The 62,408-nt window shown below is 38.3% G+C and overlaps 1 protein-coding gene and 1 long non-coding RNA gene across 2 annotated transcripts; both read left to right on the top strand.

Moving 5' to 3' along the window:
* The first annotated feature begins 4,057 nt into the window (after positions 1–4,057).
* On the top strand, positions 4,058–26,669 carry LOC100541646 (ADP-ribosylation factor-like protein 8A). Its single transcript, XM_010706277.2, has 6 exons — positions 4,058–4,161; positions 17,873–17,946; positions 18,752–18,845; positions 21,285–21,352; positions 23,235–23,305; positions 26,234–26,669. The coding sequence occupies exons 1-6, from the start codon at positions 4,102–4,104 to the stop codon at positions 26,281–26,283; spliced, it is 417 nt and encodes a 138-aa protein (XP_010704579.1). The 5' UTR covers positions 4,058–4,101; the 3' UTR covers positions 26,284–26,669.
* Positions 26,670–39,725: 13,056 nt separating this feature from the next.
* LOC109365542 lies at positions 39,726–42,924 on the top strand. Its single transcript, XR_002111231.1, has 2 exons — positions 39,726–39,814; positions 40,967–42,924. It is a non-coding gene; the product is annotated as an uncharacterized LOC109365542 (long non-coding RNA).
* The last annotated feature ends 19,484 nt before the right edge of the window (positions 42,925–62,408 follow it).

Genomic DNA, 62,408 nt, shown 5'->3' with positions numbered 1-62,408 from the left:
ACGGCCGGACTCGGTCGGCCCCTTCGCTCCGTTTTCTCCAGCAACAAGTGCGGGCTGCGCCTCCGCGGCGGAGCCGTCTGCTGTCGTGAGATCCCCGCAGCCGTGCGCGGCACAGCGGGACGGGTGGGGCCGTCAGGGATCGCGCGCCTTCTGCAGCCTCGAGCGTCTCCGCCGGGCTCGGATGGGGGTGGCATTTTACACAGGAGAGGAAGAAGATGCCTCGTGTGTCGCGACCACACAACGTGACCGTCGCAAATCAGATTCCCAAATTCTCACCCGTCAGAGCTGACCGTTCACGTCAGTGTATTCCAAATTAATTAGTAATACATTGTGCATTCTCCAGGGCCTTAACTTTCCCTTTACTGGTTTCTCCTGCCAGCTGCATCACATCCCACAGTTCCTTGATGGCCAGCCCTTCCCTCGCATTCAAGTTCAGCACACCATTCCCTTCCCACTGTAACAATGGATGGCCTTGCTGCCTTGTTCAGTGTCTGCACTGACATCTACCATGACATTTTCCATTCTGTCTCCATGCTGAAATACTCTCTCATCCTTGGTTGATGTGCTGCCCACCCTTCTGGTGCACCTTTCTATCTGCCCCAAAGCTTTCCATCAGAAGGTTGCAAACAAATGCATGTTACGTAGGGTTCGTGCTGATCATGAAGCTTGTCAATGGTGCCGTTTTCTCCGAGGTCATCAGCTCTTCACTGTATTGCAGCTTCACCTGTCACAAGATGGGAGCATCCAGATGTTGGACAAAAGCAGGAGTAGGGCCTGTAGTCATGGATAGGGAGACAGTGATCAACACGAGCATAGGGCATTTGTTGTTTCCTTCATTTGCATGTAGGGAATAAAAGAAGATGGTGAATTAGTGCGAGTGAAGAAGTTGAGAGAAAGGATAAAAAGGAATGGAGTGGGGAAAGTGCAGCTAGCAATGATAGTGTGCTTTGAGGCACATCTGTCAGTAAACAGAAAATAGATTAAATTCACATTTTTGTTAGTTTCAGGTGGTCATAATAACATAGGCCTCTGTACTCTTGTAATTCATTGGAAGCGTGCATCCTGCAGCAGGCTTCGCTGAAAGAGGAGACATAATAGATTGTATTGTTTCTTGAATTGATTTAATAAAGGGGAGAACAGAGCATTTCAGAGACCTCAGTGCTCTAACATTAGTGTGCATTGTCAGACTTTATGCTTGTGAATGCCCACTCGTTCAGACTACACCTGTAGAATGACATATATATTTGTCTTTCTCATGCTAACCCAAATGTGATAACACTCCCTTTTTCTGCAGGTCTAATTTTGTCAGCATCTCTTTAAAGAGTATTCTACAAGGCATCCGTGTTTCCTGATCTGAGAAATGTCACAGATTACAGTTTTTGTAGCTTTTGAATTTTTTAATCTGGAGATCACGTGCCCTGATAAACACCAAAGAAGTGTGGCTGAAGAATTCTGGAGTAAATGATTTAGGATAAGGCAGTAGGTGTCAATTGATAAGAGGATGGCAAACAGACTGATGATGGGCGTTTGTTTGTTAAGTGTGGTTAGCATGCAACAGGGGGAAACTAACCATTACAAAATAGCGAATACTTGAACTCATTGCATACTTCAGTGGATCATAAAAACAAATGATAGGAAATAATTATTTTTCTCACTATGCAGTAGTATTCTGAGTTCCTATTACTTCCAATAAACATGCTTTAGAACAGTCTCTTCCCTGATAGAGCCTTATTGAGTTCTTGGTTACCAGTGGAAACCTTGGGTAAGTTCACCGCCTCTTACTGTGGATGCACACTGATGGATTGAAGTGAATCTGCCCCATTGTTTTTGATTGTGTAAGGTGTAATGACTGTATTCATTGTCAGTTCGATATTCATCAGCATTTAGAAAGGACATTACAATCTTCTTGGCATTCATTATTTTCATTTCTGTTAAGATACAATCTCTTTTACTGAAGTTTAACAATGAAATTGTACATCTTGAATGTTCAGGAAAATAGTTCATTTTTCATGTAAGACTTTGCTAGGAAGTAAAACTGAATTTTTTACTTTATGGTGCTAACAGTAATTGAAACAACACACTAATCAGAGTTTTTGTGCTAATATGGGTGAAAGATTAAAAATACACATTTCCTTTTTTCATTTTGTGGGAAAATAAAAAACTGTAAACATAATACATAGTTTTTAGCTGGATCCACTCAGTGAGAACTGAAAATTTTAGAAGATTAAAACTGTTGAAAGAGAAGACATTAATATGTTGCATTCTGTCCTCCAAACTGGATTGTTTTCTGTTTTTATCTTCCAGTTTAGTGCATTGAATGTGGTGTATGTTTTGTGATCAAAATGGAATCCGGACTTTGCCTAAACAGTAACTTTCTGAGTTGGGTATCTGTTTTGTCCAGGCTTTTCTATTCCTAAATAATGATGTTACATATTACATAAACAATGGTTTATGTGCTAGGAAGTGTGTATATGTCCACAGAAATTTTGTCCTCCACAAGTACGTATGCTATATATTGTAGCAAAATAGGCCAGAATCCATTGCAGCAGGTTGGTAGTGATTGGCTTTGTCTTACTGCATCCTATTAAAAACTTCTGTCACTGCTGGGTGCATGGATCTGTAGGAGACTGCTGGAGCATTTGTCTTCACTGCTGCTGCTGACAAGTCACTGAAGCAAGGAAGGAGAAGCAAAAGAGACTTCCAGCAACAGAAGATGGGGATGATGTGTAGTACAGAATTTCTCTGTGCTAAGATCAAACAAGTAATTGATGGAATTTGGTTCTTGCCTAAGAGATCAAATTCCAAACCCCCGCATCATTGAGAAGAGCACATAGCTGACAAAGGCTGTGTAGGTTTTTAATCCCAAATTAAAAGTACTAGTTTAATGGACACAAACCAGAGGTGTGGTGTGTTCTCAATCTGCCATGAGTGAGGAAAGCAGTTGCAGAAAGCATGTAATGATCAGCAGTAGCACTAAGGATAGCTGGTGGCACTATGGGGCTGTGAGCTGCTGCTGTGCTGCACCTTGCAGCTCTGATCTTCTGCTTCACGAATGGGAGGGCCCTGCTGGAGGGGTGTTTGCTTCCCTCATTTGTATACCCGTATGCTGAAAAAATAAAGGTTACAAAGGATGATGAGGTGAATGAAGGGAGTGTGGGAAGATAGAAACAAAAGGGCAGTGGCAATTCCAGGAAGCACCATGGTCCTCGTCTCTGGGTGACTGGAAAACCAGGACTACTGTGTGTGTTGCAGACAGCAGGGCCTGGACCTCTGTGTAGAAAGAGTTATTAAGTAACCTTAGTTATATGTTAATACACCACTGGTGTTGAGGTTCAGTCCCTTATAAGTCATGCATTTTGAATGAGTTTCACCTTTCTCATCAAAAGTTATCTTCTGCACTGAGTAAATTTTTGTAAGGCTTCATTGTTGTACTGATGAGTATCTATCTTGTAAAAGTACTAGTCTTTGCTGTGGGTTGGAGGTAGGCATTCAGCATTTTGTTGTGGTTTATGATATACTGAGTTAGTTCATTGAATTTTTCTGTCTCAGTGACATTCTTTCAGGTTCCACAGCAGGACTTCCCTGCTTCACCTATTCAGAAGCTCAGAGCGCTCTTTAAATGAGTACTTCTTCACCATTTGTTACATCTGATGTTAAACCTTTGGCAATAGTGGTGAAAATCACAGAATCACAGAATTGTAGGGGTTGGAAGGGATCTTCAGAGATCATCGAGTCCAACCCCCAAAATGATGGAGAAAAATTCTAGTATAATCAGTTTTGACAATCCTGCTTTCTGGTTTGCTCAAGAATCAGATGAGGAATTATCTGAAGTCTCGTGGTTTCTGGGGTGATCTTTGTCACTGAGGAGAATAAAAGATCATTTAAAGGGACTGAAATGAACAGTCTTCCTTGGCGTGACAATGCATTAATTGAAGTGCTGGCCAATGCTTTCTTTTGGAAAATTAATATGGTGTTTTATTTTTACTGTGTTTTAAAATAAAAAATTTATTTTGAAAATGAGAAATTCATCTGCTTTTATCAATTATTTTATAATATGTATAATTTTTTTTTGCATTCCAGTCAGGGCAGTTCACAGAAGATATGATTCCTACAGTAGGCTTCAATATGAGAAAAATAACAAAAGGAAACGTTACCATAAAGGTAGGTGTGCATGATTGCATTAATATAGAATGTATAATTAAAAGAGAGAGTGATAAAAATTTGTAATGAAACTGTATGCAAAGTTGTTTTTTTCAGATGATAAAGGACCACCTATCTGTTTTTGTAATTCAGAAATTCTTTTAAAAGCATATAGTTATACATTTCTGTGTTACATTAATATATATTATTTCATGATATCCATGCCAGGTGGAACCTGGCACTCCTTTGGATTAGAAAGGTCATAAAACTCAGAGATACTTGGGGAGCAGCGAACAACCTGGAGGTGCCTCTCTCTTGTACTCCCTCCTCCTTTCTCACAAATCTGGAGCAACTTTTGCAACTTGGTGGAGAGTGCATTTTAGCTCACATTGTGTTAGCTATCAAGAAATAGCACATCTAATCTAAGTCAGTTATCTCTGCACCATCTCTTAGTGCCCCTTTTCTCTCTAGATATGGAGAGATACAGATGCTGCCAGTTTGGTTGTAATTCGTAATGTAGGCATCAAAATACAGAAATCATTAGCATTTAGGCTCTCTCTGATAATAAAGGGAGTCAGATTGATTAGTCTAGCTCAAATTCATAATTTTTGTCTGAAATTAGGTGTAGATTTTTGCTTTTACCTTGACTTTCCCCTTCTTTTCCTTCATTTTCTCTCCTTTCTTGCTCAGTTCTGAAGGTGTTCTTATTCCTTTGGGTTGGCATGACTCTAGTACCTAGAAATGATTTTCTAAAAGCACCTGTAATGTGAAAATAAGCAGTTGTAAGTTATCTATCCGCTCATTTTAAACAGTGAGCAAGTACAGGCTGACAAAAGGGATAACTGACTTCTGTTGCTTGGGAGATGTTAAAGCTGAAGTATAATCATCATCCAAAACCTAAAATGACTGTAGGGATATAGATACTGTGACTGCCTGTCTGTTTCTGGTGTTACTCTCTTGGTATGCTTTTTCAAAATCTCTCATGACTGTAGGGAGTTTCAGCTGAACATTTAAATTGAGTATCTGCTTCTATGTTAAACGGATGTAAGATAATCACTAGATGCACTACAACCACCTGTATATTATAGTGCCTAATAAAGCCAGACTTTTGAAATATATTGAAAAAGATCTAATGTTAGATCCGGTTATTTTCTTGCAGCACTCCAACCCTCTTTCCAGTATGCCCTCTTTGAGATTCACATCAGGGTTGGATGAAGTAACAACTCAATACTATTCATGATTTAACTTGATTTTAATTTCACAGGAAATTTTGGCGGAATATAAAAAATAAATGATGGTGAATATCTAAAAACTGGGTCCACAGTAAAGGCTGTTATGGCTTAAAAATGATGTGGAGTTAAATGTAAAATAAAATAAAATGTGAAATGGAGGAGAATCATTATTGCTGTGATGACCTAAGTTCTATGTCTTCGTAAACAATCAGTATGGTACATGAATACAGCCTGCTTTGAGGGAGAATCTGACCATACTCTTATTACAGAGTAGGTAGAACAGGAAGACAAAGTAGAATTATAGAAGTATTTTTAAGTCTGACATTTCCTGAAGGGTAGATGATTGATAGAAGCCTGACTTTTTTTTTTTTTTTTCTAGTAAAGTTGGTTTTTGTGTATTTGTGGGCTTAAAAAAACAAATCTATTGTGTGATGAGCACTGCAAAAGTCAGTATTGGCTGGTCAAACCTTTTTGAAGAATGTCATCACAGGACACAAAAATATATGATGGCAGTGTCCAATTTAATAAAGTAAATACAAATTATCATACCTTTATCATGTTTTTATTAAAATATATTGTAGCACAAAAAGTAGGAATTACATGAGTAATTTTCTGAAATGTTGATAGAAAACCTTCAAAAGAATTTTTGACTCAAAGAATTTACATAAGTAAGAAATCAGATGTGAGTTGAGAGGTCTAGAAATTGAAGTGTGCAGTGGCTCTCAGTTTTATGGTTTATTCCTAAGGATAAAATTTCTCATTGTTTTTCATGTAGTTCAGTATTAGTCATGTGTGTAGCAAACTCTAATATTTATGTATCTGTGTGTATCCAGGGTTGCCTTTCCCACATGCAGAATCTGGCACTTGCTCTTGTTAAACTTAATGCTGTTGGTGATTATCCAGCTCTCTTAGTTTGTCAAGATCTCTCTTCAAGGCCTCTCTAGCCTCAAGGGAGCCAACAGCTCCTCCCAATTTACTGCTGTCTGCAAACTTACTTAGTATGTATACATTTGAGTCCTACATCCAGATAATTTATGAAAATATTAAAAGAGAACTGGCCCTGAAGTTGAGCCTGCTGAACTCTCTTAGTGATTGGCTTTAAGCTTGATGTAACACCATTTACTGATACCCTTTGGACGTGACCCATCAGCCATTGCGTTATGTTTTTGTCTTGCTGTGTGCTGAATTTTTCTTTTCTGGAAGGATGCTGTGAAAATGAATATCAAAAGTTTTGCTGAAACTCAGAAAGATTACATCAGCTGGTTTCACTTGGTCCACTAGGCTGGTAACCTCATAAAAGGAGATTAAGTTTATTGAACAGGACTTTCCCCTTGTGTTGGCTGTGACCAGTGACTGTGGTGTCTTTCAGGCATTTTTCAGTAACTCCCAGAACAATTTTCCTTCCAAATCTTATCACAATCATTATCTTAGTCAGACATGCTCCCTTTTTTCACTGCCTTGTTTCTTTATGACTTATCCCATTGTGCATACACATGGAAGGTCAGTCTATAAACTCATTCCTCAAAGCAACTGCTCCTGTGAATTCAAGAGAAAGTCGCAGATGTCCAGGAGTGGATGTCAGTGAATGATAGGGAGAAAAAAGAAATACTAGTCTTGAGTGCCTCTGTTAATTAAATGTCTCCCAATAGCCATCTGCTATTGCTGATCAGAGATTTGAACTCTGATGTAGAAAGAACATGCTTAAATGTAATAGCAGCTCGATGCATTCCTGTTTGTCTTCTCTCTAAGGAAAAAGAACACCTTTTAAATCAAAATCAGAGCTTCTAAATAGTTTTTGTTTAGGCTCCAAGTTCTTTCCAAACTGTATTTCTTGTAGAGGGAGGTGAAGTCAGTCCCTTTTCAAAAAATCAAAAATAACCTTTTATCACACCTACTCTTCTGCCTACTTCTGAACCTGAGAATGATGTTCCTTACAGTGAGGACAAACCAGACTTACTTCTGGGAAAACTAAGAGGGAGTCAGATGAGGGTGGTGGAGGTTAAAGGTCACCTTTTACAATCAGCTTAAGTAGATAATAGTGTGAGGCTTTACATTCTACTTTAAACCTATTCATACGCCCTAGTACTCCTTTCTATCTGCACTAGTGATCTCATGGCAAAGCGATACCAGTGTAACTGAGGTAGTTGGAAGCAACCTCTTCAAAGAAAAGCTGGGCAACCTTACTAGTTTGCCCCTGGTCAAGTTATTGAAGTAGTATAGACCCAGCTACTTGATTGCCACTGTGATGTGGGAAAGCAGGGTACAGATGTGCATTTTGGGGGCAATCTGGGTAGACTGTATTAGTTGCAGGGCTCCATATTTAGAGACAGAATGTGGAGAGGAATAAAGCAGTTTTTCAGTTGCTGGGAAAAGTTACATTTTCCTTCATCCTTCCACCCTGACAGCTATAAACTCTTAAGTACAGTTAGCACAGACTATGGCTAGAGAGCTGCCAGAATTATGTGTTCAGTTTGCACACGTAGACTGATTGTGAATTTGTATGATTGTCACAATATTTTTTAAAAATAAATGTTGAATGCTATATTGTTAGAATTTATGAACTTTGAATGATTTTAAACTTTTCTAATCCTTGGAATTAATTCGTAATTCATATTAGCTATAAAAGAGAATTTATGAAAAAGTCAATGGCCATCAATACCGAAAGTCTGATTGATGTGCTAATTGTATAGATTTTCTCCTTCATTATTTACTTCTTATACACAAATGAACTTGTGCTAACTATGACAGCAAATAAAGATAATGTATTTGCAACAGCAACATCAGAGGTACTTGCCTGACAAGTGCAGATGCATCCTAAGGCATTCTTAGTCTCTTAACCATCAATGGCCAATGTCTATGAGAACTAGACCAATGACAGAACTATGATTAATACTGTGATTTGAAGCCACAAATGCAGACTCACAAGAGAAAGCTATTCGTTCTAGTTTAGGAAGTCAAACTGTCTTTAAGTTTTCATTTATTCAGACAGGTAATTTTTTCTTACTGTTCTTTCAGGGATGCAGGAATTTTGTCTTCCTACACGAACTTTCCCTTTGTTTCAGAAGACTAAGTACATTTATAGTGAATCGTAGCATTATAGAATTGCTCAGGTTGGAAAAGACCTTAAAGATCATCAAGTCCAACCACAACCTAACCATACTACCCTAACTCTAACAACCCTCCACTAAATCGTGTTCCTGAACACCACATCCAAACAGTTTTTAAACACAGTCAGGGATGGTGACTCAATCACCTCCCTGGGGAGCCTATTGCAGTGCTTAACAGCCCTTTCTGTAGAGAAGATTTTCCTGATATCCAACCTAAACTTACCCTGACACAACTTAAGGCCATTTCACCTTGTTCTGTCACCAGTGAGAAGAGACCAATCCTGCTCTCGCTGTAAGCACCTTTCAGATATTGAAAGAGAGCAGTAAGGTCTCCCCTCAGCCTCCTTTTCCCCGGACTAAACAGCCCAGTTCTTTCAGTCTCTCCTTCTAGGGCATATTCTCCAAGCCTTGTTTCCCCTCTTTGGACCTGCTCCAGCACCTCCATGTCCTTTCTGTACTGAGGTGCCCAAAACTGAACGCAGCACTCGAGGTGAGGCCTCACCAATACTGAGTACAGGGACAGGATTACTTCCCTAGTCCTGCTCACCACACCATTCCTGATACAGCCAGGATGCCATTGGCCTTCTTGGCCACCTGATCACAGTGCTGGCTCTTATTCAGCTAACTGTCCATGAGTACACGAAGGTCCCTTTCTGTCAGGCAGCTTTCAGCCACTCCTCCCCAACCCTGTGAAAAAAAAAAGACTAACGATTTGTGCCAGAATTGATATTCCAAGATGAACATCATGCAAGCATGTGATGTTTGTGAGTTTCTGTGCAACTGTGTCCAATTCCAAAAGTCATACAATAGGTTTTACAGTACAGTTGGTAAGAATAAAAGGATAATGCTAATGTTATTAAAAATTAACTAGATTTGAAAACAGTATTTAGTTTGGAAACCAGTATGCACAGGAAAATAATTTATCCCAACAAGTTCTAATTGTCTCTCAGCAACAGTAGTATATAGTAAAAAGAGGAGGATAGGGCTGTTCCGTATAAAAGCTTACTTCCTTAAAAGTCTGTCAAGAAGTACTTACAAGTCACTATTCCTGTATTTAGATAAATTGTTAAATCTTACTAATTTCTAGATACAATTTCTAAAAAATTATTTTACTGTGAGAAGAATGACATAATTTGTTGATATGTTGATGACTGGAGAATACTGAGGGGGATGCGTCAGCAACAAAGGATGACTTTTTCTCAAGCACCAAAAGGCTATGATAATACAGCCATCAGCTACTATGAAAGTTCTTGGATAAAGCATCATTTTACTAAACTTGTGAAGTTCTTGAAATGTGGCAGGAGCAATGTTCACGGTATGAAGATAGGTTATTGCACTTCACCTTTTTTGAAGGTCTTGGTATGCTGCATAGAAGAAGAAATTAAAGCTAGTATAAGAGTGAGACTGAGAAGCTATCTGTGTCAAAAAGTCATCAAGGGGAAAAAAAAAGGCATTGCGGAAGACTAGGACTGATCGCTTTAGGAAGAGAAAGTTACGCCACCAAAAAGTGGGTGGTAATAATCCTTCATGTGTTTTTTTGCCATATTTTCATTTAGGCCACTAAGAGGGAAGTACTGTGCGAGTGCAGCATCGTTGTCTGTTTTTTTGACTGCAGTTCTGTCTCGAGATTCTGTACTATTCCAGAAGACAAAAAAAAAAAAAAAGCAGTCTGTTTTCTTACTGTTTTGACAGTCTTTTCCAGAAGCCAGTGGATTTACTCTCGTATTTAGTCTGTCATCCTAGAGTGTAAAAGTATGGTGACTGGCATACTTATATATAAGCATTTATCTGAACCACGTGGAAAGAAAAATACTGATTTATGTTGGCCTAAAGAATAGAGATTGCCAATTTTATGTGGTCTGTAATGTGGCTCGTGTGGTTGAGTGATAAAAATCATAAAGCTCTCAGCTCTAACCATGTACTGCCAAACTTTAGTGTGGCCAAATATTTCATAAAACCTCTCACCTTTTATTTCCAAAACAAAACGGGAGGAAAACAGGAAGTGTTTGAGCAGACACCATTTCGAGTGAAGCTTAGTGGATTTTGGTGAAGCTGTATGATTGAAATAATTTGAGGTTTTAATTCCAAAAAATGTTTATCGTTTGCTGAGTGATTTGATTTTGTGGTATTGCTATGTTTTTGGATCAGCACTTTATTGATACTTCTACTCTAGTGTGGTTTACTGTTCAGTAAGCTAGAGAATAGATAGGACGTTTAACATTTTGAGAGACTCAGAAGACACACATTGCTAACTGTTCTCTGAAATGTTTGTGAAACTCAAACTAACCAACCTTTGATTCTAATGAATCTCAGAATGAGTTCTAGAATAAGAAATAAAAAAAGAAATATTATAACAGAAGAAATGTATACAGAAAAAAGCAACTTCAGTTTTCTTGGTGTTTCAGCATGCTTTAAACTTACTGTCTTAAAGTCGTACCACCAGCTGGTTTCTGCATTCCACTGGGTAGTGCAGCCTGGTGAGAATTCGAGCTGAGGAGGTCGGACTGCAGTTACCCCAGCTGCCACCGCTAGAGGCCAGCCTCTTTCCATGGCAGCCTCTTTCCATGGCAGCTGCAGCCTGGGCAAGTGCCTGAGGGCCAAGCCAGGCATCTTGCTGCTTGCTCTTTGCTCTGATGTGATGGAGAAGGATCCCAGCTCAGCGTGTTCCTCTCTTGCTTCCTTCACTGCTGCATTCCTTCCTTCTCTAAATAGTTGTTTTCAAGTTCTGGCAGATATGCATAATCCTCCTGCTTTTTAATGTTTCATCCTACAATTAAAAAACAGCTGCTCCTAGATCATCTCATGTGTTGTGCTGTAATACAACCCTGTGACTGTACTGCTGATACAGCTCCAGCAGATTCTCTGCAAGTACTGGAGTATTCCAGTTTGGGTCCATTTGAAAAGGCCATGCTCTCTCTGGTCCAATGTCAAATCAATCAGGATCACATCACATTAGAAAGTCCAGTCACTAGTCAGTGACTAGAGGGGGTGTTTAACATCTTCATTGATGTCTCACAGGACAGATTGCAGCCTGTGCAAGTTTGCCAGTGCCGCCAAACTGAGCAGAGCAATAGATACACCATGTGGCTGTTCCATCGTGTAAAAGGATCTCAGCAGGGTGGAGAAATGGGTTGACAGGAGCCTGAAGCACTTCAACGAAGGGAAGTCCCGAGTCTGCATCTGGGGAGAAACAACCCCAGGCACCAGGACATGCTGGGGATCAGCCAACTGGAAAGCAGCTTTGTGGAAAAGGACATGGGGGTCCTGTAGTCATCATCTTGACCGTGAATCAGCAGTGTGTCTTCACCACAAAGAAGGCCAGTGGTTCATGAACTACATGAGGAGAAATATTGCCAAGAGGGCGAGGAAGGGGAAACCTTCATCTCCTCTGCATTGGTGAAGCCATGCCTGGACTACAGTGTGTAGTTCTCAGTCAACCAGTACTAGTGGGATGTGAAACTGCTGGAGTCCAGTGAAGAGCAGGGAAAATATTAAATCACCATCCTATCAGAGAATTCTTGGAGGCTGTGTGTGCTCGGTTGTGTACAGAAAGTAATGTGAGTTAGGGTCATGTATTTGGCAGAAAGGTCTTCAGTGGCTGGGTGAATGCATGGGACCAGAAGCCAGAGTCCTCAAATATCTCACTAGCCATTCAAAGTAACTGTTAGGACTCCTAAAAATGAGAACAGTTGATCTCAAGGAGCTGACTCAATTGTCTAAACCAGTCTGGTGCTCTGAGATGAACCAGGCATTTACCCAAATATCTCTAAATAATTGTTTCTTAAAATTTGGTGTTCCACGAAGAGTGTTCTTCAGTATACCTTGTTTTATGCTATGCACTTTCACTCTCAGAGTTAAAAAAAGCTTCTAGAATGATTTGTCATCATCATAGATTGAGCTGCTTTGTTCTTCTGTGTCTGACAGCCATAAAGAACAATACTCATTTTTCTGTTCTTGGGAAACGTTATAATAATCTACGGGATTATCTCCTATTTTGTGTTGGTGTATTTGGTTCCTTCTGCCTGAATATGGCTGTTGAACTTGTGCGTGTTAAATCTCAGCTGCTGTATTTCAGACCATCTCTCAAGCTGGTCCATGTAATTTAGGATTCTGATCTTCTTTTATCCATTCCCAGCTTGAAGTTTTCTGTAACTTATATAAACATATATTCTATTCCAACATACTGTTGGGATGCCTGTGGACCACAAATGCTGCCTCTGATTAGTTCTCTCCTCAGCAGCTTTGCCTCATTGATGCATGCTGAGATTCTGTCATAATTGCTCATTCCAGAGGTAAAAGAGCAAGGGGGAAAGACAGTGGGAGTTCAGTGGAGTTAAAGCTGGCATCGGAGAATGTCCTATTGTTGTCTGGTCTACCAGTGTTAGAGTAAGTTTTCCCAGCATATGCTCTGTTGCACATCCCACTAGTTTTTGCTACTGAGCACGTACTCATTTTGCTTTCATGGTTGTATGTTCCTCAAGAACAAGTAAAATTAATAATTACTGCAGTAGTTATCGATCGGCTGTTAGGGGCTAGCAATGACCTTGTCTCTGATCTCCTTGCTATCGGTCTTCCAAATGCAGGTTCTGCTCATACCTTATGATTTCTGTATGCTGACCTTCACCCGAATCTCTTGGATTTTGATGTCTGGAGTCTGGTTTGTGATCCTGTGAGGATTGTTCATGACCACACACCTTTAATAAAAGCTTTCTGCCTGGCAGAGGACACAATTTTTAGGCCAGGATGGTTTGGCTTCTTGTGTTTAGAAATGTGTTACATCTTCATTAAGGGGGCTGCTGTCTTATTTCTAAACCTAAGCTCCCCGGTGCATTCCTGCCTTAGAACACATGTAAGCAGCACTAAATTCAGTAAATAGTTGCTAAGTACAGACTTTGCTTTCGTGTCCTATTTAAAGTCCATCAGATGTCCTATTTAAAGTCCGTCAGACGTCGTGCCTTGTGTCTCTTCAGCCATTTTGTGCTGCAGGTCTGCTTCTAGTTCTCCGCTGACAATGCAGTGCCATGATTAAAATAATTATGAATGGTGTGAACTGTGCATACAGTACATTTTTTTTCTGCCTGGCATGACTAAAATAAATTACCTAATTGCAAAAATGTTAAAAAGTGGGCATTATCACCAGGGAGGGGTGACCTCAGGGTTCTTTGAAGGACCAAGGCTGTTTTCAGAGAACAGGGTGTTCTGGGAAGTATTGCCTGCAGAAACTGTAGCCGTGTGCCTTTTTTTTTCAGCTGTAAGGCAACTGTTAAGATGTTTGCAAAATACGAAGTAGTAGACAGATGCTAACTACAATTAATGGAACTGTGAGTGTGTTCTCACTTCCATAATGAGCTACATGGTTAGTATTCTACAAGGAAGGCTCTATTCTTTTGTAACCACAAGGCAATTTATTAAAAAGTGTACTTGATTTAGCTCTTTTTATTCTTCCCATTTATTAGACAAAAAAAGGAGAATGTTACTGAGTGAACATTCTGCTCTAGAATAGGTGACTGTTCAGGATTTGTCTCCCCTAACCTTGGCCAGGTGAAAAGGAAGAAGCCAACTGGAGCCATTTGCCTAAACTCAGTAGAAGGCAGTGGGTGCTTTGCAACAATGGTTCACCTGATAGGTGAGGTGGGTAAGACAGATGACATCTTTTTCTGCCTTAGGTGCCCTCAGGGAGCTTCAGATTGTTAGTAACTTGGATGAGATGCCTACATTTTAGGTGGCTGAAATTGCAGAAAATGAATTCCCTGCTTTCCAGTTACTCTTCGCCCTTTCACAGTGAGTTAGCTATGAATGCTGTCACTGTGCTTGCTTTATATGTGTGAGCTCTTTAAGTCACGTGTCAGTATACCTGGATTTGTCTATGTACAACATGTTGCTGAATGTTCATGCTACCTTATTCTGCCCAAATATTTTTCTGTATTTAGATCTTTCTCATCTATATGTTTAGATTAGGTTTTATGGCTGATAGTTTCTGACTACATCCAATCAGAAAAATATATTTCTATGTTCAGGTACTTATAGTGTCAGATTCAGCTTGCAAATTAGGATGGTTCAATGCCATCAACTTCATATCTGCATGAAGATTAAGCTCTTTTAATATTGAAAGAAACTCTAGTCACTACTGGCAAGCCTAGAGTGAAATACTGTCATCCCAAAGAAAACATTGTTTCTGGTCAGTTGAATAGCTGAACAGCTGTCAGCCTACAGTGAGGTCTTAAGTACTGTGCCCATGCATTAACATAAAGACAGAAATAGTGTCACTGTACTCATCTCTGTCTGCAAGAGAAATCCCACCCAGCATGTTGGGGAAAAAAAAAAAACTGTGAAAAACTGGCATTTAGAAAATACTACTTATCCTTTCCTGCAACTTTGTCAATAACTGTCAAATTTTCCCACAATATAAGCTAATTATAAGAAACACAGCTGGAGTGTTAATGAGTCTCCCCATAACAGAAAAACTTTTGAAAACCTTTGAATGTAATCCGTAACTGCATTTTTTCTCAACTGTCGTGATACACCTCTCTGCAAAAGGAAAATATTTGTTCTTAAACATAGCGGATATCTGCAGTCTTAGTGAGGAGCCTTAAAGCTGTATGAACAAGAGAGATACCCAGAGAGTCTCCTGTTCTAAAATAGGCTGACTGAACACGTAATTGTAAGGATTGTGGTAAAAGGCCATTCTGAAGTACAGTGATTAATCTTGTTTACAAATTAAAACGTTTCTTTATGAGAGTATAGACTTGCAAGCATGGTAGGAATTACTGTTCTACAGATGTAGATGGGAACAAAAGAAGTGGTGATTTACAAAATGTTACAGGAATAGGAATACAGAAATACATAGAAATGAGATTTAGCCTAAAGAACAATTTAAGACGTTAATCTGACAATGGCACTGGATATCAGAGAAACTTCTTATCTGTTTTAGACATTCTGTAGGCATTTTGTGCTTAACATCAGCTGATCTGTGCATAAAACTACCTATTATATGTTGTGAAAATTTTATTCCTGAGGGATCAACAAAAACTATGGGAGAATTTGAAGTCCAGTCTCACTGTGTCATCAAGACACAGTGAACTTTTCTTTTTACAGCTAACTTGATATTCTGTTGGTAGGGTGTAGTCTCCTTCCTCTCCCAGAATGTTTTACATGCAAAAATAAGTAACATACAAAGCATACAGAGCTCATGCATGAAAACATCTGTAATGCCAGCACATCTCTTTTTCCTTAATGTAAGAATGCCTCTTATAGTTCTGTCTGTTTGATTTACAGTGAAAATGGTTTAGGGCAGAGATTCAATATAGTAAAGAGTATGAGAAAGTTACTCCTAGCAACATTTTAATTTCATAAATAAGGAGATAATTACTTCATCAGTTTATTTCCATTTTCTGATTAAGGTGATTATAACGTAATGCAATGATAGAAGCTTGGTTTGCACATGCCGTTAAGAGCACCTCATGTCCTTCGTGTTGTACTTTTAATGAATAACTGTAAGGCTTGTGAGGGAAACTAACTGGAAATGACTTATCTTTCTGTTGTTTCAAGGTGACTCTTTCTCCTAATGAGAGTAACACTTGTTCAGCGGTGTGATTTAATACATTATACATACAGTATATCATCAAACAAGGACAGAACCAGTATTTCATTATCTTGTATTTGTTTTGTGATTAGTCCAGGCCGCATCTTCTTCTGGATTTTTCTGGCTACCAGGAATAATGGCAATCAGTCTCCAGAAATCTAATCTTATTACTGGCCTTCCCTATCCTTTTGCCCCCCCTTCTTTTCTCCTCTGATATACCAAGAAAGTAATTTGTTTTTTTTCTCCAGACACACAGATGTCACCAGATGGCTACAGTTAGTTTCAAGGTCCTGAAGAGTTATTGGAGTAATTAGTGTTAATGAGAGGTTTGTCATCTAACTATAATATTGAACAGGGTACTCATCTCTTTCAAGCTTTAAAAATAAAAGGTTTATTTTATTAAGACTTCTGAAACAGCATCTCAGATGTCAGTGCAGATCATAATTGATATCCAGTTCATATTCAGAAGTTCACCCAACTCTCTTTAATGTGTAAAATTCTTAATCTTATAAGAGGGATCAAAGACAATATACATTTATGTGATATACTAATGTTATGCCAAGAGGAGTGGTTAGATTGTCAGTCATGGAATGTGATCTATGGACTGTGGAAGGAAAAATACAGTCCACATTAATTGAAAAAGTCCTTAATCCAAGGGTATATTGTCTTTTTTATATTGTCACAGCAGCTTTAATGTGTTTTGATTTAGAAAGCATAAATGTGAAAGCGACTCCTAAGGAAATTTGGAAGGCATAAACTTTTGCTTCTATGCATATTACTTGCAAATTCAGTATAGGCTGTAATGGAACATATAACTTTGATAGCTAAATCATTTGAAATAAGGGGTAAGTCCTTCGTATAGGAACAAATCCACTCCTTTTATTTTTCAGTATTCATCAATATTTTAATAGGGATGTTGCATGGAATACAACTTAGATGTTGCAGCCGTTAGATGTAGCTGCAGCAGCTGCATCAACATGTAGTCCTTGCATCCACAATTGTTCCTTTCCCTGCAATTTTGATCTTGGATCTCTGAAGCTGTTTATTTGAATCCACCAAAAATACTGATTTTTTTGCAAGCAAAGGAGAAGTAATTCCTGTATAGAAGAATAATGTGCTAGCCCTTTGATGACAAAGAATTCACTGTGATTGTCCAATATTAACAGTAGGCATAAGCATTTGCAGGATTGGAGCTTTATAAAATCCCAAGCAGGATTTAGGTTTCCTTTTCTTAAGATTCATGTATTAATCACTTCAGGCCTACCTTACCGTGCTGTTTGTTTTCTGGTCCTAATCAGCTAATTCCTGTGCCTTTTATGAACACCTAATGAACAAATGGGAGAGCTGAGGTCCTGGAGTTCCCTGTGGTATGCAGTCCTTTACGTGGACTGGCTCTACTCTCTGACCAAGTCTTTATTAGTATCCTTCTTTATCCCACTGAAGGCTTGATGTATTCTTATCTCAGGTCTCCCAAGCCCCATAAAAAATGCACCTCCATAAATGTTTTCATTCAAGTAAACCATTTTTTGTGGATTGTGGACCATGTATTTAAACAATTCAGACATTTTTATTTTTTATTTTTTTTGCTATTAATGGAAAAGTGCAGAAGTGTCCTGGTATACATTGGGAACTGTTTTAGTCACAGGACCGATTTACTCGTTGACTGGAAGGAGCTGAGAATATTATTTTCTTGAGGCAGTGTAAACACAATATGCATGTTGCATGGAAGAGTTCTTTTGTTACACTCTTTTCTGTTAGTGCTGTATAGTTCAAAAAGAGTTTTGGGCTTGGTTTGTTTTTATCTTTTCCAGGTATGGGACATTGGAGGGCAGCCAAGATTTCGAAGCATGTGGGAGCGTTACTGCAGGGGAGTCAATGCAGTTGTGTAAGTTTTTTTTTTTAATATTAAAATACATAATATTTTTAACATTAAAATACAGATATGCTTGCACTCCTGTCCATCTCCATCATTTACCATTTCTTAATTGTGCTGCTGTTCTCTTATGGTCAGATGTTTAACTGAGCTTGGTGATAACACAAAAACAAGAAGGAAGCATAAGATATGCAGCAGCCTTCTTTTTGGAAACTGGCTACTACGTTAGCATAAAGCAGAATTTAAGAAAAAAATACTTGGATTTTACTAGTGAGTTACTTGACTTACTGCATTAGAGTGTCTTGTCTTGACTTCTCTGACATCTGGATGAAAGATACACGTTATGCAGCTGACAGAAAATTATTTCCTATGCTTGTAATATTCTTGTTGATTCCTAGCACTTGATATAGGTACTGATAGAAGTGTATTTAATAGAGTCAGTTCTCTCCATCCATTTATCCATTACTCTTCACTACTTTGCTGATGTTAGATTTTTGAATTGAAAAAAATATTGCTGCTAGAAACAGATGCTTCTAGAAAAGTCTGTAATAGGATGCTTAAGTCTGTCAGACCATTCAGTGAGAGGACCCAACACAATACAAGTAATGTGTTTTATACATCCTGTGTTCCAGATATATAAGAAATTGTATGTTTCAGTTTTGTGTCTTCCAGTATTAAAAAATGCAGGGTTTATACAAATGAGGAGTGGTTTAATGCTGTTGGCATTGTGAACACATTTGTCACATTATACAGAAGTTTTAATGCAGCTTTCTGCAAGTGAAGGACAATACCATAAGTATCTATTTTCCCATTGCAGTTACATGGTGGATGCAGCAGACTTGGAAAAAGTAGAAGCATCAAAGAATGAGCTGCACAGTTTGATAGATAAACCGCAATTGCATGGAATTCCAGTACGTATTTTGATTTTTATTGTCCCTATCGGACCGTAGATGATGTAGTCTTAAATCCTTGTGAATGTGTTCTCTTGAACTCTAGAAAATACTAGCTTAAATGTGATGCAGCCTTGATACAACTTTGTAATATTTTTTCACAGCACTTAGCATCTTATCAGAGCTGCAGTGTGTACATTTCTAGTCTAAAGGTCAGAAGAGATTTGGAACAAATTCATTTTCACATTATCAGAAAATAATTATTTCCAGACAGTCCCCTTGTCAATTGGGTTTAAACCTCTGACCTAAATATGTTTGTGGCAGTATCTTAAGACATGTGAGATTTGTCTTTTGTCAGATGCTAACATAGTCACCTCTGCTTCCAGAGATTGTGAAGAACTTGACTTTTTCTATCTTGACTTCTATTTCCTGACTGTATGGGGCTGCTGAATCACGGCCTGAACCTTTGATTGATCACCTGAGGCGAGCAATGAGTCAGCCATGGGAGCACATGTGAAGGCAATTCACCTGTGCTGCAGGAAGGGGTGGAGCCTGGCTCCACCTCTCCTAGACCCATTTAAGAGCTGACTGCCGGTGGGGAAGGATCTCTCTCTGGAGATCCGCTCCATCAGGAGTTCATCTTGCGAGCCCAGGACAGGGTGAGTGATTTTCTCTTATTTCTCCAATATAAATTCTATTAGCCAAGCTCCTGGATATATATCTATACCATCTGTATATCCATTGATTAAACACCTGACTGTTTGGATTTTCAAAATAAAAATGTTTGAAAAAATGCAAAATTATATTGGTTCTCAAGTATGAGGTGTCAAATCATAATCCTGATGAAATTCTGCTGAGGAATTATGGAGTTAGAGACTAATGTTGTTCAAAAATGAGGTTGAACCCCGTGACAAGGCTTGGAACTACGTAGTCTATAAAGTCCCTTCCAACCCAAGACATTCTGTGATTCTTTTTATTCAGTGATTCATTGAAATGTAATCTGTCATTTGAGACATGATATAAATCAATCTAGCATTGACCTTAGTGCTGACATCACCAAATGAGTTATTACGTTTGATCATAAGAAAGAAACTAATAATACTTAAACATTAGGGAGGACTTACTGACAGCTTAATGGCTTTTGCTTCAACCCTCTTTGCGTGCGTGTGGATGCTCAGCCCAGTAATAACGCTTGAAGTCATCTGAGGAGGAGTGGACAGAAAGTTCACATGAAGTCATTGAGAGAATAAAGTTAGGCAAATGCATTTATATGAGAGTTTTTCAAGTGATTCTTAATCTTTATTATAAAGTTTGCTATTATTCTGTTTTTATGTGTTAGTTAAATATTGAACAAATACTACAGAAATCTACAGTCATGGTGGGTGATATCGTTCTTCTGTACTGTCTGTATGGACTGTTCTAATTTTCACTATCCCTTCCTCGACAGAATAGGTCACTATCAAAACTACCTAATTAAATTCCTTTGCTTTTATATCTTATGATACCACATTTCATTTGCCCAGTTTGGCCAGCATGGTTCAGTAATGTACTTTTTACTTATTTTTATTTCATAGATAGTCACTAGTATTGAACGTTTTCCAGTTTATTTTAACTAGGCTTTGGCATTATAAATTTTAAGATAACTTTATTAATCTGAGAGTGTAAATAATAGGTTTCTTTGTGTTCCAGTTGCATGGGAATTAATGAGACAATCATTTATTTGTCTGGGAATTGAAACACATCTGTAAAACAGTGATGCAACTATAATTAAAAAAACCTTTGTTGCTTACTTTATCTTAGAATGTACTCAAACCATTCATCTGACTTTAACTTGTACTTGAGGCTTTAAGTCTGAGCATCTGTTTAGTAAATTTTCTGCATTTCTCAGACTTCATTTTTTTTAATTATTGCTGTTTGCATTTTTTTATAATGGGTGTTCAAAGGGGAGGGAAAGGAATCAGTCATTTAGCTGGGGTAAGGGTGAGCTGTGGTTTGGTTACCTGATTAGTATACCTACGTTATACCTACATTAAGAACTAGGGAAGCTGAACTGTAGAGAGAATTAAGTGGTTTTGAGGATTCAACATTTACTGCTGGGGTCATACATTTGATCTGGTCCTGTAGATTGTCTACTGGTGGCTTGAGTGCAGTGATACATGCTGTCTTCCAAGTTTGTTTCATGCTAAAGGAGTCCATGTAGGGAACTTCTGATACTGATGCATTCATAAATGATTGAACATATTCAGTTTTCAGAGGATACGTACCTGGCTGAGAAGGATGTTTCCAGGCTGCTCACACAGACATTGGTCAATCTGAATATGTCAGCTATTGCACTGTATGTATATATATATATATATATATTTTGGTTACAAGATCCTAAATATTGGCAATAGGTGACAAAATACAGAAATAAACTGTTATTGCCCATGGATTAATATAAATATGAATTATTTCTTTCAGGTATTAGTCCTTGGAAATAAAAGAGACCTCCCAGGTGCACTGGATGAAAAGCAGTTAATTGAGAAATTGTAAGTAGCTGGTCAGTGTAAAAAGCTAAAACACTATGAAATAAGATATATAAGAGAAAGTCCTTGGTAGTCTGTGGCAATAGTGAGCTGTAAGAGATTCCATTTTGCATTCTCAGATACTCCATTTCAGGTGCTCCTGGCAGTTGAAATAGCAATCTAGGCTGATAGCTGACTGCAGGAGATTTGAACCTCTCTTGGTTATTATTTCAGTTGTGCAGAGTTGTTTCAGATAATCTTGTTCTCCCATCGCTGAAGGTAGAACTGCTAGAGATAGTAATAGGATCACTTCCCAAAGTACTTTGTAGTGGCAGTTTAGTGCTCAAATGGCACTACAACAGAATCTTTTCAAACTATTGTCTATAATGTGAGCAATTTGGATATTTTTGACATGTATCCTAAGCATATATTCATGTATAACTGAAATTGACTTAAACTGTTGCATTGCAAAGGTAATTTTAAATGAACTACACAATTTTGTAAAAATGGATGGTATAGCAATAATTTTGTAGAATACATTTTTGTATCTCAGATCACCTAATTTTAATCAGTAGGAAGTGAAGCAAAGCTTTCTGTTTAGAAGGAGTCCAAAGGCTGAGCAATGGAGAATTAGGGAACAGGATCACAAAATATTTGAAAGAAATCACTGGAGATCATCTAGTTGAGGTCCTCTACTCAAATTGGGCCTCTAAGAGCTCATTATGAGGACCATTTCCACGTAATGCTTTGAATATCTCCAAGAAGGAGGAGTACACAACCTTTCTGAGCAACCTGTTCCAGTGCTCAGTTACCCTTAGAATAAAATGGTTTCCAGATGTTCAGATGGAATGTCTTGTGCTTCTATTTGTGCCTGTTGCCTCTTGTCCCGTCACTCAATCCCACTGAAAAGAACCTGGCTTCATATTGTTTACAACCTCCTTTCAGTTATTTGTACACATTGATAAGATTCCCTGCCCTCCCTAAGCCTTATGTTCCTCAGGCTGAACAGCCTTGACTTTCTCAGCTTTTCCTCATAGGAGAGATGCTCCAGTTAATAATTTTGTAGTCTGTTTTTTGGAGTCTCTCCAGTGGCTCTATGTCTTTCTCCTACTTGCAGCACCAGAGCCAAACACAGGGCTCCAGATTTGACCTCATCAGTGTATAATAGAGGGAAACGGTCACCTCCCTTGACCTATTCGCAACACTACACCTAACATAGTCCAGGGTATCGTTGGCTTTCTTTGTGTAAGGGTGCATTGCTGATTCCTGTTCAGCTTGAACTTCCCAGTGCTTTTCTGCAAAACTTTAGACTCTTCTCAGTGCTTCTACTTGCCATCTGTTCCATGAGCATCATCTGTTTCCTGCATGTTCCTCTCACTTGTGTGAGGATAAACAAATGAAAAAATAGAGAGGTGTTTGGAAATGCTGAGGAGGAATAGGGAGATTCCCATAATGAAACTGAAGTAAATTAAGAAACAGTATCTTCCTAACTGTAGAGGCGACCTTTTGGTAGGAATCAGATCTATTACCTTTGTGTATGATGTAATAAGCTTTCTGAAGAATAATGCTGAATACTGTTGCTTGATTGTGAGTGTTAATAGAGCTAAAAGTTTTGAACAAGGTGAACACTAAAACAAGTACTGTTATTCAGCGCAGACTGTTACTGTCAGCTCATTGAATTCTGCTTTTTTATTATTCATTATTACATTAACTTAATGAGAAACTTAAATGTTTGAAATCACTTTATAACCTTAATGTCTTTATAATTAAAAAAATAATAATTTAATGTGCTATGGCATATTTTAAAAATTTAATGTATGAGGGTAGAATTAAACCCAGTGAATAAAATGCAGGAAAATTCTGTTGCCCTTTTTTGTGATGTTAAAATGTTTTTTTTGTTCTGTAGAAACCTTTCAGCTATTCAAGACAGAGAAATCTGTTGCTATTCTATTTCCTGTAAAGAGAAGGATAACATCGGTAAGCTTCTTCTTCTTTTAGCCTCATCTTGTATACTTTGGATCAGATGTTGAGAAACATTAATGAGATTTGAATATTTAGCACCCACATGTGCTTGAAAATATCAAATTACTTTGAAAGACTTTGTTGGAAAACCACCTTCAGTGGTGTATCTTTTAATATATAATGATATGTAATTTAAAAATCACTTGTAGGGTGATTCACTTCCTAAGAAGTTGAGAAATAAATTTGGCAAGGGTCTTGGAAAAGTGGGTTTAAAAATGAAATGGACTCAACCCCTCAGAAAGACTGTGCTACTTTTGAAAGAAATAGTAACTGTGTATGAAGGCCTTCCAATTATTAGGTGGTACTTAATAAATTTTAATAAGTGTTTCTCTCCATATGTGATCTTTCTTTTAAAGCAGACCTTATATGCACATGACTATAGGCTGTTCCTCAAATAGAGTGACGACTGCTTTTGTCCTACTGAAGACATGCTAAAATTTACTCCTAAGTCTGTTGGGAACCTGTAAAAGCCACATGAAATTGTCTCATATTTAGCCTTTGCTTTTTGCCCTTCTCAGTCTTTCTTCTTTTCTTCACTTACCTCTTCCTGTCTTCTGTCATGTTCTCCCCTTTCCTCTCTGTCCTGTGGAGACAGTTGAGCTCACTTGGCCACTGCAGTGAGCAGGAGGGAAGGTACGGTAGGCCAGCCCTGGCTGCCATCTTCCTTGTGCAGTGCTGAGATATGTGGTGCTCACTGGGACACGTACAACCTGGTAGATACTTCTAGCTGCTTCTTGAGGAAAGCAGGCTCGTTGGAAGAGCTGGTCAGCTCTGTAGGACTCAGCTGAGTGAGACAGTGGGAGTGAAAATTGGAGAATTTTCAGGAGGGAAAATTTTCTCTTTGGGCAGGGAGAACCAGGTAGTGGAGGTAGTGAGGTGACTATGCTATCATACCTGATCTTCAGAGAGTAAGGGAGATTTCAGCCAACTGCAGGAATGTATTAGGCAATGTCAGGCAGACCACTCATCTGTTCCCTTGGATGTGGTGTGTTGGCTTTGGGTGCACTGGTTTGAAGGGGACCAGACCTGGTTTTGCTCCAGCTTGGGTTGTAACCATTATTTCTTAGTAAGGGGAATGCACAGAATGTATTGTTAAACTTGGGAAGAGTTGGCTTAGGGAATCTGCAGAAGTGAAGGACAGACTGAGTTGGAGGCAGGCCTAAATTAGCAACAAAGTGAAGAAAGTAAAATACAGCATAGGCAAGAAAAAACTGAGAGTGGAGGACACCAGAAACTGGATGGCTCCAGAAATTACATGGCTCCCAGTTAAGTAAGCACGGGTTTGTTCAAAACTCGCAATATATTCCCCGGTTCACCTCAATACCATCTTCGCCTTCAAGTTTTATAAATGTGGTGTCTAATCCTCATCAAATCATTAAGGCTTCAGTGGGGGATCTCAAAGTGATAATGTATCTGGAAACTGTATCAGGCAGCATTATTTCTGGAAGCATTCTGGAGAAAATAGGTTTTAATCTTAGTTCATTTATGTGAATGGCTGTGAGGAAATAAGCATGCGAAAAAAATTATGCTCAAATTTGCAAATGGGAAACTAATGAAAAGAATGATCGCTTACTTGTGAGAGTCCTGAAAGTAGAGATAAGGAAAAAAAAAAAAAAAAAAGCAAAAAAATCCAAGTCCTGGGTTGAGAATCAGTCAAGTATCTTCCAGTGTAACATTGTGCCTAGGAAAGCTGATTTGGTTTCTGAATATTTGCAGAGGAAAATTTAAAAAAAAAAAAAGTGGATGGTGTATATCATGTGCATTTGGAATTGCATGAGCATTACTGGAACACAGTGTTCATTCTGTGCCATTTTTTGAGGAAGACCTGGGAAACTGAAAAGAGGTTGAGCAATAACCTGGAGAGATCAAAGAACTAGCAGATATCATTTATGATGAAAAACTGTAATGAAAACGTATTTAGCTTATTAAAATGATGAAAATACAATTCTGTTAAGAAGAAGAGTGGGAGCTGTCCTTTTGCTCCACATTTATGATTGATGTCAATGCAGTTGAATGAGAGTCATTTTTCAGTGCAAACTGTAACCTAACTAACGAGCCTCATCAAGGGGTGTCTGTTTGAGGCTGTCAATTTCTGTGTCCTCAGAGATTGGTGAAGATTAGTACATAGTTATTAGCTTTGGATGCTCTGGGATGCTTTTGTCTGCCTCAGTGCCTAAGCTGATCTTCCTGGAGTGCCATTTAGAATTTAGCACAAATAGGGCGAAAAATTTAAAATTGAGGGCTATGGTTGTTCCCGCCTCCTGGCATCCTTCCTACCACCCTAATAGATGTTACTGCCTTGAGGCAAAAACAACTGATCTGCTCATGAATCAGTTTGTAAACTGCTGCGGTCTTCAGCCCAGTGCATAAGTTAGTATCAGGAGGGGGATCAATTTCAGCTGTCAAATTTTGCTCCAGTGTTCCATGTCTTTCAGAGACCTTGGGCTCCTAGAGTCTACTTAAATGGCTTCTTAATGCCTTGTCAGATGCCTGCCCTTCTCTTTTCTTTTGGTCATGTTTTTCTGCCTTTGTTCTCATACTGCATTTCATTCCAGTCTGGATTTTAGAGTACCTTCTATGGTCATTTTAGATCTTTGCTTTTCCAACAGTTCTTTATCTGTAATACAGAAAATTTGATGCCAATCATCGTATTTTTAGAAATATAAAAATGCACATAATTTAGAAACAAAAGCAACAGAAGAACTCTGCAGTCTTGAGTGCTCAGTGTTTAATTAGGTACGAATGAAGGCCTGTGATTACTGAGTTTTCTTTATTTGCTGTTTTTTTTTTTTAATTTGTATTAACCTGCTTGTGCTGTGCTGTCCCTCTAAGCTCTGCAGACAGACTGTTGAGTTTTTCATTTTGTTTTGTCTATCCTGGCAGACATAACGTTGCAATGGCTTATTCAGCACTCCAAATCAAGACACTGTTGAAGAAAACTTGCTGAAGATAACTCTTCTTTCCCAATCACTCTGACTCCTATCAGCTATATACAACTGAAAAGATAAAAGAATACAGCTGCATACTACCAGGACTCACTTTGATCATATTTGTTAATAGAAATAAAACTAAACTATAGCTTGTCTCTCCATTCCGTTTCTGTTTTTTTTTGTTTGTTTTTGTTATTTGTTTTTTTTAATAAATACAGATATTTGTTTGCCTAGATGAAATTCCTGAACGCCTTAATACAGGATGGAAAGAAATGGTGCTTTTGGGGGCTGAGATGTTTGAGTTTATGCATGTGAATTGTCAAACAGTGTTTTTTGTTCGGTTATTTTTTTCTAATTTTAAAATGAATAAACTGCACAGTGGAAACAGATATGACTTTTTTGTTTTGTTTTTTTTTTGAAGGTGTCATTTAATTATTCAAACAGAATGTTTCTCCTATTAACACCTGTAGTTAAATAATCAATTAGAACCGTATTTAAAAGCTGCTTAGTTGTCAAAATGCTGTTAATCAGAGCACTTTCAAATACTGTGATGGGTGAGAAGTTATTTCCAAAGTTATGTATCTGTAGTTATCTAGTATTTCCAGTCACAAAAATGATCCATCTGAATATTCCTTGGGAAGTGAAAACAAAATAAATTCCAGGCAATCTTATATTCTCTTGGGAAGAGAAAGATTCAAGGGGTTCAGTGGAAGTTTTTGCTTCTCAGAGAGGGAAGAGTGCATACAGCAGGTGAGAGTATGCAGTGTTTTTCTTTATGGACCAACTGATGTTATTGCTCCCAAACTTATTTTATTTCCAAGCATTTGTACTGTGCTTGAATTGATTACTGCTTCCATTCCCGAATCTAGCAGAATTTACCAGTGTATCTGGATGCTGAAGTAGGATTAGTTCTCTTAAACAGATTAAAGGAGCAATTCACTTTTTAAATTTTGCATTGCTCACATCTTACAAATACCTTCACTTACAAGCACTGTTGAGAATTCTGCGAGTCTGAAAACTCTGTTAAATATGGAACGTTCATGTCAACAAATAACAGATAGACTTAAAGTCACACAGGATGGGTGCTCATTACCAGATGTTTCAAGGACATTTGAAGATGTGGGAGGGCAAAGTTCGGAGATACTGATCTGAAGATCTGATAGATGAATGAACTGCTATAAGCATTAAAAGTTAGAGGTAGCTTATGCTGTTTTTTGTAGTTAAAAACATGAAATACAAACCTTGTAACATGTTTTGTCGAGTCTGAAGATGCTTTTTGTATAGGTGACTCTGATAAGCTGCTTAAAAACAGAACAGCTTTGATAAAATCCTTCTTGAGTGTTGACAGGGTTGTGGTACTGAAAGCATAATAGGCAGGGCATAGCAGTTATTTGTAAATGTTTGCCTTACTGCAGAAGTGTGGACAGAAGGCCTATTTTTTCTCTATCACTGGTCTCAGTGTCCTGAGTTGTGATTTTTGACAATAGTTTAATCCATTCACCTTACTAACATGACATACAAGGTCCTTTCTGGCATAGAGAAGCTTGGTCTTTGCTGGTTGGTTGGAACGAGCACTGGTGATAAAAGCAGTGGTGGCTCCTGTGCTTCCCTTGCTTTGCTTCAAGTAGTGTTTCTGTGTGAGAGGACCAAAGAAGTTAACTTCCTATGTGTGGTATACACGTTACCTGAACCAGTGGAAACTCAAGGTAGCCCATGGAGATCGGAGGTTACCTTTAGGCTGATTGAATGTATCTCTGAATATGAAGTGAGAATGAATTATTTTGTTATTAAAATCATCCCATTATGCAGCATATGCGGATTCTTCTTTTGTTTTCTCCTACTGTGTGACCTTGTATCTGAACCTAAGGCAAATGAGCACAGTCGCTGGCCTCGCTGTTTGCATTTGAAACAGCCTGTGTGTTTTTCAGTGACTTGCCTTCAAATCATCTTTCAAATTGGGCTTAACTCAAGATGAGTTTACTGTCACAGTCAATAGCTGTGCAGGAAGGATGAACTGTCAACTCTGACATCCTATTTCTGAAATTGCATATGGTCATAAAATGTTACAGCACTCTAGATTACTGGAGGCAGTATTGCAGAAAATCTGCACAGAAGGTCACAAGTCTCAGAGGGGTCTCAGTGCCCGCTTGCAAGTCCACTTGCTCTGAATGCAGTGTATGACATAGTGCTTTCTATAGGTCCCATATGAGGTGTATTTCAGAAGGGAAGATGTGGCATGACCACACTGGGATTACTTTCTTCTTAGTACTCCTGAGAAGCTGCCTGCAAGATGAAGCAGTAGAGGCTGCTGCTGTGTTCTGGCTTTGCTGCGGGGTGGTGAGCAGCATGGTGTGCTGTACTCAGCTGTCCTGACCCCAGGCACATGAGATGGCTGTAATCTGACCTACACAGACAGCGTCCTCCAGGCCATGGGAGCAGTGCTGGGGTGCGTAGGCAACATTGAAATGAGAACTTACGTTTGGTTTAGACATATCTAATAGCTCCAGACCCCACAATGTCAGGAGCCCTAAATTTGTATGTGCAACACTGACACAGATGTGTTTTCCTTCCTTCCTGTATAGGAATAATGTAACTGTCACCCAGGGCTATGCAGAGCCAGGTGCCATCCGTCTGTTCTACATTCAGCTCTTTATTTATTAATTATTTTTCTTGCTAGAGATCTAATTTTTCCCATGTTTCTTTTACATTTGCATTTATTGTAGAGAGCAATTGTGAACATAACATTTTAGCTAAGTGATATTAAAAGAAAAATAAAATCAAGTTGGTTGGGTTTTTTTTTGTCTGTTTTATGAAATACACTATGAAAATATCTACATTTATTGCAGAGGTCAGTGACACTCATATAATTTGTTCCTCAATAAGCCATTTTGTGAAACATTGGTACTGCACTCACCTGAGTAACACACTAAACTGAGTACCTTTTTTCTGTGTGTTGGGACAGAGAGGCTGTCAAACAAGTTTTGTGCAGGCCCATGGAACAAATACTAGAACTGAGTATAATGACCTAAAGCATTTTGAAGCTTATGATATAGAACAAGTTGTACCCTTGGTGGCATCTCCATCCAGGCTCTCCCGCCTCCTGCTATGATGCAGACCAGTCAGTAGCACACACAGATCCTGCAAGGCCCTACAGAACAAACTTTGCCTCTCTCAGGCCATAACCTCACAGCTTAAAAGCACACATGGGAGGTGATATATAGGTGAGGGGCGTATTCTGGTGATTAGTTTTCTACTCCATAGTGTCAAGGCCAGTCCATGCCTTGAGTCTATATACGGCAGTCCATACAGCATGCAGATCTTTCTATAGGCTTGTCATACTCAAATGTCTTCAGAGAGCAGGACACATTTGTATTTTTCCCTTCCAGACTTCTAGGGTACGTTGGTGGGAGGCTAGAGGCTCTGGTAGCTGCTGAGTAAATTTCTGTTTGCAGGCACACGTTGCTGGCATAGTAGCATGCTCCAGCTGCTGAAGGAGGGATCTGGGATCACTGTTGTTGAGATTTACAGGACGGCTTTTAAGAGGGTGGACATCCAACCCTGTGCTATTCCATGAGCAGAAGAATAGCATCAAGAATGATTAGTCACATCTGTCCAGATTTTCCTAATGGCTCTCCAAGGCCATGACAGTGAAGACAAGGTATGGCACTTGGTAGTCATTCAAATATTCCTTTGTGCACCTAGTCCCTCAGTTAAGGAAGATTCTGCTTCTTATGGGATGTGTTATAGTGTCCAGCATGTGCTATGGTGGAGCTGGAGGCCTACCTTCATCAGCTGAAGAAAGGGGTAGGTGATTTTTTGTCATCTCTGAATACATAATCTGCCAGAGACAACTCAATCCTGGGGCTCACAGATTTACCTTTAGAAAATACTTTTTTTTTTTTTTACAATGAGTGAACTAGATTGTACCCAGAGCACAAAATTTTACAAAATGGTCCCTAGGGAGGGTAGCTCATCTGCCTTCCAGTTTCAAAAATTGAAGCATTATGATACATCTATGTAGGTAGTACACTTCTTCAAGAATAGGGTATTTACAGTTAAGTGCACTTTAAGTAAGTGGATTTGTTAAGCAGCATTGCCTGACTCTTTGCTCATTGTTACCTGTAAATTGTGCGGTAAGTGTTTTCAGTGAAGTGGAAAACAAGTCAATACATTTCCCTAATATATCCTTCAATGTAAAAGCAGCCACGTGCACTGCTGGTATTTAAAGATGTTTATCAATTAAAGAACAAAGAATGCAAGTTTGTGGCTTGTCACCTGTTTTGGCGACTGCACAGTACAGCCATATTGGACCAAGAACAGAGCCCTAGTATAAAAGCACTTCCATGTTTTGAATCAGTGTCCCTTCTAGCACGAATAGCATTGCAAAGAACTCCTAATGAAAGCTCTCCTCTCCCTGCATATTATGGAGAAGCTGTCCTGCAATTTGAAAAAGACAGAGTAGATACAGTGCCTGGCAACTCTGCCCATGGCAGCAGATTGAAACCAGATGATCTTTAAGGTCCTGTTCAACGTAAGCCATGCTACGATTCTATGACCACAAAGCAGTCATGATATGTAAGCATCACCTTGCACATTACTTTAGCTGGTTTTGTTTTTCTTTATGGCACTCAAACTTAAATGCAGTGTTTTAAAGAGTTCATACAAATACTGTTGAGCTGTATTTTGGTTTTGACCGGTGATTAAGCCTACTGAGGGGATATAATGTCTCTGTTTTTCTTCCCCTTTCTACTCACATAGGGACACAGAAATCCTAGTGTTAAGTAGATTTCACATAGGATAAAGAGCTGCTTCTGCACCCAGAAACTCAACTTTTTGGATAATTGAAAGATGATCTTATGCCTTTTCAGCTCAAAAACCAGCATAGGAAGTTATATACAAGCGTATGATATGGCACAAAAAAGATTCTTTGATATCTGTTGGTCAATATGTGAGTGTATTCTTCAAAACATAGCTTAAATGAGATTCACTTTCAGTCTCCAGAGAGGAGTGAACTGATTTTGAATATTTTATTTTTAAATCCTTAACTTAAATCCACCCACTAAGTTTCAGTCCATGTACAACTCCAAATGCGCATGCATCACATGCATCTAGTTTGGATGCACAACAGTACATCCATGTACATTGTGTTCAGTTGTACATGCAGATGTCTAGCTGGCTATCTCCTTATTTGAATAAGGTCAAAATTAATCTGACTTGTAAAAGAACAGGTCATCAGCCACAAGCAAAAAAGAACACATCTCTTCTGTGGAGATTAATGCAGATTACCTGTATTTTTGCTGTACTCATGCCATATGGAGGTCTGTTAGTGCTCCATATCAAATGATCAAGATGGCGCAGGAACATTTCAATATTTATTATATACTGTGCCAAAAAATTAAGCTTCCATGTCAGATTAGTTAAGAACCTGTGATACCACTCCACATCGAACAGCTTTCAGTATGTGCCAACTCTGATCAATGTCCCATTCCTGGACGTGCCAAAGGTCAGCTCCCAAACCATCACCCTACGCATTCCTTGGTACACAGAAAATTGAGGATGCATTGGTCATCTAGAGGCTAAGCATTAATCTGAAGGGTGGATGAAGTGCAACATTAAGATATTTGCATGTTTCTACAACCTCACCTTCTGTACAGAGAGAAAGGAAATGGTGTTATCGTGCACCTGCTTATCAGGCAATTTACTCCTTTGTATCAGACAGAAAACTCTACCAGTTTGCTGGTTGACATCCTAAGCAGTGGAGTCTTGGTCAGCAGGTACGATTTCCTAGCTGTACAAAATTGGTTCATCTTTGAAAGCAGTGAATTACTGGCACAGTAAAGCAAGTCTGCTCTAAAATGAAATGAAGAAAGTACATTTTGGTTCCTTAGATGTGAAATATTCAGGAATTTGGTCTTCTAACTCCAGGGTCTGAGAGTTTGATTCTGTTAATTTTGCTTGTAAGGAAGTCTGGTATTTCAGACAATGAACTTTTCATTTAACCTTTTTATTACCTTAAGTCTCACTTCTGACTCTAGCAGGCTACCCTGCTCTCATATTTTCTTAGTGCTTACAGCCTAATCTGTATTGAATATCTGAGACCTTAAAATCTGTGAGTTTCAGCCTTAGTGTCTGGTGGCTGTCTGCCTCTCATGTAAATACAATAAATGAAAAAGAAATGGATATAACATCACATCTCTGTGTTTGGGGATACTTTTCTGTTAAAACAGCTATTTTTAAATGTGTGCCTAACACTCAGAAGTGCTTTGTGTTTTGTCCACAACCATTAACAAATTAACAAATGCATACGGCCTGTTCAGATATCATCCATGTAGATGCTATTATCTCAGGTCTTCCAAAAAAGGTATCTTATCTACCAGAAGGTGAGCTTAGCATATCCATTCAGGCTTGGAAGTAGACAAGACAAACATTTTGTGCATTGGAAGAATGAAATCCACTGACACGATTCTCAAATTCTCTTCATTCTCATCTCTCCTATAACTAGAATGTCCTAAAGCAATTTTTCATGCAGTTGACAAAGTACTATTACATGCTTCATTTGCATCAATTACACAAAAATCAGATCTGAATGGCCTATAAGTGCAGGTAGAATTGTATTTTCAGTGCTTCAGGAAAGCAGTATTTAACAAAGTATCCACAGAAAGATCTATATTGCAAGAACCAACTAAGAACATGAAATACATTTATAGCTTACATTTTGAAGAAACTGCTAAATAGATCTAGCAATTAATTGTATACATATCTGCAATTTCTTTGCTTAAAATGTGTCTTTTGTTTGATGTCAAATTATAGTAAAATCATTAAAGCCCTTTTGCCCTTATATGATCATTACAGAATACAAGTGGATTATATATCTCTATGAAAAAGAAGAACTAAAGGATTTGTGGAATGAGGAAGGTTTTATTGAAGGGAGGTATTATCATCCAGAAGAACCTTATTTTTCTAAGATTTTTCTTACTGATGTATATTAATTGGTTTTCATTGACAATAAAGTCAAAGCTGTCACACAGTCTTACATGTGCCAAAACAAAGTTCAAAGATGTAGCTCAGCCTATGCTGAACTTAGCATAAAACAGAGAAATGCTAACAAAATAATAATGCAGTATTTGAAATCTTGGAAAACTTATTTCTAATTAAATATATCGACTGTCAAAATAGCTCTGTGGTACATTTGAGAAATGAGGCTCAAAGTCAGATGTAAGATGGTAGTAATTGACAGCTTGCTCTCTCAAAAATAACAACCCTGAAAATTCTTATGATGCACAAAGGGGTGAAGATTAATGTGGCTGTTGCCCCCATCCCTTTCATCTGGCTTCCTTTTTTTCTTTTCTTGTGCTGTTCGCTAATGATGCTCATTTGTCTGCTTCAATTCCTGCTATCTGCCCTTCTCCTGTGCTCTCATGTGTGCAGAGATCCACTCATGGCTCATGGGGTTGCCCTTTCCCAGCCTCTCACTCCTGGTCAGTGCTGATGGGTTTTTGGTTGCTGCTGCCTCTGAAGAAACATTTTGCTCCTCGCTCCACCTCTCTGCCAGAATCTATCTCCTCAGAGGTGGGGGAGATGTGGTACCCTGTATCGCGGCCTGGTGTCGTGTTTGACAGGGATGGGTGGCAACCAAAGTTCGTGCACCAGGGATCTAAAATGAGATTCAAACTTCTCAGAACAGTCCCTGCCATTTCATTTAGAGCACAAGATATTAGCCTTTTTGAATACTGCACGATGATAGATTTGTCACAGCAAATGTGTTTTCCACACTTAACTGGAGAGTAATTAATCTTGGAGATTTTTGCTTCCTTCTGGGAATGGTGCTATCAGCTGCTTCCCAAGAATGGCAGGCAATTGGCAACAGGCAGCCTACTTGAAGTGAGGTGGGTGTCTCTGAACGTATTGATACTGAATAGGGTCTGTTTGAGAAAAAGAACTACTCAGAAGGGGAGAAAGGGAGAAGAACTAGGGAAAGCCAGGCCTTCATCTCCTCTGCTTTCAAAGACAAGGTTTACGGACAGCTCACCCCAAACATTATTGTTACAAAATGATTGGTTACTGTCCTATATGCTGTCTGTCTAAAGCAGCAGACTTGGGTCTATATATACATATATAAAAATGCATGCAAACACATATCAAATATGGTAGTGGATGTATCTTTTATTTATATGTAAGATACAATGTATTAATTAGATTCAACATGAATTTTGAGCATTTCACAGCAGGATCTGAAGGGCTGTTGTGGGGAAAAACAGATAATTCGCTAAATTGCTTACTCAAGGGTAACTTACACATTCATGCTCATTTCATTTCTGCATGTTCATGGATTTGTATTTTGCAAACAACATTGTCTGTTTTGCATATAGCAAGTAAACAGTTTCTATTTGTTCTCATCTTAGCCAGTCCTGTGATAAAGCTTCCTTAAGGTCACTTTCAAATGTCAAGTCATTCCTTCCCTGCATATATTACCACCTTCTGAAGTGGGAGGTTGGGAAACTTAACAAGTTCTTGACCCCCTGTGCATTGCTCCAGGGTGGGAGTGCTGACATGATGCACTTGTTTTCATATAGGCTGGCTTGAAAATCACTGGTGTGGGAGTGAGAAATAGACGTGTCTTCCTGTGACCACCAGCATGCCAGGAACTTGCTTACTCACATTAGGGTGTGAGGTATGCATGTAATGTGTGAGAATTTTCAAGGTGAGATGTTCTGGCAGTCACACTATTGCATTTTCAAGAAGATTTGTGAAATCCATTGCTGAATAAGCTTCATATTTTGTTTACAATAGATTCAGGAATGTGAAAAATAATGTAAGCATATATTGCCGTAGTCTACACTAAGACCTCCAGACTCTTCCATGGAACTGCATATGATCTCTTTGTAAAGACTTCTGTTAAAATGGAACAGATGAGAAAAAAATCAACCTACCAATCCACAGGAAAAATCTTCAATATGAATCTCTCATGAACAATGGGCATTTATACTAAATATGGAAATTCCAAAAATCTATGTCCAGAATAGCATTACGTGGGTCCTTGCCAGGCCTACCTTGAAGAAAAAGGCTGCAGAATCTGCAGAGTACAAAACCAAAATGTGCATAACTTGCTCATTTTTTTTTGTAATCAGATAAACATTTTGTTTTGAAAGTTTCAACAACCCAGCATAAGCTCTTATTTATACCCTTGGTATTGTTATCTGACATCCTGTGGATATTATCCACTTGATTCAGTCTCTTTTTCAACAAGTGATGGTCCTTTTAATGTACATATAGTGCAGAGCTGATATAGCCAGGCAGTACTCTTTTCTATCTGTTGGAAAAACTTATTTTCATTGGTACCTGGAGACATTCATCCTGCTGTGTTTATTAAACTGCTGGCCTGGATATTACTGAAATAGATAGTTTTGGGGTAGCTAGGGGGATATGTACCAAAGACATCTTTTACCATTAATTTGCTCTAGCTGGGGTTGCACTTAGAGACAGAGGATCAAAGAAAACTCAGCAGATGTGGTTTCGCAATCACAGTGAAATGAAATTTGCTTTGTGAATCAATGAACTGCCAGTTTTATTGCTTGTTAAAATCATTTTCTTTTCAACTGTCTATTAGAGGCTGAATGTTTCAAAACATATGCAGCAAAACTTAATCTGAAGAAATTCTCCAGATAAAAGCACCGTACCAAACCCAGTAAGCACTGTTATTTGTGTGTTGTTCTCCTTTCAGGAAGAGAAAAATAAACCAAGATATTTAGATATATTCGTACCTGCCCAGATCCAGTAGTTGTGTAAAACAGACTTCATCCTGCTCTTGATAATGCAATCAGCTTTGGGGTTAGATCCTACAGCTATATATTTGCAAGCTAGAAGGGTGGAGTGACAGAAAGATGAATTGGTTTTCCAGAATCATTCACTTGTTCTGTTTGCCACCAGCTGATGTACCTTCATCACTCTCCTCTGAAATTAATAGTGAGATTTGCCACTGCCTTTGTGCTTGTGAAAGAAGCTGAGCTGAATTTCAGGTATAGCAACGAGATAAATTTATTTGAAATAGCAAAATCTCTGTTAAGATGTGGGGGTACTTTTTTTTTTTTTCTCCTTTTTTTTCTCTTTTTTTTTTTTTTTTTCCTGCAGGCTTTACTGGGCTCTGCTTGACAGTGTGTTGGAGTACACACCACGTCCTCTGTCATCCTGTGACTATTGGATAGAGCAGAAGTTTGCAGACTTGCTGCCTCTTCCATGAAAAGAACAGGAATCAATACTCCATGGCCTTATATATAACATTTGGGAGAAACACAGAAGCAGTTGAATTCCTCATACTCTACTATGTAAAGTCTGTTCCTACCTGAGTTGGATAATAACAATGAAAATGGGACTTCTAGTTCTTCACAGTTCTTTGAAAATGTAAGATTATTTTACACATAAAATCATATTTACAGTCTGACTTGATGATCTTGGAGATCTTTTCCAACATAAATAATTCTATGATAATTGTAGAATGGTTTCTTCAAACAAATATACTTTAAAACGCAAGCTTTTTCTTCTTGCAGTATTGTGCAATACCAAAGAAAGGGAAAAGGAGCAGCTTTCAATAGAACTGGCTTTTTTTGCAGTGTGTTAGTTGTACTCCAAGTTTGGCATAGGATTTAATTGATGGTCAGAGACTCTGCACAACAGATAGCAGACAGAACCTGCTGGTGCTTTAGGCATAGTGGAATGAAAGCCCACAGGTTTAGGATGGATCAGCACTATCTTTGCATGTACTGTTTCAGACAAAACACTTCATCACTTATTTAGTGATGTGCAGCACATTTTTGATAAACACAAATATGAAATGTAGGGCATCTGCTTTACTGCCATTCTGAGACTATGATCATTGATGTATTCAAGCTAACACTTCTTCCTTCCACTATATCATGCTGAACTTGATATCTTTTAATTGGAAAAAATTTTAACAATGATTCATTTTTCTGTTAAATTCCATTATCTTTCTTTTTTCTTGAGTTTCAACATTTTACTTCAGAATCTCACTTTTTTTTTCTTTTTTTTTTTTTTCCTTGACTATTCAAAGACAGCTATAAATTACCTGTCAGAACTACAGTCAGGACTTTGCAGGCCTCAGGGACAATACATTTGGAGGAGTCTCCATCATGGCAGACAGGTACCAAGATGTGCACAGGTACTGCATGCACACTGAAGTTCAGTCAGAATCTCTGAATGTATGGTGTAGCAACAAGTGCCCTGCTGTACAGATGGGCCAAATGGGTGATGTGCAGTAGTCTTTACTGAGCATGGGCACAGAAATACATGTGAGGTTTTAGCTGGGATGAGTAGTCACTCTGGTGCTGAGTAATGTGTGCTGGTGACCATTCCACACAGCCATTCAGCTTTATACTGTAAGATCACCTTAGCACTCTGTTTTCTGCATGTATAGTATCTCACATAATAGGACCCTGAGTCAGGTTCGCAGATGTTAACATGAAGGAGATAACTACTAACTTGTACTCAGGCAGTCTTGTAGTCATGAGGGCCTGCCCTCTGTGTCCCTATCTATGAGTCATCTCCTTGGGAAAACTGCTGTGTTAAGAAGCTGAGGAAGGAGGGAACTCAGCTATCTTAGCAGAACTTTCGTTTTGACCAAGTGTTTTCCACTTGCCTCTGCTTGGCAGTCTCTCCTACAGGCCAAGAGTTTTTGTATTCCCTTAGGTTTTTTGTCTGTTTGCTTTTAATCAGAACAGAAATAAAAATATATATTATCAGGAATAATAATGACAACTATGTCATTATTACAATTTGGGAGACCAGTACATATGTATTTCCAATGTATTACAAGAAATCAATGGCAAATAATAAGCCTCAGAGTGTTAAGAAAGAACAGTGGGGATATAGGTTAAAAAAATAATAATTGTAGATTTGAGTTCCAGTATGTTTCCAATTGCTTATATTCTTCCCCAGTGCTCACATGCAATGAAACCCAGCAGAACCCAGCGTTGTACTGTAATTGATTGACTGTGTAACTGTCAGTGACTTCCATAAGTTCCACGAAAACTGGTAATGTAAACTCCACAAATGGTGTGTTGTGGAAGGGCCCTTAAAAGCCTGAATCTCTCTCTCTTTCTGCTACAGGGAACTTTAATTCAAAAGCTAAGCTTCTGCATGGTCCAAAAACTAGGCTATTGAATAGTGAGCAGATTTATCTCTGATAGGAGAAATGAATGTGTTTAATTTTACTCTAAAGCTCTGGGCGTTACAGGCAGCCAGGTAATATCCTGACATTGCTCAAATCAATGGCAAAATGCCTGCTGACTTCAATACAGCCAGGATTTCTTCCAAAATTCCTCCAAATAATCTCTGTCAAAATGAGATCAATTCTTTGCTGTGGGTGGGAAGATGTGGAATTGTTCGAAAATGGAAAATGGAGAAGTTGCCAATAACTAAGAGGCATCACAGAATTTGGGAAGTTTCCATCTGGGAAACATCTTCAGTTTTTCTTTCATATATATTAGAAAATATCTTTCCTATTTTCTGAAGCTAATTAACTGGGGAAAAAAATTCTTCATGGGGGTAAAACAAGTGAACAGGCTACGAGATAAAATCAGTACCAGAAATATTACTAGAAGTATCCTCTTGTCCCCTTTTTTTGTGAATCTGTGTACCAGACTGTGCACTTGGAAATGGAACGTCTTGTTTAAATGTTACTTAGAATTAATTCACAAAATCTAACAATAAGGAAGGATATTTCAGAGAATTTTAGAAAAAAGGGCTTGTTTCTTCCTGTTTTTCCAGTTACTTAAAATCCAATCCAGTAAATAGAGTACACACAACTTTTTTTCTTGTTCTGTTTCTTTTTTTTTTTCCCGAATCTAGGTCATTTCCGTTACCCTTCACTTTGAAACCAAGAAAGGAAGACATAAATACAAAATACAAAGCAACCCTTTCTGAACTCCAAAATATCAACTTGCCATTTATTAAATTTTTAAATAATAAATGGTTATAAAACACAGTCTTTATTTTATTGTTTCCAATCAGCCCAGGGCCAATGGTGACTGAGGATAGTAACTGATCAGCTCAGGCCCACGAATTTGTGTCTGCTGATGGCTGGGACCATGCATCCTTCCTTAACAGGGAAGCAAGCAGGGACACCACTTAGCCACAAACTGAGACAAAGATTACAACAAAAAACACTGGTCCAAGTGAGCAGGTAGCAAAGTACCAGCAAACATAATAGAATATCTTTAAGTCTCGTGAGTGAGAAATTAACTTTCCTCTCTTCTCTGAGACGTCTGTGACACTAAGTTAATGCTTCAAAACTGAACAAATCTCATTTCAGGGAATGACTAAGTCACAGCCTGAACCAATGACTGAGCACCTGGTGAAGGGAAACAGCCAACCCTGGGAGCACAGATGAAAGCAATTCACCTGTGCAACCAGAACCAGGCTGCACTCCTCCCTAAGCCTCATTTAAAGGCTGGCAGTCACAAGGGAAGAGTCTCTACCTAGAGATCCTGGAGTGTTTGGTGAGCTCTTACCCTTGGGACAGGTGAGCAAATCTTTATTTAGCTGGTTTGTGGCTATCACACTTTTTTGCGTAATTTGGAATTGGTTATCTGCTATTGCCTTTGCCTACAGAAAAAAGAAAATCAGTTTTGCCATTAATTGAACTATGAGACCAATTGAAATTCTCCAGTCTTATCACTTAAATCAAATAGCTAGTAAGTTGTTATGTATGTTTTTTTGTTTGTTTTTATCTCAACAGAGAAATCAGGTAGGCTCTCTGTAGGCTTTTATATATACATAGGTTGCTCTGTAAGTAATGCCTCCTATTTATTTTTGTGGAAACTACAACTGATACAACTAGTGTAATAATGCTATTTGATAGAACTAGTTCTCAGCTGCTATGTGTCACAAATGTAGTGCAAGAATTAAATATAATGGAGTGTTATTGGAAAGATTCAACCTGAATGTCAACGTTCAGTATTGTGCTCTGGGCCAACATTATGAAACAGGAGGCAGTACCTTCAGAGAAGCCTTTGTATATTAACAACGAAGATAAAAACATACCAACTTTGTTATGCAAAGTAACCAAACTCCATTTCAGACGGAGTTCAGGCTTTGCCCAGGAAGTTATACTTCATAGCTTTACATTTGATAGTGACTGAGCATCCATCTGTTCTCTTTGGCAGTTGTCAGAACTGGTTGGGTTTTTTTTTTCTGTTTAATGTTAGTGTTCATAAGGCAGTAACTGTTTACTTTATCAAAGTGGCTTTCTTCTCAACTCTCTCTGCAGTGCAGTTTGTAACAAGCCAGGTCAGATATTGTTGCATGAAAGGCATGTTTCTTGAGAGATATTACATCTGTAGGTTAAAAGGAGTGCATCCTTTGCTAATAGCAAACTGCATTCCTTCTGCTGCAATACAGAATATGAAAAAGAAAATAAAACCAATATAAGCTCTGAAAGAGCTTTGTTCCTCTCTTCTCTGAAGAGAAGGGAAGAAGGCAATGCTATGGAAGTCTGCAAAGAAAGAATGGAAGCTATTTATGAGTAACACCTTTAGTAGGAAAACTAAACCTAGCAGGAAAAGCAGAGTTTTTATCCATTGGTTTTAGAAGCGCTGCCAATATAGTAAAACTTGCATCATGCAAGCTAAGGCTTTTACCTGATCATTGATGGACTGTTTCTTATTTCTTACAGAGCCAAAGCTTCTCTGCCATCCGATCATTGTGTTGTTGCTGGTTGTGCTGCACTACAACAGAGACCTATTATCATTCACTGACTGGATTCAGTTTTCTGGAAATTGCATCTTTCCTGTTGGTTCTAGGTCAAACTTTGCAGTCAGCAGAGCAGACTGGGATGGAAAAATGCCCCTGAGGTCTATGGAATTTTGTATATAGAAGACTGTAGGGGAGCTTTTATTTTTAAAAGCTGAAAAGAATAAGGGAAAGAAGCAATTACACTCTTAGGTTCATGTTGCAAGGACTTCAATATTATGCATGCAGTTGAGATTAAATTGATCTGAGAAACACCATTATTCTAGTAGTGAAAAGAATTAAACAATTGCTCAAGTTAAACTTCTAAATAACCTAATTAACTTTTTGAAGTGGGTTCTTTTAGTCTCTTCAAAATTAGCACTTCAACATCTATGAAACTGTCTTAAAAAGATTTTGACTACTTACAGGATATGAGACATCCTATTTCAGATATGAATTAGTTCTAAGTAGTTAATTTTACTACATCTTACTTTTGCATTGTCAATGTTAATTTTTATAATTTGATATATCTTAGTCTCTGAAGGAACTTATTAAAGATGTTAGAGATCTTATTTACAGTCTCAAACCCTGCTACTTCAAGTATGCAACCACTGAAATATTGTAATGTGTCAAGGAAAGTCATTTTTCAAATGATCAGGCAGAACTAACCAGATGTATGAGGTAGCCTCACACTTATGTTTGCAGGTCTGAGTCATAACTACACGAATGTTTATGAATGTTAAATTGGTAGGACAAAAGCAGAAATAACTCAAGGAGTACAAGATATTGCATGACTTTGCCATCACCTAGCGAGAAAGTAACCCTCTAGATAAAAGCCAGACTATCGAGCTGCCATTCTCCCCACACAAACCTGATGCTCACCATTTTTCTGATGGTCCAAACCAAGCAAGGAGGTGTGGAAGTGTTCACACCAGGAATGCCTTGTCTTGTGATAGATGGGTAGAAACCCCAGGTTGGGGGACTCAGGAAGGTACTTGTCTTGGCTACAGGCAGCATGGATTCAGGCTGCTTTTGCTCAGCAAGGGTTCCTTGATGGGAGGCAGCCATACAGGATGATGGGCCACAGCCCTGCTATGGTTTGTGGCCAGCGAATGGCTGCAGGATGCTTGGTGCCTGCAGCTGACTGCCTCTGTCATTGCCTGCTTAGCCTTGTGGGGACAAGTAGTACTACTTTTCTTTGTACACGGCGAGAAGTTGGGAGACATAGGCTTCTAGCTTATGCTCTCTAAATTGCTCTTGGTAAGTGTTCAGAGCAGTCCTCTTCTCTGCACTGTACATTTGAGGGAGGTGGGCATGTTTTCTGCATAGCTTGAGCTACAGTTAAAAGGACAGTTGTTTGACTGTAGGGAGGATTTAGTTTGGACATAAACTCAGGGTGGGGTATAATCCAATTATGACTGCTGTGCTTATGTTCTCCACATGTGAAATGGAAGTGGCAGTGCCTTGCACAGAACTTGTGTAGTTTTCTAAACATTAAGGAACCAAGATCACTCCTATATCATATTCGTGTCTCCATCCAAGACCGAACCTCCTCAGATTCCTAGCTCAGTGAGGCTTTCTATTTCTCTACTCATCCCAGGGCCTGGAGCACTTTTGTCCAACTTCCTTATGCCTGTACCTTAATGAAACAGGAGTATGATTTCAAATCTATGGTTACTGGTGAAATGTAAAATTTGTGGAAAATAACTTCTCTATTGAAACTCTATTTGCTGTAATACTTTGCTGTAATACTCATGAAAAATATTACACATGCCATTTATCAGTCCTTAATGGGAACCAGGAACCTAATTGGCAGCTCACCAGATGAATAAAGAATACAGAAAGATACCAGCTTCCCAGGGATGTGCCTAGATAACTGGATATAGAATACACATTCTGTGGCTCAGTTCTCATAAATACTGCCTTTGTAGTTGAATTCAGTAGTTTTATGTGGTCAGGAACTCTGTAATGCAGGGTCCAAGTAGTAATGTCTCTCAAAGTTACAGCACATACTCCTGCATTTTACTCTAGCATTAAGTTACACTGCGAGGATGGACACAGCATAACTACGCATAGCAACCTTGAGTAGCATTACATGAGCATGGGTATATTTTTGCTTTTTTCTACTTCTTAAAGAATATGCTCTTTCTGAGCCACAGAAATCAGTTGAAAGTACTTCAGATTCAAGGTAATGTTATGGGTACTTTGCTACACTTCTGATGGATAATAAAAGCCTACTAAAGGGCTAAGAGTCAATCATTATAACTGTTAAGAAATGATCTTAATGAAAAGAGATTAAAATCTGTGGGATTACTTTATTTTTCTCCTGACACTGATGACAGAATGAGATCTTCCATCCCTGCTTCTCTGGCATTTATAATCTGTACATGCTTCTGAAAACATACAGCAGTCTTTTCAAGGCTTGGATGTATGGCATATATGGCAAATGTTTCCTTTGTTTCTGTTTTTGTTTTGTTAGGAAAGACAGTCAAAGAATTTGGGAACATGAGGAAAGTCCCAAAGTATTTAAGAGAGAGTGATTATTAAGAAGTGAAAGCACTGATAAATAAACTCACTGTCTTCACCCAGGGAGAATGGAACTGATGAAAGGTTCAGAAAGAACCTTGCTTGTCTTAATGAGAAGAGGAATACAGTGGTGAATCTGGGCAACTCCCCCTTAGAATTTGTGTAATGTGTAACAGCTGGTGTACCTAATAAATAGCTCTCTTCTGGAAAACGCATAACTCCTGCCTGTGTCACTTAGAATTAATTAAATACACCCACCAAATGGTGCAGTTTTATTGTTGAAGTAATCTTGAAAACCCTTGTATCACTGTTTATTGCTCACTGCTTTATGAACAAAACTGCCAGATCCCTGCTTGGCCCACATTTATTTATTTATTTTTTTCCCCTCTCTTATATCCATGCAGATATGGTGAGTGCTACTGCTTCAGTACAGCTCGGCTCAGAGGTCTTGGTCTGCAAGACCTGCTGGTGTAATATGCACTGTAGATCAAACCAGGTACTGAGGGGAACAGCTACAGCTTTGTGCTTAACAATGAATGACCTGCAGTGTTTGATATTAGATGTTTGAGAGAATTCCAAGCAGTCAGACAAAAAAAATATTATTGCATGGAAGAATGATAAAAAAAAAAAAAACACAACATAAAAAATAGGTTGTTTTTGGCACAACTTAAAACACCCCCATCATGCATGGCAGGTGGCTGTGTGTGCACAGTGTGGCAGTCAGTGCTGGTACTGGAACACAGCCACTGGAACACAGTGTGCCATCTCTTCATGTGTTCACATTTATTATTCAGAATGATCCTGTTCTTTAACAGGTGTCCATGATATGAAAATGCAAGCAGAACCACACCAGATGGACACCTTATTTTACTGTTGATATCTATCTGCCTCTTCTTTAATTAACCATGTCTAGCACATGATGAATGGAAGATAGGCTCCTGCCTCAGCTTGTAGATGCTGATGGATGAATTCTCTGATATCCTGTGTTTATACCTACCTGAGATTTGTTACCAGAATGCTGTGCAGTCAGCCTGACTGTATGATTAGAGATTCTGTTCTTCTGTGCAACCTGGGGAAATATGGGACCGTACAGATCCCTTCAGTTAGCGAGGTAATGTTCTTCTTGTCTTCACGTGGGAATGAGCTGAAGCTTCCTTGAGCTGCTTTAGCTGACAAGGCACCATCTCTTCCAGATGCTGTTTGCTGACAGATTGTATTTGCAACAAGATGTGTCATCTCAGTATTCTATTTATGAATACATTTAATTAAAATCCATTCATGCAGATGTAAAAGCATTTACCATTTAAGTATGCTATGACAAGGACAGAGAGAGGACTTCTATTTCTGTAGCTTCTTTGCCCTTTACTTTGGTCTTTTCAGTCCCTATTTGAGTTTTCCAGCATATTCTTGGATTACCTGTTTAACTAAAGTGGCTTCCAAATATAGATGCTTCCAGTGAAGATACAACAGATGAACCATTGAATAATCAAAGTCCTTCATTTCCAAGCTCTCAGCTATCTGCTTTTTGAAATGCTGCCTGACAAGTTCTTTATGCTTAAATGCTAAGATTAAAATTAATGCTAAAAAGCTAAAATACTGACCTCACTAAAGATACAAAAAAAATCTGAGAGGCCTCATCTAAATTAGATCTAAGTATATGAAATCCTGTAGTAGTATTAAACTACAAACTAAGTACTCTGAAGTGGACAGTGTCAAAAATACCTCTGCACTCACAGGTTTTTTTTTAGGTATATTCAGTCTTTACTTACACAAGCACATATTATATTTAGGGGAGCTGGGAATGGCCTGGGATGGCTTGGACTCCCATTGTCCTCATGCCAGGCAATGGCTCTGATATCATTAAGAGTACAGTGTCAGGAGGATGGAAAGGAATATCTTCACAGTGTTTGTGGAGAGCTACAAGTCATCCTCCAGTGCTGCCAAAGCTGTCTCAGTGTCTTGCCCTGCCTGCGTTGCGGACCAGGACAAACATAGACATGGGTTACTAGATTTCAATAGGGAGGTATTGGTACCTTTAAGTAATTATTTAGAAGTGGAACGAGTGATACAAAGGATATAGATGATAATTAGCATCAGGGTAAATAGAGGACTTTCTTGAGGCTTGTGGCCTCAGGAATATATGGATCATTTCAGGGAGAAGGGAAAGCTTCCTGTCTTGTGCTTGGCAGATTAAATTGGTTGTTTTTTTTTTTTTTGCTTGGTTTTCTACCTTGGGATAGTTCAATACAATTCTTTTTATCAAAATAAGAGTATAAAAGAATCTTTTGAATATTTTGATAAAATTTTTTTGAAATTGTGAACTGGTTCATCCTTCAGAGGTCTGTCTCACACTGTAGCACAGCTTTGATGCAAGTTACTCTCTTGCTGAGACTCATGCACCTTAATGAGTAGTGCTTGGAATTTATATACCGGAGACATGCAGGTGGGCTACTTGATGGGCTGCAAAGGAGTGCTATATCTTCAGTAAATTAGGAGAATTCTGGAACTGCAAGACATTTTAGTGACTCAGAATTAATGTAAAAGTTTTCCATGCCAACTAGCTTTTCTTTTTGGTGTAGAATGGCTTCAATGGGTGGTGACAAAGAGATATTTTTAATACATATAATACAATTTAAGACTTTAGTAGTTATCTTGAAGGAAACATAGATTAAAAAACAAAGAAACACAACTGTCTGACCCTATGAAAATGCCCGAATGTGCAGAGTAGGTATGTTCAATTTATTTATTTTTACTTATTTCAGAATGCCTACAAAGTGAGAGGAAAAAGCTGATGTATTTTAAAGTGAAAGAAAGAGACTGCATCTGGGTATTCTGCTGCCACAGTTGCAAAAACACAGAAATGTCAAAGAAGGTCAAAGAAATCCTTGGAACCAAGATGAACAGCACTTAGTATTCTGGTAGCAAAACAGATAATGGCATTAAAGAATTGTAAAACCATCCAGAATAAAAGCAATTTGCTGCCATTGCTGTTGAGTAAACACAACAGATTCTTCTGCTTCTGACAGTTCTACCATTAGCACAAGAGAATCATTCATACCACAGCACTGAAGAAAACACAGATTTGTACTTAATTTGCAGCAAAACCCTGATACAGCAGCCTCAAGAAGATTAGGACAAAGAGCCTTGACAATACCCTGCACAGGCTGCACCTACTTTATGAGAAGAATGCATGTGTGATCAGAAAATCAATGAAACAGTGTGCATCTGCAGGAAATATCTAGGCTGGAAGCAAACTGTTAAACTGACCATCAGGAGAAGTGGAAAAGCTTGTTGGCTGCTAAGTGAGCCCTTGGTACATTTAGAGCAGAGGGGTAAAGCACTCTTAGGACTGAGGGTAAACAGCAGAAATCACAAACTGGCCTGGGTTGCGAATGACTGTAACAATCATCTGCTTTCAACCCCCCTGCTATGTTGCCAACAGCCAGAATAGGCTGCCCTGAGCCACATCCAGCCTGGCCTTGAGTGCCTTCAGGAATGGGGCATTCACAACCTCCTTGGGCAAGAAATAGGACTTGTTACACAGTATGGAGGTAGAATAATCTGAAGAATTATCAGAGGAAATCAGATTGAAGGGGACCTAGAGGGGTCACAAAATCCACATATGCACCAATCAAGGTATCTTCCCACTGTCTTCCAGGCAGGCAAATCCAACACTGTGGTCTGTGTAAGGATTCTGAAATTCAGATGAAATACAGGCTCTTTCATTCATCTGACTATAATTGTTTAGCATTACTGTGGAGCTACTGTGGGGCTACTTGGTATTTCAAAATGCTACTGCTGCAATTTCTCTTTTTATTGAGATCTTTCACTTTGTAAATTATCAGTTCAACTCCAGCCCCATGTCAGACAAAATAACTGCTCATCAGATATCCTTTTCTAGTTTGGGCATGTCCCTGAGCGCAGCCACCACATGACTGGCATAAGCTCGCCTCTTCTATCAGAGGACCTTGCAAATGGTCAGAGGACAAATCCTGCATCTAGGTTAAGCTCTCCTCTGGTCTGCAAAGTAGGCTGAGAAGTGCAGGGAAAACAGCCTGTGTCCTGTTGCTTTCTGGTCAAATAGGATTTTAGGCACCAAAGCTGTCAAGTTGGCACTTCTGACAACCACTGGAATTCATCTGTGAAGATGTAAGGTATCAGTGACACAACTGATGTCAGTGCTGTTGGGGCTGTCTTTCCTAATGGATTAACTAGTTGCTAATGAACACTGCATATTTTGCATCTTGTCTGGGATTAACTGCTAAATCTACAGCTGCCCTGGCAGTCCTGTCAATAACAAAAACCTGTCAAAAACAGTGAATACAAAGGCTGCCTGCTGGAAATGGCTACAAAGTGCTGAGGGAAGCTGGGCTTCGAGATGGAAGATGATGAAAGCTCAATAAATGGCTCTTCCACCTTTCAAAAAACAAAGTTCTTTTGTTACCAGAAATGAGTAATGGCAGTGATTTTTACCTGAATAAATCTAGGTAGTGAATCATTTTATTTTTAAAAAAGTGTTTCTAATCACATTGCTGCTGACTAGAAGTGTCTAATAAAGAGCAATAAATTAACCATTTCACTCCAAACAAAATGCGGGAGTTACAATGAAAATTCAATTTCTTGAAAAATCCTTTGACAGTAAATAAGATTTTATAGTACATGTTAAATAACAGTTCAAGTGACTCAATTTAGCAGAGACAAAAGCTGTCTTCAATGCAGAGTAATTGTTGAAATTGCCCCTTTCACAAAAAATAGCAGTTTAAATGAGCCAATTTATGTAGCATTGACAAGAATTGTTTTCAACTGTAAGCGCTCTGTTAAAGCTGTTTAAGTATTAGAGAGTTGCCAAATTAACGCATTTACTTATTCATCATTAAATGAGTTTTAAAACTATAAACGCATCTGCTAACAATATTAAATTGAGGCAATTAGCCAACAGGAATTTTAACCTCCATGTAGCCACCAGGAATCTATTTGGACACGAGAACTACTTTCTACGTGTCTTATGCTTCACAATGGTAATTAAGGAGAGGAATTACTTGGAGACAGATCACCAACAGGAGCTTTCCAGGGTGTGCCTTTCTGTAGCTGACATGAAGCCATGTACTGGGGATGCTGCATTCTCGTCATGTGTGAACTACGCTGATATTATTCACCAATATGTTTCGTGTCTATATGTTTGCTTGTTGGTCAGTACGCCATATAAAGAAGCCAACCAGAAAGCAATTGTACATGGTGAAGCCTGTGAGATTCTCCTTCCTCCTTTGCTGGAGGAAACCTTGGTGCCACATGGACTAGGACCTTCCATGCCATAGGCAGCCCCTTACATCTGCACTCTGATTTGGAGGACCTATCACCTGTTTGTGATAGCTCTTACAGTGTCCCTAAAAGAACAATCTGATATTAACAAAGTCAGTTAGGATGGGGCACTGCTGCTAATCTTATAACACGCACCTCAAATTCTTCAGGTAGTGCTGTGTGGTCTCAGGCTAGTCACACAGGCCTGGAAAATGTCAAATTACGTAAGTGCTATTGGCACTAAAATAAAGTTCTTTAAGACTCAATGTTAATCTAAGAGTGTGAGCTGTGAAACATTTAGGTTTTCACATCTTGGAAATGTGGGTTTTAATTATGAAGTTTCCCAGTCCCACACAGTCCTGGGGATCTGTATGGCACCTGGTCATCTCAAACGATGTTGGTTAAGGGGAGCATCAAATCTGCATCTCCCTCTTAGCTATAGGATGGGATGATCTCTTGGTGAGAGAGCTTTGGATATGAACTTCTGTTCTGGCATAGATATTTTGTCTTGAAGAGATTTGAGTTCTTGCCCTGAGACTGGAATTGGATATTGTATGGGGCTGCTGAATCACGGCCTGAACCTCTGATTAATCACCTGAGGTGAGCAATGAGTCAGCCACAGGAGCACAGGTGAAGACAATTCACCTGTACTGCAGGAAGGGGTGGAGCCTGGCTCCACCTCTCCTAGACCCATTTAAGAGCTGACTGCCAGTGGGGAGGGATTTCTCTCTGGAGATTTGCTCCACTGGAGTCTATTTCGCGAGCCCAGGATAGGGTGAGTGTCCTTCTTTTCTTACTCCAATATAACAGTTACATCAGCTAAGCTTCTGGATATATTATACTATTTGTATATCCATTGATTATACAGATATCTAGACTCTAGAAAGAGTTTATGCAAACCTTTCTCTTTTGCATTTCCTAACAGCTATCTTAGGCAGCTCTCTTATTCATTATAATAGTTCCTGTCAATCCTCTTTGGAGATGCTTGATATTCCCTGTACACTGTTTAGGCACTTGCAGCTTTCAGCATTGTAACACCTAAGCCCATTTGCAGATAGGCATTTCAGTTCCCATCTGTTACTGGGAACAGCAGTACTGTCTTAGAAAAGTAGAGTCAGATGGATAGAAAAGGAATTCTTGCTGTCAGATTGTGTAGCAAAAGAAGCCATATGAAGGAGATGGAAGAACATGTGAGTAGGACTCATTAGTCTGAATCCTGTTCTGTCTGGTTCAGACATGCTCTCCCACAGGGGGATCAAAAGCCTCACACAGGAAAATATGCTCAAAAAAAGTTATCTGAGTTGCATTCTTCTGTGTGCCTTTCCCATGTGCCATGATAAAATTTTGAATTTCAAAATTCTGCCATTTTGAGTGGACTGTGAGATTTGCTAGCACAAGGGTGCACAGTAGTGTTGAACTTTAGGATTTATGATAAGTATTTCCTTCTGGGACCGTGTTACTTCCAGTCAGGCCTTTTGTGTCAGTCCACCACCCTCCAGTTTGCCGAACTGGACAGAGGGACTTCCTTACGAGTTCAGGAGTCAGGTAAGGGTAGTGGCTAAGCTGATATCATTCTCTCCCAAAAAGCAGTTCCTAGTGCATGGATTTATTACCACCCTCTATGTTACCTGCGAGAATTGTACCCCATGGTGCAGGGGGGAGGTCTGTTAGAACAATAACAGCAGAGCCAGTGGATAAAAACTCTTAAAAACTCATTCCCAGCCAAGCTGTGCCCACTAGAGAGAATAATTAATCAAATAAATGTGGCTATCATATATATAGGGTGAAAATGCATAAAAGAATACACTGATTCAGTGGCATTTTATTTTTAACTGTAATGCAAGTAAGACACCCTAGAGATGTAAAACAAGAATTACAGAAGATCAATATGAATAACAACAGGTGTTCCTTTGTAGAACTTTCTTTACATCTACATAAATACTAGGCTATTATCCTTCTCACACTATCTGTTCAATAATTCTTCCTTTCGTGGTTATTCTCTGATAACTTATCTAAAATAAGATGATTTAGGCCATCAGGGAGCATTTATCAATAGTTATCTGTCAGACTGAGTAGAGTCCCATAAAGATCTGTCTTGAGTTCACCCAATATTTTCATTTTGGAAGTAGGAACTGAGAATTTTCTAATGAAATCTGCAGACAACTTGAGGCTGGGAGAGGCTGAAGGCACTCTGGTCTGGAGAAGTCTAGAATTGAAATGATCTCATCAAATTGGAAAAATGTTCTTAAAGAGGAGGAGTCTATTCAGTAAGGAAAAGTGGAAAATATTAGATGAGTGAGAAATAATAGCACAAAATGAAAATAGGGAAAGGTTCGTAGTCCTACTGGAAACAAAAAGATTTTAGTAGGCTATATAAATATGAAGTATACTGTAGAACACCATATTGCTTTTATTCCAAGCAGTAAATAACAGCTCAACTCAAGTATTGCGTCCATTTGGTGCACTGCATGCCAAGGGAACATGGAGGTTTTGGATTAAATTTCAGAGAAAATCCTAAGAAAAATACAGAAAAACACAATTTGTAGATAAGGAACGAAGGAGATAAGTCTGTTTGATAAATAGAAGAGACCAGCTTGAGAGATACAACTACAGTATGACAATATTTAAAGTTTTTTTTTGTAAAGCAGGAGAAAGTAAGATCTTCACATATACGCTGGAGATAGGGCAAGACTTGAGAAGTTTAAAGTGGAGGAAATAAAATTTAACATACATATTAATATTTTCTATCAGGCAAAAGAGTTAAGAATTCAATAGGCTGCCTGTATCAGAAGGGCATGAAATCAACGTTTGTTGAGGGTTTTAAGAACAGATTAAGCCAATCTCTCTGAGGACTATATGTTGTGAACCATGCTTGGGGCTATGACAAGGAAAATGAAATGGCTGCCTAAGGTCCCTTACAGCATCGTTTTCTGCAATTCTTCACTGAAGCATCCTCAGCATAAACTTTGTGTGAGAAGTCTTTCAGTCTCACTACATAGGCTGTTCAGATTGAACCTCCTCCTCCACTTTCAAAATAAACTTGACTTTGCTAAATATCTATTTTATTTGCTACGATCTTATTATTGATCAGTTATTCTTGTCTTTATATTTTAATTGCTCTTGTAATTTGATTATTGTATAGGATGAGGAGTACCAATTCAGCAAAAGACACAAAAATCTACAGGGAAAAATACATCTGTGGTTCATAAACATTCAGTTCACAGGGACACGTTCTCACCAGTGGGCAGTTTGCAAGAAAGACTCTTCTCTGTCAACTTTTGCTTCTTAATATTTTCCAAGTTTCAGTTCTTGCAGTATCACAGTTCAATGCATTTTTGATGAAGGTTTATTCTGGCTTCTTATCTCCAGACACTTTTCCTGCGTTCTTCAGGCAGGCAAGCTAAGCCTCTAGGATTTCACAACATAATGTTCTGCCTATTCCTTCTCCTCTTCAGAGAAAAAAGCTTGTGTTTCATTTTCTGTGTATTTATTTTGTTGTTGTACTTGATCAGTTTGAGGAGGTCATTACGTGAGACAACAGTGTGTTAACCTGTATGTAATTCATCAGTGTCAGTGTCTATTTAAACAATCTGTTTTTTGCCAAAAGTGTTTGACAGATATTTATTTGACTGCTCTTCAGTGGACTCTTTATAAGTGGTCTGTGGCTTTCTTGTCCCCAGAAATACTGCACTCCTCACTGGATAGAGTGCTCCAGCTTCGGTGACTTATCTTTTTTTAAAGGATCACATTATGTAGTATGGTATGGTTTGTTACTTTTTTTTTTTTTTCAAATGTAGTTCATAAACTTTCAATTTTTAGAGCTCTTAATGAGGCCACTTCTAACCATTGACATTTTTTCTGACTCTGGAAATCAAAATCAAAACTTCTGCTGCTCACTGGGTCACAGAAGAATTCAGAAGTTGAATTTCCTTTAAGTTCATGCTGCCTAAATTCCTAAAATTCTTTGTTAATTCATTTTGCCAGGCTGATTGAATTGCACTTCAGAAAAATTTTTTTCTTTTTTTTTCCCCTTTTCTCCCCTTTCCCCTAGTTCCCCCCTTTTCCCCTTTCTCCTTTTTTTTCTCCTTTCTTTTTAGAATTATCTCTTTATACTGTAAACTCTGAAGTAAAATGATTGTCTTCTCTGTCGGTGCTATTCCTAGCACAGTGGGATTAAGCTCTATTTCAAGCCCTGAAAACTTATTGTACTACAGATAATAAAAGAGAACAGATCACGCAAGTTCCATGACCCAGATGCGACATAAAAAATAGCCATTAGAAATGACAACAGCTCTTTCTTGAGGTCTCAATTTTCTGCTACTGTGCAAGAAAACCTCTTATTCATGAGGATTTTGAAGGAACAATGAGATTCTACTACTGTTGTTTTCAGTCATAGAATGGATTGATCTGAAAAGACCCCAAAGGTGGGTGAAGTGGTCAGAGTAACACTTCCTGGAAATGTCAGGAAACACAGTTTTTCTGAAAAGCAGTGGAGACTGCAGCTTACTTGTATTACCTGGGGCTACCCTAAATTGGTGGTGTTGAGTGGGGTTACGTGGTCCGTTGTGCACAAATGTCACTGTGACTACAGTCTATTGTATGCAAATGTCTGTGAATCTCTAGAATGTTTCAGTGTTATTTTTCTGCTAGTGATTAAAATTTTGGACTGGTGCCTGTCATTCACTATTCATTATTCATCATGGTCACAGGCAGAAAGCAAGAACAATACCAAGAGGCTTCATAGCATAATGTATAATTAAAATGATTAATTTCAGTCAACAAATTAAAAATCTAGTCCCTTAGTAATGCTTCCAAATACGCCATAGGTGCTGAGAAGAGGTGGCATTGTGAATTTTTAGCAGTTGAAAACAGATGAAATAAAACTTGACATTATTTACGAACTAGGTAACTTAACCATCTGGTTCTCCATTGGCCTTAACTCTTAACCATACATTACCAAAGCCAGTGCAGGTTTTTTAACAACTGGAAACATTGTATTTGCTTTTCCAGTGCCTATATTTGACCATATAAATTAATATTAACTCACTAATTACACAACAGTCTGACAATTTTTGCAGAGGTAGTTAAACTTGTCATTTGAAACCTCTTTGATGAAGAGGTAGTATCGTTCAAGAACTTGCCTTAAGAGGAAAAAAGATATAAAACAGATGTGATCCTTCCAACTCCAAACTTTTAGAAAACATATTAGCTAAAACTGGAGTTTCTGTTGGGAAACTTGAATGAAGAACGAGCTTACTGGTACCAAATCCCATGAGATCAAATATTAATTTCCTATCTTTTCTTGATAAAGTCAATACTAGAATTCCAAAAATGTAGCCTGGGATGTGCTACTTCTTTAAGTCATAAAACTGTCACTTAGAGGATGTCTTTCTATATTGACCTACTTTTACACTCTTTTACCCAGAAGCGTCCCTTACTTTAAGCATACTAATGTCTTAAGCAGAATGCAGCAGATGACATGATCTGAGTAAGTTTGATAAAAACAAACTGACATTTGTCGTCTTTGAATCTTTCCTGAACGCAAACTAAACAAAGCAAAAATCAACTTGTCTGAACTGCTTCAAACAAATTTTGGAGTTTTTATGGTCCCAGTTATGTGCAGAAGTTCACAAATTAGAAATTCAGAGTACATACATCATATAAAACAAAGGTAGATGGAGTGAAGACCAAAGATTTTGTCATTAACTGGAAAAGATCTACAATGAATCTGAGCAATAATTGTATGAACAAGGCAATGCTGTCTATTTGTCATACTGAACGAACAAAAATAAAATCTGTGTTATAAGCTTTCTAACTCACAACACAAGCAGAGTGTTGTAGAAACCTCTTTCCTGTCTTTATTTCTGTTCAAATATTTTTTTAGACCTCTGAAAACAGCATTTTAGTCCCCCAAGCCTCCCAGACAAGAACTAACTTTTTACTTATGTCTTACTATGGCTAGCAAGAATGGGATATGTAATTGTTAGAGGACTTCAATTAGGGCAGATGAATCCCATCCAAAGTTTTCTGTTTAACTGTAGAACAAATCAGAGACTTCAGCTCTGCAGGAGAACTGTCAACAGCAGTTTTCCTTGCTAACTGTTCGTGTGTATACACAGTAGTCCACTAGGTTTTGCCTTGCGTCATATTGCTGAGGTCTTTCCTCCGAGTAATGTTCCTCTGAAGAGAATGACTCCTGGAGTAAAATGCCACATAATTTGTGTAAGGGGAGAAAACTATGAAATGACAGTAGCATTTTTAGGCAGAATTCATGAAGTAAACATCTTGATTTTCCTCCATCTAGAAACATCATATTTTTTAGGCAACCGGTTCCTTTCCACTTTTATTTATAAATGTGTATGTAAAAGTCCAAATGTATCATATGACTTCCTCTAGCTCTGCCTCCTTTCCCTAAATAGCTTAAAGTATTTGTAGAATTCACAAGTTTCATATTTTATACTTCACAGAAAGAAAATCTGCATTTTTAACTGTGTGGAATTTCCAATTACTGGTGAAATCTTGAGGGATATGCTGGGGAGTAGGAAAGGCAGAAGCACAAAAAGTTGTGTGGTTACAGCTCTGGACTGCACTTTGACTTGATGGTCAAAACAAAAATCCAGAAAAGTGACTGGAATCCAAGACTTAACTTCAGTTTTAGATGCTCTGTTTTTTTTTTTTTTAAGAAATTAAATGGCAGCAGATGCCAATCTCAGTGTTTTGAAGTCGAATTTTCTCCCTGATTTTCATGAGAAATATTTTCTGATTCAATCCTAGTCCATTAGTGACTTCAATTTCTGGTTTGTTTTGTTTTTAATCTTTTTAAACACATTATCACTTGAAGAATTATGGCCCAGACTTCTTTCAGAAGACACAAATAAAGTTATTTACCATTTCAGCCTTTAAAATCAGGTAAATTGTATAAGCTTAGGACCTGAACTTGGATCTTTCTTTGCCTAGTCTGAATGTCATTTAAATGATATCCGTGTGACTTCTCAAAGCTGGAATCAAAGCATCCATGTAGTAAGAATTGCAGGGCTATGTATGGCCTTATCGGTTTGATACATCCTAGAGATCTTTCCTTGTGACTGCGTTACTCAGCAGTTGCATTCAGGTTCCTGAATACATAAGGAATACAATTGTGTGAACACTTACATTAAATCTCATGTGACTTTGTTCTTCTTTGGACATTGATAGCTGTATGAGGTATATGGAGCAAGCACTAGCTTGTTGGTATTTTGCACTAATTTACATCAATGTATTTGTTTGCAGGGATTCAAGATAACAGGAAATCCAAATAGGAATAGAAGCACTGAATAAGAAGAGCAGAACACTGGACACTTCACATTGACCTTAAAGTGGAGAACAGACACTTTAAAAAGTGCTGAAGTATTATATTTTATATTTTTATGTTATTTATATTATTTTTTATATTATTATTAATATGTAAAAATATAGAACACTCCACAAGGATAGTGTTTAAGCATCTGAGCTGATACTTTTTTCGTGTTAGTTAACCTTTCCCAACTAGAAATTACTGCAGAAAGGAATCGTCTGATCTCATGCACAATGATTCAAACATTTTTTTTTTTTTTTTTAATTGAGAAAATTTAGAAAGTGTTAGATGAATATTGCTAACCCATCAGAAAATTTGACTTTGCTCAGAGAGGCTCTTTTAGCTCAAGTGCTCTATTCATAATATTCAAATCTTGTTCTGAATTCAGTCTTTGGTTAGCAATTATGTTTCACTTCATATTTAGGTTAGGATGACTATCTTATGATGTCTCAAATTTGAAGCCAATATATGGCTTAACACATTCAGTGTCCTCTTTGACTTCACTAGAATAAGAGACTTGCAAAGGATGTCCTTTAAATTTGGCTTGCCAAGGTTATTCTGCTGAAGGCATTACTTGTCAGCACATCCTTACTTATCTTCAGTCATGAACACATTCTACTTCAGGAAAACTCCTCGTATCAGTAGTGCTGCCTTTAGCTGATGATTGAAAATCAGGACCAATATTAATACACAACTGCGGTGCACAAATTCCCGACAGAATTTAATGAATATATTGTCTCTGAATCTTTTACCTTGACTTTGTATTGCTTCCCACAACTTCTTGAAATAGCTCAGGAAAGACAGTGAAGAATAATATCTTTCTTTTAATTTTTTTCTTCTGTGACGCTTGAGGCATTATTTATTTTAATGTTATTTCACTGTAGAGAGAAATTTGGCATTCACATTAAGTGTATGAATGAAGGCAAGCTAATTGCTCCAGGAAGTACGTTCAGTTGCTCCCTTTTAACGCTAGAGGGAAGTGTATGTAAAGACACTAAAGACTGTATAGTCTGCGCTTTGGAAATTTGGTGCACGCATAGCATTTCATTTTAAATGGATGAGCTGCTGGTAGCACTGATAACAGAAGGCAGGATAGTATAATGGATCGGGCAGTGGTGTAGGGTTGGGGCAACCTGAGTCCTGTCATCAGCCTTCTGGGTGATTTCTGGCCAGGCGCTTATTTTGTATTTATTGTTCAGACAGCCCATTGTTTCAGGGCAGTAATTCTGACCAGTTTCAAATTTGATAGAGAGAAACGTCCGCTTGCAGATGCAAAAGCCTGCCACATTCATGTGAGTAAGGAACAATTTGAAAACATGAAAGAACAGAAACACTTGTGGCTTATTACATGTAGTTTCCATAGCTGTCAGCCTGTGGCAGGATGGCTGGCTTATATACTTGTGCTGCGACCAGCCCATCAGTCAGCTCTAGAGCCTTTTCAGCAGCACTGACCACTTGTCTAATTTTCCAACTCTACTTTGGTGTAGGGACACAGAAGAAACTTTGGAATACATGGGAAAGATTGTCAGCGAAGGGGGTTGTAAGAATGTGTGCTCCATAGTGTTCTTGATGAATTAGCTGCATCCTCACTACCAATAATAAATGCAAGTGAGTCTATAACCTCCTTTGCAGGGTGCTATGCTTTACTTTTTTTACTTCCAATTACTCAGTTCTGTTTGCAGATCATAAGGTAGGAGTCTGAATTTAAGTAAAGGTGTTTTTATTTTGACCCATGTTACTCCTGATCTGATGGTCACTTCAGATAAAGTGGGGGTGCCATGACTTCACTGAGTTTTAAATGTGTAGTGATATACATAATTATGCTGATCAATTGTCAGATAAAGCTAAAGAATGAAAGGCAATCGGAAAAAGAAAGAAGAATTGTAATCAGAGAGAGAAGATGAGATGAGAATGATTTTTCTAGCATCTGTCATCAGTGTGATCATCTGTCTCATATCAATATTTCAGTAGAAGCATTCTCTCTAAAAATTTCACATGGCAGTAACATGAGAGTCAATAGATAGGTATGGCTTGTGTGGTACCTGATTAAACAGTGCTGCTTCAGAATAAGTTCATATAATTTGTTATGGCTGATAAAATAAATGTACTTATAAGGCATGTTTTAAAGAAATAACTTGTCTTTTATGTTAAAGAAGTAATCAGTAATATATAGCATGAGGAAAGTAGTCATTTGTTATAGCTAAAGTGTTTATTAAGATATGTCTCCACACATTTTAAAAATATTAAAATGAATGACCAGGCTATTCTAACACAACACATGAAAATCTATAACAAGTTACTTCAAACCACTTAGAAGTTGTTGGTCCTAGTTCTTCCTCACCTGTGCACTGCTTTGGGTGACTGCTCTTTTTTCAGATCCCATGTTGTTTTTGGCCTTGCTCAAACCATGAGGAATTTGTACAGCCCTACAATACCTCAGTCCTATGCCACCCGCATTCAGCTTCTTCAGGTCCTCACTGACTGTATTCCTCTAAATGCTCTTATATTGTAATCCACTGATTCTATACCTCACTGGTGATTCTAAGCCCTCTGTAATATTTTTTTAATTCAATTATATTAAATCCATAGTACCATCCGGTAAGATTTATCTAATTAATCTTTTGATTTGAAATGGAGAAAAGAAAGCAAAAACTTCAGTTCTAATTGAAATGAGATTCTTCTTTTTGTCTTTGCAAAAGACACAGAAATATAGTAGTTCCCTATTTCATATTGGATGATGTGCTCTATTCAGTCCAAAAAATCCTTATTTCTGAGCATTTCTCACATAAGCAACGCAGTCTAAACTGGATTTATCAATACTGAGGAAATGTGGCTACAAAGCTCCTTAATATGTTAAATATCTCTCTTGCTTAAACTTATTATTCAGGGTAGAATAGTAACCCAGAAATATAAAATGAGTGTATAAACATAAGCTGAGTGATGTGATTAAAAAAGTTATGAGTCTAATAAGACATTTGTTGATGGGAATATCATGGAGAAAGAAGTATGGCAGGTATCAGTTCACTTTTAAGAGTAAAAAATGACATGATCACAGGATGTGGACAATTCCAGGGCTACAAATATTGCAGTAAAACTGTTCCTGAATGAACTTGTGCTTAACAAAATGTTTTAACCGCACTGCCATAAGTGTTGCAGCCTCATCTTCTTGCATGACAGCAGAACCATGGTCTGCAGCTCAGGGGCAGCTGGTATTTAAATACAGTTCTCTGTTGTCCTCTCATGACAACCATGAAGCTCAAAAGCCTCTTGTATGAGAAGTACTTTTTAGTTCTTCTGAAGAACGTTTGGCCTATTTATTTATTTATTTATTTATTTATTCACTATAAAAATAGTTTTTCTCTAGTTGTTGTCTGCCTGCGGGTCTCCTTAACACCGAAGTGATAAATACCTGTACTAGGATACCAGGAAACCTGAGTGGGTGATAATTTCAGCTACACAAATGGGAAAGAAAAGTTAATACCATTGTAATGAAACTAGTTTTCAGCTCTTTATTGTGGGCACTAAATACTTTTACAAATTTAAAGGGTTATTACATTAAGTGTTCATGACTTGTAGTTTAGCCAAAAAATGTGAAGTGCAATAATTTCCCACTCTCTAAGTTGTAAAGTTGTAAAAGACTAGATATCAGAGCAAATTTTGTTACCAGGAGATACAGTAACCATAAAAATATTCATCTCAAGGAATTAGGGTGGAAAATACAAAACAATCAAAACATGGGCCTGAATTTAGAAATGAAATGTATGCAACTGCCTGTGTGCCTGGTTAAAGAGATGAGGACCTTACTAAAAGAAATAAGGGTCTTCCCCTTATCTTTTTTTCTAGAGATACCAGAACTATTGTGGAGGAAACCATTAACAACTCCTTGCCTCTGAGATAGACTTGATATACCATGGGCACTCTTAGATCTTCTTGCAATTTCTCTGAGAGCTGTCCTTTCTGGGAAGGTTTTATGTGCTCAAGTTTCTCTTTCCTATCCCTAATGTGGTTTTATCACTGTGTGCCCAAGATCATATCAGTGCCAGAACACAGGGAGATCAGATGATAGGTATGTCAGTGTTAGTTTGGTACCCAATCAGGAAGAGTAATGTGAATTTTCCTCCTTTTCCCAAGTGTACTCCTCCTTCTGTTTTATTTATAACCATTACCGACAACATCAACAAATCACAATTATATAGGGTCTCACAATCGTATAGATTTCTCCAAGGAAGATATCTGGCTCCATCTTTCCTTCCAACTCTGTTTCCATGATGTGTGATCCTCCCTGCCTGATGGCACTGATGATGCAGACAAAATTTCTCTCACATGGTGTATTCCAAACCTTGGAGGTAAAGATACTCACATAAAACTGGAGTTACGTGGACGCTGTTCTCTAAAAAGCTTCTTTTTCTTGTCGGCTTTCCAGCAGCATGAATTTCATGCCCTACCATCTTCTGTTTTAGTCTTTTAGTGAAAAAGAGCCTTCTGAACAGGGTGCTGGGTAGGTAAGAGTTCCTACATTTCTATCTGTCACCCACAATTCCAATGGGGGGTAGTAATTGGCAAACCTATAAAAGGACTTGTCTCCTTCAGTCATGCTACTTGTTGGAGAATAGGTACCCCTTTCAAGGCAAATTGGATCTTCTGCAGCTCCATTATTCTTCCATCAACTGATCAAGAATTTAGAATGTTATTTAAGGGGTGTTGGATACTAGCTTCTCTGCTTCCCCTCATCCAGACCAACAGGCTGAAAGTAGAGGCATGAAATGTTCAAATGAAATCCTAACCCTATTATTTTTTTCCTGAGTAAAATCTAAGCCAGAAGAGACATCGTAGGCAAAAGAGTCAACTTCTACTTTTTCTACCTGGTCATAACATACTACTTGAGACTATGTCCCAGTGGTAAGGATTTGCTGCACCACCTCACCTATAGAAGAACAGATAAGGTGGATGTGTTGCATGAACTGTGTCATGATTTCACAGATTAAAAAAAAAAGTTTTTCCAGGAACACTAGAAAAATATTACTGTATGGATTGGTCCAGATATCTGTTGGTATAGTGTTAGGGAAAGTTCTTTAATCCAAGGAGATCCAAGAAACTTCTTTTAACTGGGCTTGATAAAGCAAAAAACTAAAACAAGCAAAAAATTAAAAATCACTTCCTACCTTCTTCTACTAGTAGTATGCAGTTACAACCTTATTCAGCACAGATGGTAGTATTTTTTCCAGCCAGAATAATGCAACTATCTGAGCGCTGAGCACTCAGATTTCAATACATAGCTTTCATTGCAGCGCTGTTCAAGCAGTGAGATAGCTCCTGGGAAACACATGCAATTTTACATCAGAAAGAACATCTGTAGATGATCCTTTCCAGTAAAAACTTGGTTTTCAGCTACATTAATAATCAAATATATACATGAAATATATCTATATATGTATATGAATTTTACATTACATAAAACCTATATAAGCTGTTTAACTGTCTGCTAGATGTGTTGTCGTGATGAATTGGTGCCACAGCTGATACGGCTATGTAAGCTTAGCGGTTGCTAGATTTAAGATTTGTCATGAAGAAAATACCTCGGAGACAAAGCAAAAATTGTATGAAGCCCGGAGCAGTGAAGAGAGTCTGTCAACATTTCTTTCCTTCCTTTGTGTTCTATATTTTTTACCCTAGTACCTTATAAATAATGTAGTGACTGGAAGTAATATTGAATTCTGAAGAATCTTTCTAAGTATTGATTTATTTTAGGATATGAGTTCCTGCCCTGCCAATTATTGATACAAACAGATAAAGTTTAGTCATCCAAACTTTTATCTTTGCTGTAACATGCTTGATCAGAATTTACATTAGGGTACAACAGCTGATGAACTTAAAGAGTGAGGAAGAACAGGCAAATAGATGAGTTTCATGCTTTGAATATTGATTAAAATTAGGATAATGAACCATAGTAAATTGAAAAAGTCAATCCTTAAGATGGCATTTCTCCACTCTATTTGGAATGCAGTAATCATCTATGATTCCTCAGTGTCCAAGCTGTGATATATCATTCTGATATAAATGTTTAAACCAACCAAAATTTAAAAAGCTGATTTAGGAAAAATTTATTTGGACAAGCTTTCTGTTTTCTTGCATTATTCTCAGAGCAAGCCTGAATTTTGATTTTGTTTTTCAGAACCTTTACTGGGGTTGTATCTGTAGACGAGGTCTGCAAATCACCTACATACAACAT

This window comes from Meleagris gallopavo, chromosome 1 (genome assembly GCF_000146605.3).
Source record: "Meleagris gallopavo isolate NT-WF06-2002-E0010 breed Aviagen turkey brand Nicholas breeding stock chromosome 1, Turkey_5.1, whole genome shotgun sequence".
Taxonomy (NCBI): Eukaryota; Metazoa; Chordata; class Aves; order Galliformes; family Phasianidae; genus Meleagris; species Meleagris gallopavo.
The sequence above is the reverse complement of the archived record's forward strand: the minus strand, read 5'-3'. Positions and strand labels throughout refer to the sequence as shown.

Coding starts and splice junctions, on each gene's coding strand:
- LOC100541646 (XM_010706277.2), top strand. CDS start 4,102: ATGATTCCTACAGTAGGCTTCAATATGAGAAAAATAACAAAAGGAAAC. Junction 17,947..18,751: donor AGGGGAGTCAATGCAGTTGT/GTAAGTTTTTTT, acceptor TTCCCATTGCAG/TTACATGGTGGATGCAGCAG. Junction 21,353..23,234: donor AAGCAGTTAATTGAGAAATT/GTAAGTAGCTGG, acceptor TTTGTTCTGTAG/AAACCTTTCAGCTATTCAAG.